Below are 71,005 nucleotides of genomic sequence, written 5' to 3' on the forward strand. Positions count from 1 at the left end.
CTGCTGTTACAAAATGGGTCAGAGAGGAGTACACGTGGAACCCAGGTAACCCATTCGGGTTTCTTTTGGTATTTCCTTTCCCACTTGTGACTATAAATGAACAAGTACAGCAACCTCATTCTGAAAAGAGGATGTGTCTTAGTCCATGCGGGCTGCTATAACGAACCACCACAGACTGAGTAGCTTAAGCAATAAACATTTATTTCTCACAGTTTCGGAGCTTGGGAATTTCAAGATCAAGGTGTTGGCAGGTTCTGTATCCAGTGAGGGCCTGCCTCCTGGTTTGCCTTCTTGCTGTGTCCTCTGGTGGTAGAGAAAGAGAGAGCTCTGGTTTTCTCTTCTTCCTGTGAGGACACTAATCCCATCATGGAGGAAGCTCCATGTTCATGATTTCATCTAAACCTAATTACCTCCCAAAGGCCTTATGTCCAAATACCATCACACTAGGGGTAAGGGCTACTAATTTAGGGTGGGAGGACACAAACTTGTAATCCTGAGCAACATGGTGGTCAAGACTCAGACCCCTTAGGGATGAGAATGTGGGTCACACTACCTGAAAAGCCACTAAGACCGGCAGAGGTAGTGTCTGATGGAGACAGGGACCCAGACAGGTAATGGAGGAAGGAGAAGAGGAGTACTGGCTGCGTCTCCTAGACCAATTAGAGCCGTGGGGGCTAAAGTTTATCCCACTCATCTTCCACTTCTAAGTTTTCTTTCAGAAAGACGGGCCCACTGGTATCCTGGGGGAGATGCTCCATGGGTGTACATGAATAGGTGGACCAGAGGAATGCAAGGGTAGGGGGGCTGTAGTAGACACCGGGGCGAGTCAAGCCATGTCTCTTCAAGGAAGGACGCGTACGGAGCTGTCAATCAGTAGACAGCCTCTAGCCATTGGCTCCCTCGGGGTGTGTCCCTGTTACAGAGTCACACCTTCCTGAGGTCATTCCCTTTCCAAGGCAGCCCATACCTGGTGACTGAGCAAGAGGGGTGTGCACAGGCCTGGGCATCTCTGCCCAACGTGGCACAACCCTGATGGGCAATCGTTGCCCAGAGCCACCTGCCATGCTGGGTGAGGCTCGGTGAGGCCTGCATCAGTTTGTCCCCTCTCTTTACTCGAACTTCTCTCCCCACCCCTTTCTTTTCACTGGTGCTAATCCTTATTAAGCATCTTGCACCCAGATTTGTCTCACTGTCTACTTCCAAAGAAACCAACGTGGTACATGCTTTGGTGGCAAATGAGGAACTTGCTAGCTAGGTCGTTTGGAGCAAATTATTTCACTCTGCGGAACCTCCATTTCTTTGGCAGTAAAATGGAAATAACAATATTTACCTCTCAGGGTTGGGCTGTGTGAGGTGTGGAGAAAATCAGGTGTGTGTCACCTGGTCCAGCGTACAGCATAGAACAGTGTATGATGTTTGACAAGGAAGCCCTCTCAGAAATGATGACTTCCCATGCCGACCCAGCTTTGTGAGCTCTCTGCTGGGAAGGGAGAGCTGAGTGTTCTGTTTTCTGGCCACTTTGTTCCTAATAATAACGGCGAGTTCTTGAACAGCATGCACCACCAGCCAGGCACTTTGCAGGTGTCTTGCATATATTAACTCATTTAACCTGCAAACAACTTGGTGAGGAAGGTTCCTAATCCCATTTGACAGGTGAGGAAACAGAGGCACAGGGAGGTCCACAAACTGGCCACAGGTTCCAAAGATGGCAAGTAGGAGAGTTGGGCTTTGAACCCTGGAACCTGACACCAGAATGTGTGCTCATTCCCAGCATAAGTGTATGGCCTCTTGGTTAAACTTTACAGTACAAAGAAGTTGACATGGAATAAAGCAGTCTTGCTGCCAACTTCCCACTTCTTCATGACACCCTTCCAGAACTAGTTTTTCTAAATGGGAAAGAGAAAAGGCTGAGGAAGATGTCACCTGCCTGCGGATGGTGTGAGGTTCAGGAATCCTTCCCGAAGCCCTGAGGCAGGGAGAAGTCAACATCTGTACCTCCCTGGGGTCGAAGCCCCAGGGGGAACCACTCTGGCAGAAGGTCTGAGGGCACGAGTGCAACGTTGGCAATGGTCGCTTCCTTGCAAAATTTCAGGTATTTGCAAATAATTAACTCAGCCTTTTTGACATGTCTTTATTTGCTTAAATTAACAAAATATAGGTTACATGCTATTTTCAGGTAAACTGCTTTTTCCACTGAAGCAGAAAGCAATATTCACAACTTGGGTGACTACACACTTGGAGTTTTAGTATTTAAATAGCAAGCCAGAATTCTGTACAAAATCAACATTTGGTGTAATGCTGTCCAAATATGTGAAGGTTTTTAAATGTTAGCTCTGTTACATTTTGTTCCAGCAAAGCAGACAGAGATCATGATTCAAAATTCGATGTTAATATTTTATTAAATTCCTTTAGGGCTTAATAAATACAGTATGCATATTGGGCTTCCTCACGCAGCGACTCATATACAAATATACCAGTTACCCCTGCGGGGTTACGAAAGGTCAGCCTCAGTCTCATGGCCAGCGGGGATTCAAATTTTTAAAAAGAGAGGATGAAAGAGGAATTAGAAGGCAAAAAAGAGGGGCGTAATCATAGGCCTGAATAAAAAGGATAAAAGAAAAATATGCCACTTGGCTGATGAGTTGGCTGCTTCAAAGCGACAGTGGCCAAAAGCCTGGGAAGCACACGGTAGTGACCTATTCTCAGAGTGCCACAAGAAAGAAGGTGGGTGCCACGCTGCCCTGACCCTTAGACTGCCGATAACCTTGGGTGCTTTTACCCCTTAATTCTCTTGGGGTGATCCCCATAGGTCTGTCCTTCAGGTTTGCGTTCTAGTTAATTAGCTCAATAGGCAAGTTGGCCCACCCTTCCCCTAGCTCAGCACTCCTACAGAGGGTGTCCATATAATTTATTACCCAAACTGGGACTCTTTTGAGAGTTGTCGTGATACTCTTAGTAATTATCCTGGGGCAGAGGTATAAACCAGGGTTGCTCCAGGCACACCAGGACATTGGTCACTCATCAGCACACAAAACCAAGCCTTTAGCCTTAGTTCTCACAAAATCGGTATCTATTTACCATCAGGCTAGACCTGATGGAGTCTCTCATACCCAGAGTCAGGAACTAAAAACAGGCTTTATAATACACTTCCTAACACTTTTTAAATTACTTTCCTTAGACCTTTTTTTTTTTCTCCCTCAAAATGAAATTTTACTTGGAAGGCTCACATGAAAAACAGATGAAATGTGAGCCCCGTGGAGTGAAGTGGGCATGAGAGCTGAGTTTCTCCTTTTCCCCTCGCAGCTTTGTAGGGGCCTAAGAGGGACCTCTGGCTCCTCACTCCACAACTTGGAAACCACCCTTCTAGACCGTACTCTCTCCATCTCAACATGAACTTGATCCTCAAACATTCCCACATGATTCATTGGTTGGAAGACACTAGAGCTTGCCATTCTGGATTCCCTGGTTCCAGCGAGGCATACCCAGAACGAGCTGGAAGTCTGAAGCCCCGACAGCAGGTCTACAAGCGCTCTAGACTACTGAGAGAATGACCTTGTAAGAGAACCCAAGAGCTGGAGGGTCACAGAGCATGCCGCCGGCCTCCTTGTGATGTTATCAGGGGCACTAATGAGCTATATTCATAAGGAATGGAAGGCAAGTTGCCCCTCGGAGGACTGGGGACGGTTTCCTGGCACAGAGTTGTGCTTGTACCCACAACAACCCACTCTATCGCCATCAGCATCCCCTTTGCAGGAGCTTGACCTCAGAACAGGGGTGGCAGTAGGAAACCCAAACAGCTTTGGCACTTTGCGGTGGTGGTGAGGCTGGAAAAGAAAAAAGAGCTTTAGGCGAGGTAGCAGGAGAAATGCGTCAGGGATCCACGAAGCCCGTGGGCAGATGATTAGAAGTAGATGAGGCTCCGGGGGAAGAGAAAAAGCCGGCGTCCGGCCGTCAGAGACGACGGGCCAGGCCCTCCAGAGAGATGTCCTGGGAACATTAGGAGGAGAGAAAGCCAAATCACAAACAGTACCTAGCTCTACAAATAAGAGTTGAAACTACCACCCAAGAGGCAGTTTTTACATAAACACAGACACAGTACCAGAGGGTTAGTCACAGGTGGGCCACCCCCGGGGAGGCGGCTCTACCCGGCGCCCGGCCTGGGGAAGCCTGCCCGCCCGTTAGAGTCGTCACCACTCACTGGCATCGTGATTCAAGCGTCTCGGAGGAAATAATTAGTCACTGCGGGCTGGCTGGGTGTGTTTTAAGTGTATTAAGTGACCATAAACATCACAGGCATCATCTTCTAGAACAAAAAGCGTGTGTTTATACAGTGTGTGTGCGTGTGTGCCTGTGCATGCACACATGCGTGCGTGTTTGTGTCCTGATGAGGCTCTTACATGACAGATAAGAAGCCCCGAGTCAGCGGTATGACTTCAGAGTCTCCTACTCTATATTTTAATGAGTCTGAAGCCAGAAACATGTATTTACAGAGTTCCTGGGACGGGTCTTGGGAGCCACCATGTTAGCCCGCTCAGTCTTTCTCAATCCTGGCTGCACAGAAGAATCATCTGGAGCAACCTTTTAAAAAAAAAAAAAAAAAAAGTACAGGAGTTGGCGCTCCACTCCAGACCAAATGAAATCAGAATCTCAAAGGTTGAGGCCTCAGCATTGGTTACTTTTCTTTTTTTTTTAAGTTCCCCTAGATGATTCTAATGTGCAGGCAGCATTGAGAACGAGTCCCGAATCCCCCTTTATCAGTAAGTGGCTGATGGTTATTCTAATATTCTATTCTAGATAAGCGACACTTGGATGGCAGGAATCCCTCCCCGCACGCCCAGCTCCGGCACTGCGGAGAAATCCAGGGCCTGCAAACTCTTGGTTGTGCAGCTGCTTGGTGGGCCGCAGGCCCCAGAGCAAGGCTTCCAGGAGGGAGCTCTGCTCAGGCCACGGAGGGTGAGGCTGCAGACGCTGAGCACTCTGGGGCCACCTGGGGAGAGGCTCCACGTGCCCCGCCTGAGGCAGGGAGCTGTCGCAGATCAAGGCAGACAGGCAGGCATCTGAGTTCTGCTGGGTTTTTACCACTTTACAGTCATTCATATTTTCTTGAAATTCTATCTTGTATCTGCAGCAACTATTGAGAGCATCCTCGTCAATACCTCACTCTCGTCCTTTCTGGTATGTCGGATTATTTAATGACAGTGATTTATATATATATCTATGTATAGATATATACACACAACTACTAATGTTTTCACCTATCTGGAAAAAAATTGTGAGTTCCACACATTCAACTAAATCATCATTAATAAGGTAACGTGTCAAGCACCATATTTTTGCAACTAAAAAGAAATTTACCACGTATTGCGTATTAGTCAAAGGAAGAAAGAATTTCTAAAAGCACCTCAGCGTCAGCGTCCAGTTCGGCCCGGCGAGCACGTACAACATACTGTCCGGCAGGTGCACGCGGTAGCACCGGGGAGGCCGGCGTGTGTGCCGGAAATCGGGGCCCTGGCGTGGCCTGCGAGGGAAGCATTCACGTGGCGGGGGACAGTCCCCGCTGGTGCGGCCCGAGACCCTGGCTGTGGCAGGTGACAGCTCACGCAGAAGGCGCTCCTGGCACGGCCTCGCTCCCATTGTCCAGACGTGATTTGAAGACCGTGCACTTAGATCCCTAAAAGCACCGCTTGTTTTTCCATCTTCCTCTCCAGTAATTCCTTTAAACTCTCATCTCTGTGCTTGAAGTACAAGTAATCGGGGAAGGGGGGGCCCCGCCGGGCACCGAGCAGAGCCCGTGGGCGGAGGCGCTCCTCTCCGCGGGCTCGGTCCCGGTCCCTCTCCCTCTCGGGGCCTCCCTCTGGCCCTGCGCTGTCCCGGCCCCGGGCCTTGGCCTCTGTGCCCGCCTCGCCCTCGGCCTGGCCCGCTGCGCAGGGGGGCTGCTGGGGGTGCTGCGGGCCCGGGCTGTGTCTCCGGGGCTCACGGCGGGGGTCGTCCTCCTCCTGCTGGGGGCGGCAGCTGGCCCGGGAGCCCTCCCCGGCAGGCTGCAGCTGGGGCACCCCGGGCCCACGCTTCTGGGACAGGTCGAAGGGCTCCTCCTGCTCCAGCCCCCCGAGGGCCGCGGCCGCTGGTGCCAGGGCGAGCCTCCCCCGGCCGAAACCTGCGGGAGCAGAACAGAACTCAGGCTGGGGCGTGGGGAGCCGGACCGCCGGCACCAGGCCCCAGGACAGCCGGGTCTGCACCCCAGAAGCAAGCAAAGCCCGGGTTAAGCATCCACATCCCGACCCCAGCCCAGGTCTTAACCTCAGGGTGCTAAGCTCAAGTCCTGCAGGGAGCTCCGGGCTGGGTGTGCGGAGCCCAGCCAGAAAAAGTCAAATGAGGTTAAAATTAAAAGTAAAATATATATTGGCAGATTGAACTCCAATAAAAAAAAAAAGCTGGTATTAAAAAAATAAAAATAAGATAAGATAAAATAAGATAAGATAAATAAAATAAAATAAAATAAAATAAAATAAAATAAAATAAAATAAAATAAAATAAAATAAATAAAATAAAATACGCTCCCAGTAAAGCTGTGGAGAGACGGGCCTTGTCACGGATGTCGTGGGCATCAGGAGGGCTCCTTTATGGTAAATTTGGCAACAGGAGCCAAAAGCTTATAATAAGCAGCTTCTGACTTAGCAGTTATACCACTGAGAGCTTAAACTATGGAAATAGTCAAGTGCACAAAATGTGGAAGGATGCTCCTCTACCACATTTTTTTTTATAGTGAAACTGAAAGGATAGAGGTTTTAGATAAATGATACAATGAACACGTGTAGATGTAGAGACCGACTAAGCGTCGTAAAAAGGTAGTCTATATATTTTAAGTAAAAAAACCTATATTTATCATATATATTTATAGTGTAGGCCCCATCTTATCTGTCTTTATCAAAAAATATCTGGATGAATTTATGTCAAAATCTCACAAATTAGGTGATTCTGACATTTTTCTTTTCATTTTTTAAAAAAGATTTTATGTATTTATTCATGAGACACAGACAGAGGCAGAGACATGGACAGAGGGAGAAGCAGGCTCCATGCAGGGAGCCCCATATGGGACTCGGTCCCCGGACCCCGGGGTCACGCCCTGGGCTGAAGGCAGACGCTCCACCAGTGGAGCCACCCAGGGATCTCTCTTCTCACTTCTAAGATATTCCTTATTCTATTATTTTCAGTGAGCATATATTTTACCATAAGAAAAAATAACATAGCAAAGGTATTATCATCTTGAAAAATACATGTGTCTACCACTTGGAGCCAAGAAGGCCACCCCATAACGGGGCCCCCGAGCACGGCGGAGGGGAGAGGGCCTGAAGAGACCCAGAGCCCCCGTGTGCACCCCAAGGATCCGTGCTGCTGAACTCTGTGGTGCCAAAGGGCCGGCCTCCCTCTCAGCCTGGGGTTGAGGGCCCTGTGAGGGGGGTACCTTGCCGGAGCCCAGGGACACAGGCCTGCGCCTCTCACCCCAGGTGTGATCCCGGGGAGCCAGCAGTCGGGGCCCAGGCGAAGGCGGGGGCGCCTACAGGAGCCGACGTCCGGCCCAGGCTGCCTTGTGATGTCAGGCAGCGAAGCCGCCTGCAGCTTTAATCATACAAGGCACGTGGGGAGGATCTTTTTAATCCGATTCAGGATTTTTTGGGGCCGTTTCAAACACTGGAGTGCAAAAGTGCTCACACCGTTTGTAGATGAAAACATTACAAATTGTTGAAAGTCTGTTAACTTTCAAAGCGTCTCTCTGATACATAGTGACGCTCTTTATTTTTCCACAAGAATGACAGGCTCGTCAGGTGCCTTTTAGGATCCAAGCCCCCCGTACGGGGTAAGTCACAGTCACCAGGTTGGGCTTTCCAGCGGAGGGCCCTCTCCTCATTGCCTTCTGTTCCCAGCCCCAGAGACTGGACAAACTTCACCAATTCTGGAAAAACCCACGCCTAGGTTGGAAGTTGGCTCAGGCAAGGAGAGATGCAGAGAATACTCCGGGAGAAAACCAGTCTCCGCGGGGTGGGGTGGGGTGGGGTGGGGGTGGGGTGGGGACTGCTTTTGTTTTTTAACTGGAATTTTTTCAGGGCTTTTGCATGAACTCTAGGCTTTGCTCTGTGATGCCCACAGCTACTGTCACTCGGTTATCAACGCAGGTACTGTGAAAAGGATGAAAACTGCCTTCATTCTGTTCCACGCTGTGGGGGGGAACGTGTGTGTCCTATTTACGCATATGTGCGCCCACTGGCCACCCCCCGGGGAGGGCGGGACAAGGGGCAAACATGAGCCCGTCACCCCGCGAGCACTGGCTTAGTGCAGCAGGTCCTGATTGAGCCCCGGGTCCAGGGCTGCACAGTCCACGACGCCGCTGGGCCTCAGTGCGGCCTGGGCTGCGGAGCCGGAATCACCCAGGCCAGTCTGGGGGGGCGCTGGGCACCCCTGGGGCGTCTCCGGAGTACAGAGCACTGCACAGGGAACAGCAGGGCACCGTGGGGTCTGCAGCCGCGAGCGTGTGTCCGCTGTCCCCGTGCACACACCCGCTGCTGTCGCCTCCCTGGTCCCCGGCAGCCGCACCTGCCGCCTGTTTGTGGCACGACCGCCCAGGGGGGCAGCCCGCCCAGTGGGTGCGCGAGCCACATAAGGCCGCCTTGGCTCGGGCCGGGAGTGGAGCGGGAGGGAGAGGGGTCCCCGCACAGTCCAGGGAGGGCTCCGCGGGGACCCGGGCGCCGTGCCCTGCGCACGGGCCACTCAGCCGACCCAGCGGGGAAAGCGTGCCTGGGCGCCCCGCTGTTTTGGAAAGGGGAGAAAGATCCCTCGCCCTTTAACGGCAGCACGATGGAAAGGATCTGCCCAAGATATTAGTTCAGGGTCAGTCAGCTCTGCGTTCGAGTCTTGGCCCTGCCGCTTTTCAGGGAGGTGGCTTTGGGCAAACCAGTATCCTGCGGCCTCAGTCACCCCATCTTACAAAGCTGGGGCTGGGAGACATTCCTCTAGCCTTGCGCTGTTGAAAGATTAAAGGGGACGGGACACCCGAAGTGGCGTCTGGAGCAGAACCTCGTCCCAGTCCTGGGTGGCATCATCATGACACTGCGCGGCTTCTCTGTGACCCCTTTCATGCACCACCTTCCGACAGCAGTATTGCATGTGCTGTGGTAACGTCAAGAGCCTGCTCCTCTGCCCCTGCTGTGGCCTTGACAGTTGTGACCCCTTTTAACAAGAGGAATAACCCATCCCCCCCACGGAAAGTAAAGCCCCCTAAGCGCAAGCTCAGCTCCCCGGTGGTACCCGCTGGCCTCAGTGGGCCGGGCACCTCCCAGAGGAATGCTTACCTTGAGAATGGAGGCCCCGCTCCATGACCCCATGCTTGACTTTCATATGGCGTGTCAGGTTCCCCTTTAGGGTGAATTTGCTCGGACAGTAGAGACACTTGAAGGGTTTGCTGTCGGAGTGCAGGTGCATGTGGCCCATTAGGTTGTGCATCCGGTTGAACTCCTTCCCACACAGCTGTCGGGGGCGATGGGGAGGACGAGACAGGTTATTCACGGTGTGGGCCTCCCCCCGGACGAACCCGCACCCAGGCCTGCGTGGGGCTGCGTGCACTGCTGCTGTGTGGGGGTCTCGGCACGGTAAGCGGCCCCCAAGGGAGGTGTCCCCAGTGAAGCCGGGGATGGCCTGCACCGGGCCCAGGCTCCGACGCGGAGCCAGTAGGAATGGAGTCATGAGACCGTGGTCCTGCCACCCGGTGAATTTGAACACGAGGCAAAACCCTGCAAACCTACTGCAGCTTCTTTTGCATGCAGGCCGCACAGAAACAGAAAAGCCGACCTGAAAAGTGATTGCTCAGAGTGGGCTCCGCTCTAACGGCGCATACACAAGTATGGGCTTCCTATTTGCACGGCGTTCATAACGTGGAAGGTCCTGTGCTAAGCCTGCCATGGACTGTCACCTTTAGTTCCCCCACCAGTCCCAGGAGAAGGCTGCGGTTATCACCCCCAGTTCACAGATGGACAAGCAGAGAGATTAAGGCACCCGGACCAAGACACGCAGCTAATGGGTGCCCGAGCTGCGACAGCAACCCCAGAGGCCATGTGGCCAACCACCACCCCGTCCTGCGCCCCCTCGACACCACTCTTCTGCTGGACTGTGTCATGCAACGCATTTCTAATCTTCTTACTGCTCTTGGGGATGGACGGCAACACTAGAAGGGACAGAGAGACCTCAAGCAAGGCACGTGTCTTCTCTGCGGGCCGGGCTTTGAAAACACGATCTCAGCTTTACCAAAGGCAGACATGTGCTGTTGTTCTTTCCTTTCTTTTTTGGTCGTGCTGTTGTCTCTGTTTCCCACAAAGTGCAGACGCACCATGGACCGTGACCGTGGTTCTCCCACTGCTTTTGAAAGAACAGAACCGCCTTTTCTGAAGGCAATCTATGCAGACGCCCAGGGTGCACAACAGAGCCCGCTGCTCTAGGGTGTCCCTTCCTCCCCTTGTTCCCTAAGCCCTGGCGCAGCAGGGTTCCGAGGATCCAGCCCTTCCTCGGCCGTGTGCGCAAGAACACGGAGGAGGGTTTTCTGTGCGTATGAAGAAGGCCAGGGCACTAAGGAAGGAGCACGTTCCCTCCCCGCCTACCCCAGAGGCCCGTGTCACCCGGGCAGCCATATGGAGCGAGAGACGACACGGAGGGAGGAGTCGGGCCACAGTGGCCCCTGAGGCTGACCCCAGTTTTCCTCTCTCACTGAGAGATATTTTCAGGGACAATGTTGGGGATCCTGGGTTGAATGTTTATTAACCAAGGCACTGTTTTCCTCAAGCGGCCTTGGAGAGAAGAGTTAAGCTGGCCCTAGAAGAATGGGTCGGCGCAACAAACAGTGGCCTTGGGAGACCCACCGGAAAGGATGCTGGGTGGCATGAAAGGGGGCCGGCTGGGGATGACGACTCTGTCATAGAAAATCCACGCATGGATAATGAATAACGGGTTCTGTATTTTTTTTGATGATTCATATTTGGGGATTTTAAGTCCTTTTTCTCTTCCCTCTTTACTTCCTTGCTGGCAAGGATGAATTTGGCACACCGGTGTCCCACGCTTGGGATTCCGAGCACCTGCACACCACGTTCCTTTGGAAACAGTGGCCCAGGAGGGAAAAGATTGAGAGTGCTGGTTGGTCTAATTTTAATGTCCTGGGGAGAAGCCCGGCGTGTGGGATGGGGACTTGCTTTCTTTTACTCTCAACAGGGGACTAGTTAGTGAGATGAATCAATCTGTGACTCAGCTTTTCACATATGCGGACGTTCTGGGAGACTTCTATTTATTAGCTTCATCATCCAATTCTCCATCCTGGCTACAGGGGATAAAAAGCTTTGAATCTAGAGAGCCTATGTTAGGTATTTCCACTCACGAGTCATATAGGGAGAAAAAAAAAGTACATCTCATTTGGTTCGTGGGATGGTTCCTGATTATTTGGAGAGAGGCGGCCACAAAAGATCTGAAAACAGCACAAGCCCTGGGCTGTTAAGCACAAGATACATGGGAGCAGAGGAGCCAGAGGCTGCAAGATTATATACTACTGCACTAGTCCAAGTGCGTACAGGTCTCAGGGTTGTTCAAGCCAGACAGAATGGAAGGCACGGTGCCTTCCGTACCCGGCTACTATGAAGGGGAGCTTCTACTTTATCATCTCTAGTTGCTAAGGTATCAGCAGCTGGACTAGTCTGAAAAGGTTTTTATAAAGGGGATGGAATTTCAGCCTAACCTTGAAGAATGTTTAGGGCGCCATTTGTTTTTGGTTTGCTGCAGAATAAAGTCTCTTCAAGTATTTTCAGGCACTTTATTCAACCTTGAACCTACTAGGCAAGAACGGTGATTGCAGTGGTGCTAACGACCACCTGTTTGTTGTTGCCCCGGCCGCTGCACCTTGGAGGTCAGAGGGACTACACATTTCACCTGCCCCGAGGTCCCCTCTCCCTGTCCCTTTCCCCGCCCCACTCCCACCCCAACACACAGAGCTGTGCACACGTCACAACGGCTACTGGTAAGCACTTTCCACATTCTTCCTTAGCTCTAGACAAGCCACGGTGTATGATCCTGTAACACAGGATCATGTGTCTACTATAGCATTATTCTGAATCAATCAGTTCACTCCTGAACATTGTGGGGGCATTTTTAGTGGCACGTGAGTATATCAGGACACTAAAATGATATGGTCCCCTGAAGTCAAAGAATGTGGCTTTGGGGAGGGTCCCCTGGAGGACATGACTGCTCAGCTACATTATCTGAGGGTGATTGACAGAGGAGACTTTTGTGCTGTTGGCAAAATTTATTTCGTGCATGTCAGAGTTATCCTTCATGGTTGATGGTAGCCTATTGGGCCAACTGATGGAAAGCTTTTGCAGGGTTGGATTGAAGGTGTCTCAACTCTGAAAGAGGTCTGGGGCACTACAAGGAGCCCTAGGTTATCTTCCAAAATGCAAGGGCAACCTTCCTTTCCTACGTGGCCAACCTCAGTATCAAGCACAGGGCTACGCACACAGTAACATTTAATAAATCTCTAAGTATTTAGTTGGGAGACCAAACAAACAAGTCAGGAAAATATCCCTACCCTGTGCAAAAATTCCAAAAAGCAACCATCACCACATCTCTTCCTTTCCCCTACTAAAATGTCTATAACCCTATACACACTAGTTTGGAAACCAAAATCCTTCGTGGCAGGAGGACAGGGACAATTACTCAGGCCCCGAGGCACCTGGACACCAGTCACGTCTCCATAGTGGGCACCCTTAGCTTCTTCCTTTCAGCTCCTTCCGCAAAACCCTTCAGTCCTTATTCGGAATACCCAGCCTCTTCATGTTTCTCAGAAGGCTATTCTCACATGACAACAGATGAGTGTAGAAGATATTTTACGTCTATGAGATCCAGAGAAAAAAGACCCCTCAGCCACTGTTAGTGAAGAGAGGCCAGAGAGAGTGAACTGGGTAAATCAAAGATGGCACCCTTGGGTGGGGTTTCAACATGTGAGCCCCAAGAAGAATCCTTATAGGAGCGAGGGGGAAGGAGACCAGAAGGAAGAAGGAGAGTGACCTGGGAGGGATCACCAAAATGCTAGTTTCTTCTCCCGGGGAAAGCAGTGTGTGTCAAGGCCCCCTGTAATCATGAGGTGTGAGGCCAAGAGCAAGTCAAGACTTGCTGAACCATCTCCTGCCAAGGTCTGTGCGGATTCAATCAGGGTGGCTGTTGTTGATACAGGGAGCTCCTGGAGTGGAGAAGTCCCAGATTTCATGGTGCAGGTGTTCATCTTTCAACAGTCTGCCCCTCCTGAACTCTCAGTTGCTCTAATGAGGGGTACGAGAGTGCCTCTGACTCAGCCTTTCCATCAATACCAACTCTAATGCCTACTTTTTAAACAGAGGGGGAAACCTCCACATTTAACAGAACGTTGGAACAACTGTTTTGAACTGTCCTTTGCAAATGGGCCGCATGCATCATCGGGCTTTGAGATAGCAGCTCAGAGAGGTGATGGCGAGACCCCGGAAGGATGGAGAACTCGCTCCATTTTCTCTTCTGTAAAACGTCAGTGATAATAATAGTTTCTTACGAAGGTTGTTGTAAGGATCAAATGAGATAATTCACGTAAAGGGCTTGCCAAGTAGTAAGAGCTCAATAAATATTAGCTCTTATGATTATCATGTACATAGTAGACTCTTATACATTCTGGAAAGAGACAGATCTGTAAAGATAAGAGTGCTTTTTAGGCCAAGTTATTTGGAGGAAGTATTACAGGGAGGCCAAAGCGAGGGATCCTTCGGGTAAATACTTGCCGGGTCGCTGGAGGCTGCAGAGGCAGTCGTGCCCGACCCAGCGCGGAGAAGTGTGGTCGGAAGGAGAAGCTGCGCCCTGGCCCTTGGTTGCAGCCTTTGGGAGAGCCCCTCACGTGGCTCCTGGATCCCCAGCCCTTTAAGCAGCCGGCAGATGCCGTTCACTGAGCCAGATCCCGGCCTCCCCGGGCCCCTTCGCGCTGGTCCAGGGCCCGGAGGCACCTCAGGCCACTTGCCATGAGCTGCGGCGACAGCGTGGACAGCCAGCGACACTGTGTGCAGGGGCGGGGTGAGGGCGGCGGCGGCCCCGGGGGAGGCCCGCAGAGCCAGGAGGCCGGGGTGCACCCGGGGGCCCGGGGGTGCGGGGCCCGGGAGAGCAGGTCGGGGCGCCGGAGCCTGCGGCCCAAGGGCAGGGCCCTGCTAAGCCGCCCTTGCCTACGCCTCCTCTCCCGCGCTCTCTCTTTTAATAAGAAGGGTGTTCCTTTCCTCAAAGGGCGAGGGAGGGAGGGAGGGAGAGAGAGACTGTAAACTGTCCAAAAGGACCGTGAGAAAACAGGAAGCTCTGAGAAGTACAAGAGAAAGCAAGATGAAATCTGGTCGCAGGCGGCCCCCGGGGACGCGGAGGCATTGTTAGGCAGGCGGTCCGAGCAGCTATATCCTTCCTTCTCGAGGAGGGCTTGGCTGCCGAAAGGCTGCTATCTGGTCACTGCCTTAACCCCCTCCACGCCAGCCCCAGGGCCCTGGCCCAAAGGCCCGGCCCCCCCGAGCCCCCCCTCCGCGGCGTGCCCCCCACGGGGCGCCAGGGCCCAGGCGGGGAGCGAAGCCGCGCGGCAAAGGCGGTGGGGCCCCGGCCAAGGAGGCCTCGGCCCTCGGCCCGCGCTGCCCTCCGCCCGCGGGCCCCCGCCCTCGCCGAGGCTGCGGATGACCTGGTGATTCATAACTCAGGCAGCTCCCGGCTTCACCCATCATCTCAAAGGAGAATTTGTCCCGGAAATTCTGGATGGCTGCTTTTCCTGGACAGGTTTCCCAAAGACGGCAGCTGGCTCTTCGCTATTATGGAGCGCGGCCGCCACAGGGATGGCATCCAAATCAACCCCTGCGCGCTTACGCAGAATCTGGGAAGCATATTTCTGAACCGTGGCTCAAGTCTACAGGCACGGGTCTCTGGAGGCACTCCAGCTGGCTCCAAGAAGCAGGGAGGCCAGAAGTGGAGCCAACAGCAAAGGAGTCCAGAAGGGCAGTAATGGGGTTTTTTTTATACAAGAAAAATATAGAGAGAGAGAATGGAAACCTTTCCTCTCCTCTAATTTTCCATCCTATTGTGAATGCTTAATCTCACCGTGAGCGCATGTTGCTGCCCGCTGAGGACAGCTGTTGCCACTGAGCTCGGGGCCAGAGCGAGCCAGGTCACGCTGCAGCAGGGGGAGGGCTTTACGTCAGGAGGACTTTTAGCAGGGAGAAACCCAAGAAATTAGGCCCTGTTCCTTCAACACTCTCCCCCTTTCTACAAGCTTTTGGGCAAAACGGACAGATCTAACTCCTGGGATAGGACTGCGGCAAGGTCTGCCTTTTTTTTTGTTTGTTTGTTTCCAGCCACGTCAATTCTGTGACGCGACTATCTCTTCCCTGTTACCCACGATAAAGCTTTTGGGTTTAGTTTTCTGGGCCTCTCCTCCAGCATCACTATGCAGTCAGCCAGCCATTCATCTGGGATTGGCTATGGTTTTCGTGGTGATGAGCAAATGGCCCTCCGTTCTGTACCCAATGCCCAAAGTTCCACGGACATCCACCGAGGGCCAGGTCTCCAAGAATCCACAGCAACACTGGTGGCAAGCAAAGCACATAGGACACTGTCTGGAGACGGCCTGTGCTGCAGGAGGATCAGGGGCCGGCTGACAAACACGGAGCCGGGGTACATACTCTGTAAACTCAGACGTGCTCTGAAGCCCCTTTGAAGTGAAGAAGGGTGATGAGACCAGGAGGACACCAAGCAGGGGGGCACTTTGCAGGGACATGTGGACAGAGACAAAGACCCTGGTAGGGCTTCTGGCACTTCCCAGGAGGCAGAGGGCTCTTCGGTGAGGCAGCTGACACCTGCCCTCATTTCAGAAATGTCCAAGAATGGAGAAGGCCCGCCCATTTGACAAAAATACCCTTCAACACCCACTTATTTTTAATCCAATGACAGATACACTGTCCTAGGCAGCCTCCTGACCCGTAGTGTGGTCTCCTGGGAAAACCTCCCCACCAGGGAAAGGTGGCCTTTGCAGACGACGCAGCCAATTCCCCCACCAGGCCCATCTGCCGCTGAAGAGTATAAACTGTGCATCATCTCAGAGCTGCATTTCAGCCCTCAAGCCTCTCTCATGGAACCTGGTGGTGTTAGGATACATCCCAAGCCTAATCCACCCTCAAAGAGAGGTCAGAGTGAGTTTCTGAACCGCAGAGTGGATCCTCAGGCACCTGCTGCACCACGTATGGTATGCTATCATGGGGGTGGGTGGAAGAGGGGGGCAGGCATAAGGCATCAAGCAAGGTTGGCTCACTGAGCACTGGGCCCCGCTCGCACCATGTCATGCAGTCCTCTATGCACTGGTACCCGAGAGAATCTTCTCAGTCCTCAGGTACCACCTGGTCCAAGAAATCCTCCAGACCCCTCTGCATCCCCAGATCAAACCCAGCCTGCAAGCCCTTTTCCTGCATCGGCTCTGCTCCCTGATGAATCCTCTTTCAGAGATGCTCTCTGCCTGGTCTGACCACAGGTCCTGCTGCACCTGATGTGACGAAGGAGGTGGCAGTTGGCTGGACCGCACAGGTGTGGAAGGGACGGCAAGCAGGGCTCCCTTCACGTTTTAACAACGTACGTGTCCTGCCGCCGGCCGGTGAGATGCAAATGCACAGTTCATGCTCGAAGCCCAAGAGTGAACCGAGCACAATGAAGGAAAAGTGGCCAGCAGCTCCCATTTGCACCTCCGCTGTAGGGGAAGCAACCCCCCGGCCGCGGGACAGCTGTGCTGAAAGCAAAGGGCTCAAGTGGGAAGCGGGGAGGAAATCAAAGTGCCTAATGAGAGAGAGAAGGGGTGTTATGCAGAGTCCCCAGGTTCCCGAGGCCACGGCTGGCTTCCCGGGCCTGTGTGCAATGCGGTCACAGAGGCCCCAACCCAGAAGGGTCCTCCTGAGTTGGCTCTAAAGCTCTACTTTCACCGCCCTGAAATTCTTAATAAGGTCTAACGAGGGACCTCACATTTTCATTTTGCACCAGGCACTAGGAACGGTGCAGCCTCATCTGCACGCAGCTTCCTCCCCCTTCGGCTCAGATGACTCAAGACGCACAGGAGTCAACTTTCAAACCACCGGGAGCTTGAAGGAAAGGAGGGGAAACACGAGTGGGTGGCAGGAAAGGGCTGGAGGGAGAAGCCTCCCTCCCCCGCCTCCAGAGAATGCCCATTCGGGTCTAGGGAAGCTCTGGTTCCTGACCCCTCTCACCCCGTCCAGGAGTGGCCGACACAGGAAAGCCGCTGGCTTCACAGGGGGTTCCTTCAAGTGGGGAGGGGGTACGGGGACATGCTGCAGAGGGAGCAAGGCAGGAAGAGCCCCTCTGATGGGCAGCGCATGGCATCTGGGCCCCATCAGACACGCAGTAGCACAGAAGGCAAACGTCCAACGCAGACACAAAGGCTCCAACAGTAGCCGAAGGCGTGATTCCCCTCTGCTTCCCCCAGCCCTGTCTTCACCGCAGGCCGCCGCACACCTGAACCCCCCGATCTGCAGCTGATTCCCTCTCACGGGGCGAGTGGAGAAGGGAAACGGCACCGGGGAGGGGTGGGAGGACGGGGAACAGCCTGGGAGGCCCAAGCGTCTCTAAGCAGTACCCGTCACTCCTGGAGTTTTACCAATCTCCAGCTCCTACGTGATCTCAGCTACGCTATCCCTAAGCCTACCCCTACCCCTACCCCTAAGCCTAAACCTAAGCCTAAGCCTAAGCCTAACCGGCCGCTGAGATAAAAGTGAGATGAGGTAACACTCCAGCCAGTGAGGCGGATGCAGGCGTTCCCACGGCGACGCTGCACGCCTGCCCTGCACGGGACTTGGGCACCAACGGGAACCGCTTCGGATGGCGGCGCTCACGGCCAGGCCTCGACCCCAACGAGCACTTCTAAGGGCGCTGGAGGCCCCAACCTCGGCCTTCCTCCCACCTGGCCTGGGAGACCCGGCCTCATGTCATGCAGCTCCATCCTGGTGTCCGGAGGGTGTGGGGGGGGGTGCCTCTCGGGCTCCCTTCCGAGGTCCACCCATCGGCTTGTGGGGGGAAGAGGCCCTAGAGGCCGTTGCTCCCTCCCGGGATGGGCCACTCCACCTCACCTTCGTCCTTTAGCCACCTCATGCCCCCGGTGGGCCTTCCGTCCTCCTTCCTCCCCGCGGGTTGCCTCCTCCCCTGCGTGCTGATCCCACCGTACGACACACAGGGCCAGCTTCCTAGGGACCAGCTAGGGGCTGGTGCAAGCACAGGTGTGGTGCGCAGAGGAACAGAGCCATGGACGGGCCTGGGGTTGGCCACAGCAGCCCCATGGACAAAACACAGTAGGACGTTTCCTGGAGATCCTCCTCCACTGGCCATTGGCACAACCCTCTGCATCCTTCAGGTGTGCACCGCCCCCCCCCCCCCAGGCCCACTGCCCACCTTGCATTTGAAAGGTTTCACGTCGGAGTGGACGATCATGTGTGCCTTGAGGGTCTGTTTCTGCACAAAACTCTTGTAGCAGAGGTGACACTGGTAGGCGCGGATGTTGGTATGGATGAGCACGTGTCTCTTCATGTTGGCCAGCAGAGTGAATTCCCGCCCGCAGATCCCACATTTGTGCTCCTTCACACCCTGGAGAGAAGCAAGATTCAAAACATGCTGTGGTTAGCAGGTGACACGCGTTCATCAGAATTAGAATCTTCACTTCTCTCTTTGCCACGCGAGTCCACGGAGAGCCTGGTGACAGATGCTGAGTTCCAAAGGGCGTGGCTTTGGCCTTGCTAATTGCCGTTTTCCTGAAAAGTGTTAGTCACATAATCTTTTCTGTTTTCTGAAAACCATGAGCTAAGCCAAACCTTTAGGGAAAAAGAAAGCTACTGCTCCCGTTGCTCCTGCTGCTACAGGGGTTAATTCTATAGTAACAGTTCTGGGGATTAATAGGATTTGGGTAAGAGCCCTGTGGAGTGATATGTAAAATGAGACTACAATCTATCTTTGGGGAAAACAAACAAACAAACAAAAAAACCCAAAAAACCAAAAAACCAAAACCTCCTCAAGTGATGATAGCATTTCTCGAATGAAGAACCATTGTTTTCTTGAGTTTTCCTTAATGGACTTGACAATCCCAGAAGAACAAGTGATATGCCCACTTGAATTTCTGAATTAGAAAACAGGACAGAAAGAGACTTTGTACCTTCCCCACTGTTCATGGAGAGGGGCTGAAGACGTAAGCATCGGTGCCCTCAGTCGAAGCCCCTTCCAGGGACTCACAGCGTGAGCAGAGTAGGAGCGACTCCTGCCTGACCAGTGCTTCCCTGAAAAGGCCTTTGCAAGCCATCCTAGCGCAGAATGACTTTTCAGGAGGAACACTTAGAGACCCACAGCGTTAGAACTGAGGCTGGTACAGGATTAGAACGAGCTGCTTAGCTAACCCTTATAAAACACCTATTATCAGATACCCATAGCGACCTAGGGAGAGAGGAGGTCTAAGTGTAGCTCTGAGTCCTTTCTTCAAGGTGCGACATGATAAGGACGTACCGCTCCTCAGTTTTGGTGAGCCCAAGGCCCCCAGGGGTGGGTCCAGGTCTCTGCCCAGCCATTTAGGGGCTGTGCAACTTCAGGCAAGTCTCGTGCTGTTGGGTCCCTCCTCTCAAGATGTAGCGGTAGGTCATGAGAACCAGGGACTCTTTCCAGCTCAAATACCTCTTGAGTCCTGATGACTGTCGGTGAGTAGGAGTTCATGCTCACCAAGAGACGGGAACTCTAATGCCCTCCGAAGAGGGTGAATTTTAACAGTATGTTGTGTATTCAAGCAGGGAGTTTAAAATTCTGAAAGTCATGAAAGTCATATTCTTGATGGGTCTCAAGCATTACCTCAGCATCTTTCTTCTCAAGATCGCCTCCCCACTTGTCTAGGATTGTGCCATCCTGCGACCGAGAGTGCCTACTTATCACTAAAGAGAATTCTGTGTCCTAAGTAAAATTCACATAGAGGCTGGCCTAGAACTCATCAATGGAAGCCTGGACAAACTCTGGGAACCGAGGCAGCAACTGTGTCACTAATAGGATCAGTGAAATCACAGAGAGGGAGCCCATGTTAGGAGGGAGGGAAGAAGGGAGGGAGGGAGGGAGTAGAGAAGGGGAACACTTGACAATAGCGTTCAAGGGCTCAGGTGCCAGAGTCCGAGGGTCTGGGGGACAGCCCCCTGCCTCAGTGGTGTGCGCATCTGCAGATCTGGAGTAGTGATACCTGCAGGGAGCTCTTAGAGTTGTTGAGGCCCTCCACAGGGCTCTTACCCAAATCCTAAATGAGGAGGAGAGCACCTGGTCCGCAGCAAGTGTTCAACAAACACTACCTCTCACTGTTGGCTGACACTGGAAATTAAAATGCATTTTGTTTCCTAATTCAAACGAGACATTTTGGACACCATGCTGTTTTGTCCATTTTTTATTTCATTTTCTACATTCTTAAGAGAATTTCTGTATGTTCTAAAATTCGTCTTTGATTCCTTTTCCACACATGTAGAAGCCCCTGCAACCCGCACAGGGTCTTAAATCTCAGGCCAGCTTCTTTGTGGATGGTTCCTGCGCTTGGCAGGTGCCTCCTCCCTGGGTGGTATCCTCAGGTGCTTTTCGTAGGGCAGAAGCTGTTTGGCTCTACGTCTCCGCTGTAAAGCCCCAAAATGCCCACGTTGTGTCCTAACCTATCAAACGAAACCCCTTATGGCAGGGTAGAGAGGCTATCCTGGCTGGGCAAAGTCCTCCACTGGCCTTTCTAGAGTAAAGAGTGTATTACAGACTCTGGCTTACTAGATGTCTCTCCTGCCAAGGAAACTACTTGAGGTCCAAAGCGTGAGGACAGAGGTCGTTGGAGCAAAGCTCCCCTCTCAGAAGCTCACAGCAGCCCCAAGTCGGCTTAGCTGGCTAAGATTTCAGGGACACCAATAGGGCCTCGCCTTTGTTCATCCCGAATGACTCCAGGGCTCTGGCTGCAAAGTAGGCTGCACTCGGCCCTTGGGCCTGTATTTGTCCTTAAAGATCTGAGCCTAGGGAAGGTCAAACCAAACCCAACAGAAGGGTGTGCTCTCACTCCTCCCACGAAACAAACCACAGGACACTGCACCCAGCTGGGCAGGGGCTCCACGACCGGGATCGCAGGCCTGGCTGGACCCAGAGCCACATGTGCACGAGGCAGTTCTCACAGCTGCATGAGAAAACCACCCAAAAGAGCTGCGTGAGAAAACCACCCAAAAGGCGGCCACTGCGTCAGCAGCAAAGGACCAAGGGAAGTGTCTAGAAGGCGGCTCTGGTTAGTAACTCCCAGGCACAGAGCTGGTCTTGGTTCCTGAGTGTGTCCTGAGACACACTCCTGCTGATGCCCCAGATGACATTTTGGGAAACAGGGCTTCAGGGCCCAAAGGGGGCTTGGGAGCAACAGCACGAGGCCCAGGGGGCTCCCTCTGGCCTTGCTCACTCTGCTCTTTGCTCTGTGCACATTACTAACCCCGGGGCCCACCCGAGCCCCCGGAAGGCTGGCTGGCAAGGGGCTGCAGGCCTGGTGGGCCTCCGGGCCAGGCCGGGGGTGGTGAGGCCGGGAGGGGAGGACCCAGCGAGGGTCCGCCCCCCCCCCCCCCGCGCCAGGTGCCCCCCCCAAGGCCCTCCTACCTTGTGCGTGAGCGAGTGCTGCTTGAGGTGGTGCGGCTGCACGAACTCCATGCCGCACTCGGAGCAGATGTAGGGCCGGATGTCCTTGTGCTTCATCATGTGGTTCTGCAGCTGGCTCGGGTACTGGAAGGTCTTGTCGCACTCGGAGCAGCTGTACTGCACGGGGCCCCGGTGCGCGGTCAGGTGCCTCTTGAGCTGCGCCAGCGTGGGGAAGTCGAGGCCGCACTCCACGCAGATGTTCTCGCGGCCGCTCGCGTGCTTGGCCTCGTGGGCCTTGAGCTCGCTGGGGTAGGCGAAGCCGCGGCCGCACACGCGGCAGTTGTGCGGCTTCACGTCGCTGTGCTGCATCATGTGGCGCTTCAGGTGGCTGGTCTGCGTGAAGGCCTTGTGGCACACCTGGCACTTGTGCGGCCGCGTGCCCTGGTGCGTGAGCATGTGGGTGTGCAGGTGGCTGAGCTGCTTGAAGAGCTTCCCGCAGCGGCCGCACGCGTGGGGCTTGATGCCGCTGTGGCCCAGGATGTGCGTGACCAGGTTGTACTTGGACGTGTAGGACTTGTCGCAGCTGGGGCACTGCCAGCGCTTCTGCGCGCCGCCCACGTCCACCAGGTAGCTGTCGTCCACGCGCACGTTCACGTCCACGCGGTCGGCGCGCGGCGGGGCCTCGGGCCTGCGCGGGGGCGGCGGCGGGGGCGGGGGGGGCAGGAAGGCGTGGCGGCCGAAGGGGAAGGCGGGCGCGGGCACGAAGAGCGGCAGCACCAGGCCGGGGGGCCCCTTGGGCAGGTAGGCGTAGGGCGCGGGCAGGAGCGCGGCGGGCCACGGCCGCTCGGGGGGCTCGGGGGGCTCGGGGGGCTCGGGGGGCCGGCCCGGCTGCAGCCCCACGTGGCACAGGTCGATCATGCGCGAGGCGCAGGCGGGGCGCGGCGGGGGCGGCGGGGGGCCCGGGGGCGCGTCCTCCGCGGGGGGCCGGCAGGGCACCTTGCTGGGCACGCTCTTGCGCCTCCGCGACCCCCCGCCCTCGAAGGCCCCCGGGAACCCGTCCAGGTGGCCCGCGGGCGGCTCATACCGAAACTGCGAAAAGGGGCCCCGGAGGGCCTCCGGGAAGAGGTGTCCCTGCGGGGCCTTGCCTCGGGAGACCCCCGGCTGCAGGCAGTGCGGGAAGGACAGGGCTCGCTTCAGCCCCAGCTGCAAGGGCACGACCTCGTCCTTGATCGCCTTCATCTCCCTCGGCGTCCTGGGCCGCGCGCCTTCAAAGAGAGAGAAATGCAGTTTTTTACAAAAGAAAAAAGGGTTCCTCGGCCCCCACGGGCGGCAGCGGGCATCAGGGCCAACTCAGGGGGAGTGACCTTCTCAGCCCAGGGCGGGTTCCCGTCGCTGCGGTGCAAAGCCCCAGCCTGCTGCACGGGGACCCCACGGCACCCACAGAACCAGAGCGGCAGGCCGGGTGTCAGGGTGCTTTGGGAAGACACCTGAGACCTCAGCCAGCCTCGGGGCCCCCCTAGGATGAGGGCGGCGGTAGCAAGGATGCAACCCGTGAAATGACCTGCATAGTGGGGGAGTCAGAACTGGGGTGCAGGGGATCCCTGGATGGCTTGGCAGTTTGGGGCCTGCCTTTGGGCCAGGGCACGACCCCAGGGTCCTGGGATCAAGTCCTGCAGGAACCCTGCTTCTCCTTCTGCCTATGTCTCTGCCTCTGTGTGTGTGTGTGTCTCATGAACAAATAAAATCTTTATTAAAAAAAAAAAAAGAACTGGGGTGCACTCTGACGTGGGTTTTCAGCCTGAGATGGCCTTGTGTCTGCCAGGGGGACTTCCATGTGTCTTCGGGGTCGCTCTTGGTCTCAAGGAACCAACCTCCCTGCCGGTCTGGGTCTTGGGGGCCTTGGCTGCTGGAGGACAGGGAGGTCCACACAGGTGCAGAGATTTGCCTGCTGAACTCAGATGTCAGAATTCCCGAGTTACCCACTCCAAGCCAGGTGTGCTGCCGGGCATACCGAGTGGATGGGGTCAATGTGATGAAGGAAAGCGGATCAGACAATGTCACCAAGTCATCTTGGCAACTTAAGCCTTTTCATCTTCCCCGTGAAGCATCCGCAGGTGAAAAATACCAGGATTGTCAATCTCTGAAACCGCACTTGCATCTCCTCCTTCCCAGAGGTTTCGGGATAAAGCTCGGCCTTCGCCGACTCCCGAGGCAGGTGACCTTTCTTTCCTTGCTAGGCCTGCATCAGGCATGTGCGGGAGAGGGTGTGGGCTGGACTCTAAGCCAAGGGCTCTGTGTCCTTTCATGCGGCCCCCTGCCACGTTTCTGCGCCCCTCGTGTGGACGGTGGTAGAGAGAACCGGGTGGCCGACTCCACATTTTCAGGGGGGGCCCTTTATGCCCTAACCCTCTGAACTTGAAGGGGATCCTTAGGGCCCTGGCCTTGGGGCTGGCTACGTGCTGAGTACTGTAGGGTGAGGCTCCCCGGCATGAGAGGCCCAACAGTTTCTGGTGGTTTTCTTCAGTCCTTGATGGAGCAAATGTAATTTTCGCAAGTACCTGGGTATTAACAAAACTGCTCGTGTGTCTTCATGAGAGGTTTGAGAAATGCAGCACCGTTAAAACAAAAATGGGCCTTTTTAGGTTGGATTACCTATTCCATGCACAGAGCATTCAACGGAGAGAAAAACTATGTGCCTTTATGATACGAATATTTGGGTGTTATTTAAAACCGTTACAGAAAATCATCAGAAAGCTAAAGAATAACGTGTATTGATCTTTGCTTTGTATTTATGTGGTGGGGAGTTAGCTCTGGTTTGTCTTCTTTCCGTGGATTTGGGGTTTAGTAATTAAGAGCGAGAGCTTGTTTAGCAGAAGGAAAGCTCAGCCCTACCTATGTCCCATCCTCCTTCTCATTCCTAAAATTGTTTACCAAAATGCCAGGTCTTCCCCCACTGCTAACCCGAGGACCAGGCAGGCACCTGGGGAAGATGAGGAGGGGGCAGCAGAATGAGTACCTAGCCTGTGAGCTTGGGGACGGCCGCTGGGTGCTGGTAGGTAGGCCCCGGGCGGGGACGGAATGGTTTCCACGGTCACTGGGTCTGGCCTCGAGCGGCAGCAAGTCCTGGCCCCTGAATTCGCGTGCGGGTCTAGAGGGGCTGGTGGACCCTGATCTGACACCCTGTTACTTCTATAAAAATATGTGGCTTCCAGACAAGGTCAGTGTGTCCTCTTGAAATAGAGGGAGGAGGAAACAATGGCAGCTCCTTTCTCTGGATTTCGTTTTGGCCACGGTTGGTTGTATTCCCTCGGTGGCGAGAAGGTTCTATTTGCAAAAAAAAGGCTTTTCACACTGGAGACAACTATGCCAGGCCACACGTGACTATGGCAGACCACAGCGGAGCCCATCCAAGTGCACACTGGTCCTTTTTTATTCTGATTATCTGATTTAGAGAGCTTGATTGAAGAATTAGTTTAAAAAAACAAAAACAAAAACAAAAACAGACCTACCAGAGCGTGGGCCAGAATTTATTAGTTCGTTGAATATTTTATTGCTAAGGTATTAGAAAACGCGTGGCTAATGATGTTTGGCGTCTTTATACTGTGTGTGATATCTTATTACTAGAAAGCTACTTACGTGGAAACGAATGTTTTCGCTCATTTTTAAAACAAAAGGTGTTTCATTATTGTCTTTGTGCGGCGTGTCTGTTTCTAGTTGTGACACGGTCTACTAATTGGGTCCCTTTACTGCGTTAGGAGCGACGTTTTTAATACAATACTAATTTCAAAAGCATATTTACGTTCTGTGTTTGCGTCTTAATTTTGTCGCCGTCGACCTAGTCAGGTAAAGACCTATTGTTGAACACAGATGACGTGATTTCTTTTAATATCAACGTCAGAATTGTGTCCCCCAAATGTAGAGATTTTCCGTATGTTCGTGTTAATCTCCTCCCTGTGTTGACTTGATGATGATCTCCCCCAGTGTCTGACTCTACCCCTAAAAACAGTCGTGTGCCTGTTCGAGAATAAAATCATCAATTCAGGAGCTTTAAAAAGGCATGGGGATCCCTGCATGGACGTTTTCCCAGAGCTTTCAAGCGGCGGAGCCCTCTGCACACCAATCTGGGGGCGCCCCCCCCCCCCCCGGCAGGCCCGGAGGAGGCATGTGCCCCGGCCCTCCTAGGAGGAACGGCTGTCGCTGCTGCTGACCCCCAACAGCACAGGAGCCGAGGGGAAGGAGCCCAAGGGGGTGGGGGGAGGAGGATCCGGGAAGGGTGGCTCCCTCGGGGCATTAATCTTGGGGTCGGTGAACTTAGGAGGCTGAGCGGCCTCTGCGACACACCGACGGCCCCGTGCGCCCCACGGCGGGCTCCCTCGGAGCAGGTCCCCCTGCGTGTGGCACATGGGGGCTCCCATCGGGGCCTGGCCGGAGCCTGTGGCCCCTCCCGGGACCGGCCCGTCGGAAGCCAGTTCCTCGCCAGGAGGAGCAGGACCTCGTGCACCACGGCACTGGCACTGTGAAAGCAGCCCCCTGCGCCGTGGTCGGAGCCCTGCGCCGCAGGCGGGATCTGGGTTTGACCTGTGTCAGCGGCTGTGAGACACCGAGCCTGGGGGACTCAGGCCGTGGGCCTGGGAACCAGGACAAAGGCTTGCACTGGGCCCCTGCTCAGCAGGGAGCCTGCTTCGCTGGCTGCTCCCCCCCACCCCCGCCCCGGGTTCTCTCCCCACCCCCGCGGTCTTCACCCCCCCCCCCCTTAACAAAGAAATAAAATCTTAAAGAAAGAAAGAAAGAAGGAAAAAGAAAGAAGGAAAGGAAGGAACCTAAGCAAGTTAATTTGGGGGCTTGGCTTTCTCGTCCATGACCTGGGGGTTGGGCAATTGCCTGCGGGGTGTTGAAACCTTAGAGCGTGTAGGGAAAGTGTATTAAGCCCTAGACGGTGTGGTGCCCTGGAGGGGTCGGGGGTGCGGTGCCCTGGAGGGGGTGAGGGGTGTGGTGCCCTGGAGGAGTGGGGGTGCGGTGCCCTGGAGGGGGTGGGGGGTGCGGTGCCCTGGAGGGGTGGGTGGCGGGAGGGCAGGGTTGCCATGTGATCAGTGGATCGATGCCAGCTGACAAGGTCCCTTTCCCAAGCGAAGGCTTGTGGTCGGCATCTGGGTGTCTGCTCCGCTGCTCAAAACCAAGACTTAGCTCATTTGCTCTGAGTTGCTCTTGTTGCAACAGCAGATGTGACTCCCCACAAATGAGTATTCATTCAGTGTGGACATGGACCTCCGGGTTCGAGAATAGTCCCCACCCCTTGTCCATGGCTCGCTTTCCTATCCGGGCCTCTGTTCTGAGGCTGCCTTAATCACCAGCGGCTTTGGTTGGTGGGAACTAGAGGGCTAGGTGGTCTGCTAAGCCATTTCAGCTGAAGGATTGTCCCCGTCTGGTGGCACCAGTCACCTTCCCAGAGAGAAGAGCACCTGTCAAAGCTCCAGTGTCAGATACTTAAGACGGTGCTGAGCCAGCAGAGGCTAAAAGACTCCTGGAATTCCCTCTAGGCTGCGGGGCCTGCTCGCGGCGGCACCGTCCAGTGCCCACTTGGTGATTGACGCTGAGCAAGGGCTCCGGAAGCTGCTCTGGGATGAGAGGGATGGAAAGGTCTTGTTTTTAAAGTCTCCACGTGGAACTTTCATTTTATTTATTTATTTTTTTAAGATCTTATGTATTTGTTCATGAAAGACAAAGGGAGAAAGGCAGGCTCCCTACAGGGAGCCTGATGCGGAACTCGATCCCAGGACCTGGGGATCACGCCCTGAGCCAAAGGCAGATGCTCAACTGCTGAGCCACCCAGGCGCCCCTCCACGTGGAACTTTTAAATGTATAACCTTATCTTTATTTAGACCGCAGGTGACTTTTGGAGACCTCCCTAATCAGATCATGAGCACACTCCAAAACCGTCGTCAGGTAGTTATTGCACAAAGAACTTGCGTGTCCTATTGCTTATCCCCCTCGGTTTCCAAGGCCTACATTCTCTGACCTGATCCTCAAACCAGGGTGTGCCCTACATCCTGGCTATTTCCAGGATGCAAAGGACACAGAAATTAATGCTGGGGGGCTATCCTCAAAGTGCCACAAGGTTCTCAGTCGTGACAAGGCCAACGGGCAGTCGTGAGTAGAAGGGCAGACCCTTGGGGGCACCTGGGGGGCTCGATCGGTTAAGCATCAGACTCTTGATCACAGCTCGGTCCTCCATCTCAGCAGTGTGAGTTCAAGCCCTGCATGGAGCCTACTTTAAAAAGGTGGGGTGGGGAGGGGCCCTGAATTAAGAATGTGAAACACAGACCAAGATGAAGGAGTCACCCGGCACCCTTCCACCCCAAGGAGATGCTTGGAAAGCTAGTAGCGGTCCACTTTTTGTACTAGGAGGTAAGGGTGGAAGGTTAGAAGAATCATGTATTTTCCTTGCCGCCGTCAGAGAATGTCCCTGACTTTCTTCCCTATCTGCTCAGTCACCACAGCAAATAGGCTAAGTCAGGAAGCAGATAGTTTCAGGAGGAAAATATTGGGTGGATCTGTGTTAGAAGAATCTGGGACTCAAGATGTCTTCTTTCATAAGAAGTATGACCCTCAAGAGTTAGTGATAAGGAAATGGGGAGTGAAAGGATTTTAAAAGCAAAAATCTCCTTTTGAACCATAAGGACCAATTAAAAATGCAAGGCCTAAGATGAAACTATATTTAGTTTGAGGGAAAAATTTTTTCTTTTTTTTTTTTTTTCTAATAATGCCCTTTAATCAGGAATTCACCTACTGCACCAAAATGTAAATATCCCCCAGATAAAATTACTGGTATTTTGTGGTTCTCACTTGAATCGAAGGTCATTCCAGTAAATGCTCTCAGAGGAGTCACGGTGAGTCAGCAATGCCAAGAGGCAGATTTACTTATCTTGACTCCATAACACTGATTTTTTTCATCCTGAAATTCATGAGAGAATATTCCCTCACGTTTTTTTCATTCCTTGAAGATGTCCACATTGCACTGGAAAAGGGTACGTCTCGCTCTTGGAGACAGTGGCTTCTTCTCTTTTCATTGGAGAGAGTAGCACTTTCTTACGTGGTCTGCCCCGGAGCTCTGCCCTCAACGAAGATGAAAGCAGGGAGGAGGTGGGAGTTGGGGAGACATTTAAGAATAAGGAACAGAGCTAAGAGGACCGAAGGTAACAGGAGGGCAGCATGGGAGATACGTGGACTTATTACTAACCGCTCTGACAAGAAGACCTTGTTTTAACGTTCCTCCAAAGTGGGATTTTATTGGGTCACCTGCTTCTTTGTGAAGTTTTGATAGCAAGAGGAGACTTCGAATCTGAGGCTTAAACATCGTGATGATTCCACATCATTGTCTTAACACGTCTGTCGCTGTATTGCTACAGTCACATATCGTGATTGGCAGGAATGGAAGGATCTCTGTGTGCAGCTGGCAGATGGGCCAGTATGTTCCAAAGGAAAGCATGACCCTCCTTGTCACTCCCTGGGCTAGTGGTATACCTAAGACGGGGTCACCAGGCCCCAGGTAGGCCTTTCCGGATGCTCTTATGGCCCTAACTTAATAAACCCAAATCCCTCCCATTTTGTTATAAAAAGTAACCTGTTAGCCCACAGCTTGGTAGTCAGAAGATATTCATTGGTGATGAGACCTATTTACCTGTGAAATAGTCCATCGAACTCATATTTTTTTTTAAGTTCCTAAATATCACCAAGATACATACGGCATAGTTGAAGTCAAATTTAGTTTTTCATCGTTCAGGTTGTCCATACACACACACACACCCCATGTATGTATCATAGGCCTTACTAAAACAACAGCAAATTTGGTTACTAAGCTGCACAGATTAAATAGATGTGGGAAAAAATAAATAAATAGATGTGGGTTTCATTTAGAAAAGTGCTGGATGCCTAGGTCAAGTTTCTGGAAAGCAGGAGTGAATATAATTGCTTGAGCCCTGGAACAGCTGCTGGGGTGTTGGGGTTATCTCTACCCTCGTGACCCATTTAAAGGAAGGAAATGAATTGGAGATGTGACTTAGCAGTTTTCTTTCCCAACTCTCAGAGCTAATATATCTTTTGTGGATGGAGCTGTAACGGGAATGTTAGCACGTTTCTCCTACTTTCTTTTGGGGGAAAATGTCCTTAGGATATATATCAGGTTTTTTTCTTTTTCTTTTTTTTTTTTTTTTTTTTGGTTTTATGCTCTTAGATGAAGTAAACTTGATGTACCCCCTCCTAGCAAAGCAAATAGACACGTGCATGTTAGAAAGTTTCATTTTGTCTATCTCTGGAAGTGATAGCATAAATTGTTGGGTAAGCCTTTGAATGGTAGCTGATGCCAGAAAATATGACCCTCTGGCAAGCAAGAATGGTTAAGAACGAACACATAATAAATGAGGACGGCCATCTGTGGAAGGAACCTATCTTCAACATGTAACTCAAGGCGGTATTTTTGGGAAAGAGGTGTCGAGAACTGTTTTGTACTCAACGGGGGTGGTGGTCACACAACTTTGTCGAAACTCCTAGAATACAAATGAATTTTACTGTACGTAAATTAAAAATAAGTCTGAAAATGTAAAAGAGATATACCCCAAAATTCTACTCTGTGCATTATTGTAAAGATAGTAACTGAGGATACTTGGGAAATAGTCAAGGTGAGCAGATTGTTAGAATGCTCCCAGTAATGATATGCGAAGTCTTCTCTTTAGAAGGCACCTGTCCATATGGTATATGAAGAGGGGCTCTCAGTTACAAGTTTTCGATGATCTTAATTATTGGTCTTTCCAAAGGGGAGACTTTGAATATGGCAGATAGACCTGCTTTTTTGTTTGTTTGTTTTGTTTTGTATGTTTTCTATTCCGCGTAAATATTATGGGGACAGGGATGATGCCTTAAATTATCCTCCAAGGTCTAATTTTTGGCCCCAATTGCATATTCAGTAAATAATCTTCCATTATTTCTCCAACATTTTTGTGATGTACATCTAGCACCAGTGGACAAAATCCTTCTGGTCGTTAGGAAATCTATTACTACCCCTTGTCAATCAGTAGGTTGGTATTGACATGCAGGTCAACAGATGACTCTTGTGAATACATAATTTCCTCTAAAAGTGGTTGACTGAGTACTTTTATGGAATGAAGCACATGAATGTCCAAACCCACAGCCTAAATCCGGAGTTGTGGCAGCTCCGGCAGGTGCTACTGGCCCATGGAGTCCCCTGAGCAGTCAGTGCCTTCTTAGCAGTCAGTGCCTTCTTTCTCTGATACCTGTCACTGGATGTATTCACCAGTCCGTCCCCAGACTGTACCGGGCAGGAGGTAGAGAGAACCTCACCTGCTGGAGGCTTTTCTGGAGACACTCAGGTGAAACTTTCCTTTCTATCAGAGCTGGGAACAAAACTGCCCACGTCTCTGATGCTTATCACATTTGCCATTGACTGGCTGCTGTGCCGCTAGTCACCTCTCTGTGTGGGTAGGAATCTCATATTTCTAACAATCTGGTTAGAAAGTCAGAAACTTGGCTGGTGACTGATCTATTGTTGGGACCCAGCACCTGTGTGGGAATTTATTTAACAAGCCCGTGTTCTAGCTTGCTCTTGCTCCCTGATCCCTACTCCGACCCGAAAGGAGGAGCTGCTGGTTGACTTGACCTGTTCCAATCCATCCAAGCCCAACTTCACATCGGTAAACCACCAAGAGCAACTCTGATGAGGCAGGTGATTTAGCTAAGGTGTGGAAAGACTAGGGTTTTGCTTTTCAGGAAACATGGCCCCTTCTGCTTCATGCGGGTTTGGGTTCCTTAGCCAGTATATCCCATATTCCTTTGGCCTGAAAGGTGGAATTCAGTCCTGTTACACCGAAATAATGTGAATGAATGTGAGCGGGCTCTGCAAATGCCTAGTGATCAAATGCCACTGAGCCTCTGAGGGAGTGTAGAACATGCCCATGTTCTAGCAAACAATATCCCAGGAAGGCAGGCCACCACAGTTTCTCTCAGTTTCTCCAGAGCTGCAAGTTCCCCCATGATCTGCTGGGAAAATGCCCATTAGTTTTGTAGAAGTGCCCAGCCTAATGGGCAGATGGATCTGTGACCTCACCCTTTCTTTTTCTTTTTATGTAGAAAAAAAAAAAATTCCGGCTCTATTTCTGTCTTCTGATGCTTATCACTTTCATCCTGGATACCAGTCCCCCCCACACACACTTTTTAGTTGAAGATCTTCTCCTTAACCTGCTTCCTGTTGATTTTTCTATGGGCTCTGCCACCAAAAGAATTCTTGGAAAATATCTATACATATAGATCTATTTATTTCCTCATGTACTTGTACCCCTTGCCTGTCTCTTGGAAGGAAGTACAAGAATCTGGTAATACTGGTTACCTCTAAGGAGGAAGACTGTATGGCTGGTGGAAGAAGGCTTGGGAGTCCCAAAGTTGAGTTACCGGTTCAGGATGGACCATTGCCATCATGGTCTTAAGGTCTCCTGTGACCATAGATATAGGAAGATGCCCTGTGGGTGAAGAGTTCCCTGGGTGGAGAGGAAACTTTTAATTGTATAACCCCTTCAACTTAGTACTTTTGCACGCTCTGACTTAGCTATTCAGATACTTGCATTAAAAAAGTAAAAATTCATAATGGCTTTCAAACAGCAAACATTCAGATAAAATTAAACCTGGGATCCCCTTCCTTTTGAGTGCTGAAGAATTCTCTTGAAGCATTTCTTTGGACTCCTCTCAAGTGTTCTTCTCCCCAAGGTCTTTTGATGCCCCTGGCAGAGTTAATCCTGGCTTATACTTTGGGCGTGCAGCCTTATGACCCAGGGAGCTAAATGTAAGCGACCACGAAGACTCAGGCATGGAGAAGCCTCCCCCAAGCATTCCCTCGGGAAACCACTCTCTGTGTGGGAGCAAGAGGACAATGGCTGATAAGCCAAATGCTAACTTCAAGGAACTCATTATCTGGGAGAAGAAACTGATGAACAGTTGTGGGGAAACTACTTTAGGATCTACGGGAGGGGATTCTTGACCTGGCAGGTTGATGTGCTGGATGGATGTCAAAGAGCAAGAAGCAGAATGACGTTTCTTTGACTTAAAATATTTTCTTTCAATATATGCCTTTATCTCCTTTTTGTATCATTGAAACTTCGATTAGGATAACAAGAAACAGATGAAGGGGTATCAGTGATTGTGAGAGAAGCCAGGAAAACTTCTCCTTTCCTCAACCAGTGCCCCAGCCTTCACTACCCACATTTCCTACACAACAGAGGAAGACTTTGGTGGCTTGAAAAGTGGGCTGACCTTTGCTTAAGTGCATTAAGAAAACCAGGGTGTATCAGACAAAAATAAATGACATTCAGCCTTGCAAGCGCAGGTTAACATGAGTCTGATGTGAAGATTCACAGTAAACAGAGAGTCACACGCTGCAGATATGACTAATGCAGTTTCTCCATCCTACCCATCCCTGAGCTTTTCCTTGGCTCCCTCCCCAATGCTGGAAAGGGACTTTGGGATGCTAAGGATGACACCCTTGGATGTTGGGCAGTGTCAGGTTTTCCCCCAGGACCTCCTACAGTAATGCAGTTGCTTACAAGCTTCTTCCAGGGTAAAAGTCCAATCCTATTCCTGCCACTGCAGAATCATCAAACGTCACAGCCCAGGCACAGTCCAGCCCGCAGACAGAAGGAGTCCCCCGTTTCTCTTGGGTCCCCCAATGTGCGCCCACACCCGTCATGGAGACTCCTCCTGGCACACTTCCCCACACCACTGTGATCCCTTTGAGGTCCAGACGCATTCCTAAATTTTTTCCAAGTCTTCACTGCCTTATGCAATGACTGGTACTAATGTTTTTAAGCGATAGATACATTTCCAAATTGCAGTAATTTTCTAGTCATAAAACGATCTTGCTGTGTTCGTGAGTGCTAACCAGTAGATAAAACTACAAAAAGAGTCTGTGGAGTTTTGTATTCTTTCCTTCCAACAAATAGACCGTGCTTTGTGATTGTCATTTAGGGTTAGTCATCAAAAGGAATGTAATTTGTCTTCAGATGTGGTTCATCTCGCTTATCAATCACAAACGTATTTTATATTCTAATCTGTTCTAATGACCTGCTATGTGCTGTGTGTAGACAATGGCCCTGAAAAGCAAAGCCCACATTCCCAACGATGGGCACATTCGTCTTAGAATCCGTTAACTTCCAATCTAACCCGTCTCTCTTCCATACCTCAGGTGCTTATTACGTTAAAATGTAATAATACTCTAGGATTTGTAACTGCCTCAACATGTCTCATTCTGGGATTTTTTTCTTTGTCAACTTCTCCCTTCATTAGGCCCCACATACTAACTTTGACAAATACCTACCATTTGCTTCGATGTGGATGGAACTGGAGGGTATTATGCTGAGTGAAGTAAGTCAATCGGAGAAGGACAAACATTATATGGTCTCATTCATTTGGGGAATATAAATAATAGTGAAAGGAAATAGAGGGGTAGGGAGAAGAAATGGGTAGGAAATATCAGAAAGGAAAACAGAACATGGAAGACTCCTAACTCTGGGAAACGAACTAGGGGTGGTGGAAGGGGAGGAGGGTGGGGGGTGGGGGTGACTGGGTGGCGAGCAATGAGGGGGGCACTTGACGGGATGAGCACTGGGTGTTATTCTGTATGTTGGCAAATTGAACACCAATAAAAAATATATTATTAAAAAAAACTTTGTCTAAGAAACAAAGAAAGAAGGAAGAGAGGGAGGGAGGGAGAGAACCAAGCAGTCAGCTTGCCAACACCTTCCTCATGGACCATGCGTCCATGCGTTGTTGGATGGTTGTTAGAAAATCTTGCTCTCCGTTTCTTAGAAATGACTATTAGCTTCTCTCTTTGTTTCCACCCCCAGATCTAGGACGGTAGCCTGGGTGCCCGCTTCACTCCTAGGTTACCTCCAACACAATACTGCGTAGATATTGCTATATTCATAGTGTGTAGGGCTTGCTACTTGCGGCTCCAGTGTCCAGCCCTCCTCCCCCCTTTAGAAATGGAGCTGACTTTGCTTGTGGTGACGATACACCCGGCCAGTGCCCTAGCTCTTCAGATGTCCCTTCAGGTGGGGGTTGCCTTGAGCCACAGTTCTGGCCAGTGATGTGTAAGTAGCGGGGGGCTAGCGATTTCTGAGAAAGCTCTTGTAGTCATAACACAGAAACCACCCACTTTATCTTTTCCCCTTTGAAATCTTTCTGCCTAGAATATGGATCTATGGTTGGGGGCAGAGCAGTCATGTTGCAGCCATGAAACAAGGTAAATGACAGCGTTCCCTGCAAGTTACAGTAGAGGGGAAGACGGAAATTGTCAGTATGAAACCCCTGGTACCTTCTTGGTGCTGGTCGCTTTGTCGTTTGACAAAGCGAATCCTGTACTTTGTTAAGAAAATGTACTCGGAGCTGTATGGCTTATCACCACAGTCCCCACCTGATGCACAGGGCAATGTAAACTCCTCCCCCGGACGTTCACGTCCAACTGAAAACCTCTCAACCCCAGTGACACCAGGCTTCCACTATTCTCACCAAATGGAACAATCTGAGTTCTGTCTCCTGGCCTTTGTTTACACCGGTCAGCCGTTCAAGAATTTTCTTTCCATTGATCCATCCCTTTGTTCCAGGCTTCCTCCTGGAAAACTTTCCACCCTACCCTTATGCCCAGTTATCTTTCCCTTCTTTCTATCTTTCTTTTCTTTTTTCTTTTTTGATTTATTTATTTATTTTAGAGAGGGAGTGTGTGTTGGCAGGCATGGGGGAGGGGCAGAGAGAGAAGGAGAGAGAGAATCTCAAGCAGACTCCCTCTGAGCACTGAGCCCTACCAGGGACTTGATCTCTCGACCCTGAGATCATGACCTGAGCCAAGAGCTAGAGTCAGATACTTAGCCAGCTGAGCCACCTGGGCCCCTCCCTGCTTCCAAATCCTTGTACCAATCCCCCAAGCCCTGGGTTAAACACAGTGTTTTTTTTTTTTTTTTCCCTACTGCTCTCTGGATCTTTCATGCTTAGGTGTTTTCCCAAAAGCTCCTTTCAGCCTGGGACTCATACTCTCCTGTCTCCCGTTGTGCCGTGCACGGTACTAGTTACCAAGTTGCTCAGCACAGAGCTGTTGCCTGGTTAGGATTCTCTTACTCTGTACCGCTGTTAAAATGCATTTGTTTGTGGCCTTTAAAAGGACATGTGACTTTAGATTCTATTTCGGTCTAGTAAGTTAATATTACCATAAGTTGCCAGTTGAGGTTCAGTATGCGTTTGCCAGGTGGAGAAGTTGGCGGCAGCAAGCATTGTCATTGTGGGTTATTAGTTGCTATAAGCATGATGTTGAAGGGACACGTTGTCAATAGAGCATTAGCTGATGCTACACATCAACCTCCAGGCCCTTAAATCTGGGTTTTCAGCCTCAAGAGAACGTGAGATTAGGACTCTTTGGAGCCCGTTTCTGTCTGTCTCTGAAGTACTACAAAGGCCAGTTAATCAACTCAGCTTGGGTGAAGGGCCGCAGATATGATGTCAGGCTTCTGTGCCAAGTGGGACTGGGCTACTACAGTGGGTGGGACCGCTCAGTACTCTCCTCAAAGGGTGCCTTCCTCTTGTTTGGCTGAATGCAAGGAAAGCAAGGAGGGAGTAGAGGGGGAAAACGCTACTTTTTATTAAACCTCTGGAGGTTTAGTTACTCTTCTATGAAATGGAGATAATCACTGGACTTACATGGTGGACAATTTTGTGTTCTTCCTTAGACATGTCAACTGTGAAAAACAAAAAGGACATCAGAGCAAGGAGGGGGTTCCAAATTCAGAAATGAAGGTTATTGTAATTTCCCAATTTTCTTTTTTTTTCCTTAGAGATTGTATTTCTTTATTTTAGAGAGCATGGGGGTGGGGAGGGGCAGAGGGAGAGGCAGAGAGAGTCCCAAGCAGACTCCACGTTGAGCTTGGAGCCCGATGTGGGGCTCCATCACACGACCCTGAGATCATGACCCAGGCTGAAACCAAGAGTCAGACATTCAAGAAACCAAGAGTCGGGATCCCTGGGTGGCGCAGCGGTTTAGCGCCTGCCTTTGGCCCAGAGCGCGATCCTGGAGACCCGGGATCGAATCCCACGTCGGGCTCCCGGTGCATGGAGCCTGCTTCTCCCTCTGCCTGTGTCTCTGCCTCTCCTTCTGCCTGTGTCTCTGCCTCTCTCTCTCTCTGTGTGACTATCATAAATAAATAAAAAAAAAATTAAAAAAAAAAAAAAAGAAACCAAGAGTCAGTCACTCAACTGGCTGTGCCACCTAGGTGCCCCTAATTTCTCAATTTTCTATATTAATTTAGCTTCAAGGATATATATACCACATTAATACCCTTGCTTTCTTCCTCTCTGCCTCAAACATACACATTTGCATGCATACACCCACAAGCCATGTAAAGCTATCTTTATTTAATTTGTTATATTATTTATGCCTGTTATATCAATAGATGTGGCCATTATGGAAAACAGTAGGAGGTTCCTCAAGAAATTAAAAATAGAACTACCATATGATTAGCAATCTTGCTTCTGGGTATATATCCAAAGGAAATGAAACTATTATTTGAAGAGGTATCTGCCCTCCCATGATTACTGATGCATTATTCACAACAGACAAGAGGTAGAAACAACTCAGATGTCTGTCAAGGGATGAATGAATCAAGAAAATATATATAATGGAATATTATTCAGCCTTAAAAATGAAGGAATCCCGGCATTTGTGACAACATGAATGGACCTTGAGAGCATTGTGCTAAGTGAAATAAACCAGGCAGAGAAAGAGAAATACTGCATGCTATCACTTATATGTGGAATCTAAAAAAAAAAAAAGTGACCTCATTGAAACAGAGTGTAGAGAAGTAGTTGCCAGAGGCTTGGGTGTGGGGGAAATAGAGGGAGTCTGGTAAAATGGTATACAATTTTAGTTATAAAATGAAAAATCTCAGCTCTAATGTAAAACATGGTGTCTATAGTTGATAACATTGTACTCTCTATTTGAAATTTGCTAAAAGAGTAGAACTTAAATGTTCTCACAAAAAAATTTTTAAAGAGTGGTAAATATGTGGGGTGAGAGATGTATCGATTAACTAGTTGGAGATCCTTTCACAATGTGTATGTGTATCAAGTCATCACGGTGTTTAAATATCTTACAATTTATTTATTTATTTATTTATTTATTTATTTTAATATCTTACAGTTTAATTTGCCAATTATACCTTAATAAGCTGAGAAAAAAAGGGGGAAGTCTCTTCATAGATATGTCCTTCTACTACCTTAAAATATCAGCCAAAATATCTTATTGAATAACATTCCCTAGTCTAAGAAATTGCAATGACTTTGTCATTTGGTATATTCATCTCTTTTTAAAAAAAACAACAACAACAACATTTAATTAGCAAAACAAACAAAAATGATGGGGAACATGAAAAATCATTTCTTTTGGGACAGGCCTTGAGGCAAATGCCCACAGGATGCATTTATAAATGTCTGTGAGTTGCTTGGGGGCATTCTGGGGAGTCTCGGTGCTGCTTGGGAAAACTCCACCGGGCAGTCTTGACAGAAAAGAACAGAGTCCAAGCTTATGAGCAGCAACACTGAGGCTTGCAGGATTCAAAGGATTCCTTGGGGCCTCAAGGGCTCAAGAGTGACGCTGCCTCCACGAACTGACCTCTGATGCAGTTATTGCTCACCTCAGGCCAGGCACGTGGGGGTGAGGAGAGAAGGGATGCTCCTGCAAAGATGTGTAAGATGCATTGCCTTTCCTCAGGTAGCTTGCCAGCTCGCCGAGGAGGAAACGAGCTAGAGATTGTAGGGTCACAGATTGTCAGAGTTGGAGGGGACCTACAAGGTCTAAAATATAAACCACATTCTAAGTCTCTTAACCATTCAGGGTCTTGTTTTCCACATTTATGAAACAGCGCTGATAGTGCCTGCCCTAGTAGTGAAGTTCACTGAGATACTGTATCGTGTAGAGTGCCTGCGCGTAGTAAGTGTAGTTCAATCTGCCTTTAGTATCAGGTTATCACAAGTCAGCAAATTATGGTCATTAGTGATGCCGATGATAGAACATTGCTTTCACGTGGGGCAAGAGGGAGGGGGCATGCTCTGTGGGGCCGCTTCTGGTTTCAGTGATTGGCCTGGGCTGTCCAGGAGGGCTCTCCCATAGTGCTTCACTCTATAGAAACAGGGGACACAGCGACACTAATTGTCCTGAACAAGAAGCAGGCATCTAACCACAGCCCTGTCACTAGCCTTGGGCACTAACAGAGCTTTCTGCAAGCCAAGAAACCAAGTGTGAGCCCAAGTGATGATGCCCTGACCTTTCGAAAGTTATATAATCTCCCATCCTCCAGCTCTTTCACAGCTCCAAGCTTTATTCTCCAGTGGCAGTCAGAAAAATATCTTTACCGCTCATTTATTCGTTCAAAAAAAATCTTTACCACTCATTTATTTGTTCTGCCTTGACCTACTAGACCACAGTCTCCATGAGGCCAGGTCCTCGCCTGTTCTATTCACCGTTGGACCACCTAGCAGAGTACCCTACCCATAGTAGGTTAGCGCATTGGAATCACTCGGGAACTTCTCAATGGACAATACCCACTCACCCCCACACCTAAAAACAATGCCAAGCCTAGACCCTTCCCCAGATCTAAATTATATCAGGAGCTCTGGGGATGGGGACCAGATACAGGTGTAATTTAAGAGTTCTGTAGGTGATTCTCACTGCCACCCAAGAACTACTTTGGGGGCGTGTGATAAAGCTTTGTTGTGTATAAATGTCAGAACCTCTACAATAAGGGAAAGGGCAGTGGACCTAGGGTGGTAGAGGAAGGACTCTGATGGAAGAAGCCCTGTGACATGCAGTCATCCTTCCCTTTCTGCGACACAATCAGGCTACTAGGAATGCGGTGTAGGGGTGATAAGATTCTTCTCTATGACAAGGCTGAGTTGATGAGGCACAGCCCATGCCATGGCCATTTTGGGGTACAGGTAATCCACAAAGGAAGCATGCTGGGCAGGTCGTGCTGGACCTGGTGGTGATGGGGGTACCACCAGTGCATCATTTGAGTGCATAGGAGTCTCAGACTAGAGAAGCTTCCCCACCCCTTTTTCTCCTCCCAAGCACCAACCTATCCCAAGGCCCTGCCTAGCCACCTGCTGAGAAGCTGGGCTGCAGATCTGGTTCCCCATAGGGATGGCTCCTCTAACCTGCAGAGCTTGACAATGCGGAAGAGAGTACAAGAAGGTTTTCTCCTGGCATGACTGATACTTGTGAAAGGTTGAGCTGTGGGATTTTTTTTTTCTCACTTCTCTCTTGGAAATCACCTCCATATGCTGATTGGACTGTAGGAAAAGACTTCTTCTTTACATTGAGAAAGCATTTCCCATTATATTTAGGAAGCGAAGTGGAGTTGCTGTTTTTTCAGCTTCCTTAGTGGCTTTTAATGCCATTTGTCAAGCTTGATTGTCTTTTGAAGAAAAAAAATCTTTTCACTTTTGAACAATAAGTGACTAAAGGAAAAATCTTCTCTTGTACTTTGGTTGATAGTTCGCACCTTTTAGAATATCTTGCTCATATTTTTAGAAAGAAACGGCTGGTGCTGTTGACATTTAATTCCATTACAATGCCTCATCCAATTCCTCCTCTCCCAGATAGGATATGCAGACTATTGGAAAATATTCAATGACACTAATCCAAATGTCTCTATTAAGTGTGGAGGAAAGGTAGAGTGTGCTTTTAATATCCTCGAAGCTGAGCTAATGGCATTGAAATGGCTGATCTTAAGAAAGCCATTATGGCAGGAAGAGACGACTCTTAGGTGCTATTGATATCTGCAGTGAGTTAGAGGGCTTTGAAACTGGGGTTGAACGAACAGGTTTTCCTGGATCAGGATGAGTTTTATACAAGGGACGTTGCTATAAATCAGTGTTGTTAGTAGTAACATAATAGCCGTCATTAAGCAAGGACTCACCACATGCAAGACTTTTACATGGATTGTCTCATTCAATCACTACTATCACTATCCCTATTTTCCAGAAACGGAATTTCAGGCACAATAACTATAAATTATTTGTCTAGGGTCACGTGGCCTGCAAGTAGCAGCTCTTAGCCAGGCGTTGGTAAACTTCTACTTAAAGGGTCAAAGAGTAAATATTTTTGGCTTTGTGAGACCTACAGTCTCTGTTGGGACAATTCCTCCCTGTTGTAATGAAAGCAGCTGTAGTGGCCACATGCAAACAAATGGGAGTGGCTGTGTTCCAACAAAGCCTTTTATACTCAACCAGGTGATGGGCTAGATCTGGCCTTGGGGCCGTAGTTTGTTGACTCCTGCTCTTAGCCATGACACTGGGCTCTCTCTTGAGGGCCTGTTGCTGGACTCTCTTTTTCATAACCCTCTTTCAAGATTTTTACATTTACCTACGGGCTATTGCAAACACTCATCAAGCCTATTTGTACAGTGGCCTACTGGGCAAACAATTCAGTTTTTTGATGAGTTGTAATCCTCAGTGCTAGCAGCACTCCAAATGTTGTGATAGGAAAGGGCTTTTAGATGAGGGGAGTCGTAACCACACAAGGACTCTTCAGAGGGAAGCATCTTAGCTCTCAGCAGTTTGTAGGCTGGCGCAGTGGAAGAGAAGTTAGGTGCTTGCGGCACCCACTCCTTGCCAGGCATTTGCAGGGGCTCCTCACATTCTGCCTTCGTCAAGAGGGTCTTTACGTACTACTCCTTCCAAGTTTCAAGGTGACACTTGAACATACACCACCACCAAGATAAAAGAACTGAAGAAGGTGGAGCATTATATAACTTACTCCTCATATCCACCCCGCAAGACCATTGTCCCACATTTTATAGATGAGAAATAGCAGCTCAGAGGGAGGTCATTTGCCTGAGGCCAAAGAGCAAATAACTGGCTGGCTGCATTGGCCTTTCATCGCAGATACGCCCACTGTCTTGACCTGTACCCCTTCTGTCGGGCCACGCTGCCCCTTCGTAGTGGATGGCACACCTCACCTTGCTCCATAACTCAATCACAAACTCACTTGGGTTTGGAAAGCCAGTTAAATTTGATATTCTGTTTACTTCTAGTCTGTAGAAAGACTAGGAAACCTCGGTGAGCCCTACTTGCTTCACACAGCTGCTGTAATAATCAAACAAGGTAGAGCATCTAAAGGATACTTGGAAAGGGCGAAACCTCTCTAGATGTGTGGTGGTGGCATCTGTCAGGGAACTGGTTGGAGCTGTGGTGAGGCAGGCCCCTTGGCCTCTTCACCACCTAGCTGGCCACCGAAAGCATTCCCCTGCACCCAGAGGACCCTGGCCACTGAATCATTCAGATTGCCCAAGTCTGGGAAGGAATTGGCCCCTAAAAATCCCCTGAAATCAACCCAAAGCTTAGGAACTTGGAAAAGGTTACAAAACAGTCATCCAGCTCCTAGTCACAGAAGTGTCCTTTCTATCCCTCCTCGCACTGCATTCGTCCTACTTCTATTCCTCTAGTTTCAAGATGGCTTTTTCTTCTCCTCAGGATGAGTGTAAATCCAACCGTATCTTCCAGACTGATCCCCTGCCTCGTTCTTTCAACAACGTGCTAGGGAATGATTATACCAGCTTCATTCGAAGACTGAAACTCCCAACTCATTGTGGGGAGAGGGCTTTCATGTGTCTTTGCTTAAAACTGTGACCTTTTAAAGCCCTTGGGGGGTGGGGAAGTTTGAATAGTTTGATTATATATAAGGAAGAAAAAATCCTGTGTATCAAAAATCGCATAAAATTAAAAAGGAAATGGCAGACTGGAAAAATAATTGCATAATTGCAGCATATGACAGAGAAACAGTATCATTTGATATCTAAGAGCTTCCACAAATCAGTCACAAATGTGACTACTTAACGTGGAAAATTGGGCAAAAGCCATCTAAAGGGAACACACATGAACAGTTCTAAAGACAGATTAAAAAAAAATTTTTTTTTTTTTTTGGCTAGTCTCAAGTAACACCAGACACCTAATTTTCATGGAATCACCAGTATCGGAAATGTTTTCACAAAACATAGAGGATCATATCTGCCACTCGTAAGTTCTGTGTCTGTACATGGGCATGTGTAATCTCTGAATAAATCCACACCTGCGTGAGGCCATTCAGGTGACGGAAGAGAATGGTACCAGAGACAAGGATTAGACCGAGTTTCAGATTTAAAATCTATGAAGACACCGTATACCAATAGAGCCAAGATTTCAAGTTTGAGACTCTGGACAAAGGAAGAAAGAAATACGTCGGTATTTAGGGAGGAAGATGGAAGCAGCCTCCCAAACTCTTGTCCTGCAACAATATCTGGAATGAAAAGCACAAGGCCCCAGGTTCATCTAAGGCCGCGATCACACAGGGAGAAAATCCATTCATGGAACTAAATCGTCCTAATGCAGATGACATTTCATGAGGCGAGACTACAACCAAAGTGTGAAGGACATCCTCCCAATCAATGTGAAAGTGTGAGGAAATAGCTGGATCTAAGTTGAGTAAGAATTGTGCAACAAATGGATGAGGTGGTGAGGAAAAGCCAATTAACACTGACAGCCTTACTCTGAGAGTCTGAATCTGGAAGATTCTGGATAAAGACTATTTCTTCGGAAGGGCTAGCCAAGGGAAGAATTCTCAGCGGTGCTTTGCCGTAGCCGATTGTCTGTTCCTTGGAGCTTTTTGACTCTGAGGGTTGGGAACAACTCGGTCTCAGTAGATCAGTCAGTCTGTCTCTCCCCGTCCCCCTCTCTCCATGATCTCTGGTACCATTCTCTTCCGTCACCTGAATGGCCTCACGCAGGTGTGCTTATTAAAAATAAGAGGGCACATTTGATAGCATCATTCAGTAGAGTTTTGGGGAAATAACCCTTTCAGGTTTTCATCTTCATTCATGCTGACTGAAGAAATGCTGGAGCGAATTTAAGATGGAACTATCCAATTGAGCGAATAATGTGGTGAGTAAATAACAAAACACCTTGTACTCACCCTCTGGTAAGAGGTAACTCCTGTGAATTCCTAACTTGAAAACAAAATGTGAGCAAATTCAACCTAGAGTTTAGGGAATTGCCTATAATTTCTGAAACCTTTGTTTTTTCAGAGGAAAAGCCTACTCTGTAGGGATTAATGGGAAATTCGACGTGAGTGGAGATGCCTCTGCCTGAGATTTTTTTTTTTTTTTTTTTTTGCAACTTGAGAATCATCTCAGTGTAAGTTACCACAATATCACAAACTAGTTCTCTCCATAATCCTGGAATTATTTTTCATTTTAATAATTGGGGGCTAGGGAGAGAGAGTGCAGAGGAAGGGGAAAGGGAGTGGGAGAAAGAGAATCTCTGGCAGGCTCTACACCCAGCACAGAGCCCGACAGGCTCGATCCTGCAACCCCAAGATAATGACCTGAGCTTACAGCAGGAGCCCGACGCTCCTCCAGCTGAGCCACCCAGGTGCCTCTCTGCCTGAGAACTTTTTTAGGGGGAGTCAAGCAAGCCACACTTTAAGAGTGTCCTCGGTAGATCTTATTCTAAAAGAAATGAGTCCTGGGCCAATTCATATCTCGTGAACTTCGTGTGAAGAAAGAGTATGTGGGATATTCAAGGAAAGAAAGAGCCTCCGTGTGGACACTAAGACTAACAGGTGAACCCTGGGTGTTATCTAGGCTGCTGGCAGAGCACAGGCATGATGTAAAGCCCACAGAATGTTGTGGTTCACTGAAGAACAAGAAGAAAGTCATGGAAGTAGTTGAGATAAGCTGGCTGTTGGTCAAGATGAATTAAAGGACAGGATGAGTTAGTTCCAGAACTAGATGAAGGTGGGCAGCTCTACACAATTTATTTTTAAAGACCCTTAAGTAATATGAATTCATTACCCTCGTAAAATTTAACACTGAAATGTTTAAAGAAGAAAATGGAAATAATACTATCACCACCACCACCACCCCCCAAGAGTAACTGTTAATATTTTGGTTTGTTTCTTTCAAATATGTTTGCTTTTCCAACGTGGACTATTTACTATATGTCTCAATACAATACACAAATAGCACTGCAGTGGATGACTTTATACATAAATCTTGTATGAGTTGAGTCTCTGTCATTTCCTTAGATCAGATTCTCTAGAAATAGAATTACTGAGTCAAAGGATATGAATTTTCAGGTCTTAGTATGTGTTGTTAAATTGATTCCTGGGAAGATCGCTATAATTCATATGTAAACCACTCACTCATTTCCTTCAGTGCATCTTTTTACCTCCTGTGGATCCTTTCATTTTCCACCTGAAATTAAATAAGCTCCTAAACTTGACCCAACATTTTTGTAATAGAAATGAAAAATAATTCCAGGCTTATAGTGAGAGCTAGTTTGTGATATTGTGGTAACTTACACCGAGATGACTCTCAAGTTGCAAAAAAACCCTCTTTCATACCCGTCATTACATTTAGTTCCTATGAAAACCCCATGAGATGGAGAGAATTAATTGTAGAATGTTTGAAGCATGGGAGAGGATTTCAGGTGTCACCTTGTTCAGATTGTATTAGTGTTTCCATGTGACAGAGGCAGAGGGAGGAGAGGAGATTTTCAAAGTCTAGAGGCCAAGTGTCTAGAATCTCAGTTCATGTATTACTTGGCTCCTATATGACTTTTTTCATTCCCCACTTCCTCCTCTCCTATACCTTATTACCACTCCATTGGGAATTATACCACTCAGCCTCTCCCTGTCGTAGGGATTTGCGAATAATTGGAAATTAAGACTCAGACTCCTAAGCAGAGACAAAGCAATCTGGAAACAAGTGTCTTATCTGTGACGTGTATGAACACTTAGAAAAAAAGAAGCAAAGGGATGAAAACGAGCCAGTGGCATTGAGGTAGTCAGGGCTGAGTTTGGAGTGAACTTGATAAACCAAAGTTCATCAAGGGCAGTTTATCAAAGTTTATCAAGTCAAGGGAAACTTAGTAAGAACAAGTCAAGGGCTCCGGGCTCAGCTCCAGGTTTCACTACCAGACAGTTCTGGCCACGAGGACCGCTGAATGCCAGCGTGTGCTGACACAAGGGGAGTCATTTCCGTGGATAATTCTCACCTGCTTGTGTGACTTAGGTGGCGCAGGTGAGTTCTGTCAACGGACAGGGGAAGCTTCAGTGAACACTGTCAAGGCTTCTTCTGCCCCAAAGATTTGGACACTCTTTGTGCCTTATCATCTGGTTAATGCACTACAGGATCATAGTATACTGGGTAGAAGTTAAAGCAGCAGTCTGCTGATGTTTGGCAGACCGGCGTCCACCATGGCCTCTGGTCAGCTGTTGACTTTATTTAGAAGCATCTCAGTAGTATTTCCATTTTTGGAGGGGGTGTGATTTTAATTCAAAGAGACCATTTCTTAAAATGCTTGACATTTAAGATAATCTGGCACTGTATTGCCACCACTGAAGCCAAGTATCACATGTGTAGAGAGTGGCATGGCTTAGCGTATTGCGTGCGCCAAATTTTCCTTAAAATTAACATTTGTGCCATATGTTGGTACCCTAAACTCGATACTCCTTCGGCTGATGAAAATGCAAAGGGAAAACATTCTCCGACTAAGTCCCGTCCTCTTTCTTTGTGTATCCTTTCGTGTGTAGACACCATCAGTGATATCCCTCAGGGAGTGAAAATGAGGACCTGCTCTGAAACCCTTGGTGAGAGGTCAGGCACCTGAAGGCTTGAAGGCAGGAAGACCTGGGCTTGGCAGGCAAGGGGCCTGAAGGCAGTGAATCTGCAAGGCAGCCCTATGTTCAGGGTTTATCATTCGGCTCCTCACAATGTCTCAGGCAAGAACTTGGAAGTAGACTCCAGGCTCCTCACTCCCATCACAACGTTCCAGAGGGCTAGTGGGCAGGAGGTAGCCACAAATCTCTCATGGAATTTAGAGAGAGCATTACACTAGAACTTGACCAAATGCCCAGGAAATCTGAGGTTGACACGTGACCTATACTCGTACACCCCCCTGGGTGGGTCTTAGGTGCTAGATCTCCTGGCCTTGGAGGCTACGCCCCCTCTGAGTCACCTCCTCTGCTCCTACCTCTCCCTGTCACACACACGTGGCCTCCGTGGTGCAAGGAAGAGGTGATAGTCTTTATGCCTGTGGGCCAGCGGTCTGTGCCACTCTGGGGCTGCAGTGTACTCTGTCTATACCATTAATCACTCTACTCCCCAAACCCCTGGGTGCCTCAGGCCGAGTCTGCAGCTCCCCTTGGCGCAGGGGGCACAGGCTTTGCTTGTAAATATTGATCCTAAGCCCATAGCAAAGAGTAGGATGAACGAGTAAAGTCATGTTACCGCCAAAAACACCAGAGATTTAACCTACGATGGGAATTTGGGGCCCATTAAATATATGGCTTTGTTCCACTGCAGTATTAAATAAGAATTGTGTGTTCTCGGTGCTTAGGTAGGCTTTGGCATCAGTACCATGAAGCATGCACAGTATTTAAGGGGAATTTTTGAAAATCCTACCTGTACTAGAACCTAAGAAAGCATGGAAATCTACCTTCAGGGGGAAAAAAAGGTTATTACATAAATATTTAAACTATAAAAGTAGAGAGAATAATACAGTGAATCCCCATGTGAATCTCACACCTTGTTTCAATTATGGCAAATCTTATTTCTTCTAAACCCCATCATCCTAATCAGGATGATTTTGAAGTAGATCCACAACATCAGTTTATTCCATCTATAAATATATTTTAGAATGTATCTCTTAAACATAAAGATTTTTTTTTCCTAAAACACAGCCAAAACATCATTAGTTTCCTTAATCATTAAATATCCAGTTAGGATTCCAACCTCCCAAGAAAATCCAGCTCTTTTTGGGCTCAGAATGAAAACCATTATTGGAATTTTGTTCATTTGCTATTGAAGTAGCCACTTTCCCACCATCAGATCCCTTGAGATCATAGAAGAATTTAGAAGTTTGGAAGGAAAGATTTCTTTGGGAAATGATAATGAAAATAAAAAGGAGGAAAACCTATTTGGATTTCCTTAACCGGGAGGCAGTGATTGTTAAGACTGAAAAAGTTGACGCGTATCACGCAGCCCTGCTGTATTTCCTCCGTGCACCGAGGCATGGAAAAGACCAATTTCCTCGAATTCACCCACTTAGTCAATCACAAATTAGTCGATTTTGAAATTTAAGCTCTGCTTAAAGTATTATATACCTTTTTAAATTACTATAGAAGGACCTACATTGAAGTGTTTTGTACCTGGATTTATTGTGGCTGCTTTAATGGTTTAGAGCCACGTTGTCCAGCTTAGTACTCACTGCCACGTGTGGCTTTTGAGCACACGGAAATATGGCTGATCCAAATTCAGGCATGCTGTACGTGTAGAAAGCACACTGGATTTTTAAAATTTAGTAAAAAAAAAAAAAAGTATAGTACCTCACTAATAATTATTCTTTTGATTACATGTTTCAATATTTTTTTGATTTATTGGGTTAAATAGAATAAGTTGTTCAAATTAATTTAATCTGTGTTTTTTTTCTTTTTTAAATATAGCTTCTGACCAGGGTAAAGTTACATTTGTGGCTTGCATCACATTATGTTTCTATGGGACAACTCTGGTTTAGAGATTGTGTTTTTGATGCAGGACTCCATCAAGTCCTTATACAGCCAGGTCGGGAGAGGGCTGGGGCCAGTCTCTGTCTCATCTTCTCTTTCTGGTAAGCCTGGGCATGAAACCATCCTGTAACAAATGTTATTTTTTTTAAATCTATTTATAGAAAAACTGATTTTCCAACTTACCCTGTGGCTTGATCTACTACAAGTAGGTGAGTTCTATAAATAGGACAGTCTTACATCCACTGGTACAAGTATTTTAAACAAAGAACTGGGAATATACCTTGTGGCTCATCCAAACCTAGGTCTACTTTCTAAGTAGCTCCTGGATCTTGACCTTTCTTCTCATCATGACCTCCCAGCTCTCTCCGGGATCCACACCAGCACCGAGCACCGACTCACCTGAGCTGCTGCCTTTGTCTTGTACTTGGCCTTCCACATCCCTCTTGCTCCACTCAGCAAGCATGGAGTACCATCATTCCCTTGCTTCAAGGCCTCCAGCTGCTCCCCAATGATTTCAGCGCGAGGTTCAAAATCTGAACATGGCCCACAAGCCCAGCAGTCTGACCCTGTCCATTTCTCCAGCTGCATTTTGCTCACATTCCCCAAGCTCTCTGCATTTTACTCACATTGACCTTCTCTCAGTTCCTCATCCATACTGTGCTCCCCCTCCCTTCAGAACCTCTGTACGTGCCATTTCCATTGCCTAGGACACTCTTCCCCTGCCTCTGCCATCTTTGTCTGCTTGGCACTTATTTATTCGGGCGCAGCTCAAGGGTGCTTTCTTTAGCACCTTCTGACCAGGGCAGATACACCGATGTTGACGCTCAGCATTTGTCACAGTGGTCATTTTACATTTATGGCTGTGATTATCCACTTAACATCTGACTCTCTTTGTAAACCATTTGCTCTATAAGGGCAGTCATCCTATTAGTTCACACGCACTGCTGCATCCCAACGAAATGCCTGGCACATAACAGGCCCTCAGTTAACATGAAGGAACAAGGATGAAAGGCAAGATGGTTGAACCAACAAGAATCCTGCCTCTTCTTCCTTCACTGGAAGCGAGGAGGGCATACCCCCCGTAACCATTCCTCCACAGCTCACTAACAGAGTCCTGGGCAGGCCTCCTGAGCACTCAGGTATGGATTAACAATTCCCTAGGTTCTGTTTTTATTGTCCATGCAGAATCCAACCATTCCTCCCCACCTGCACTGCCCCTACCCTGGCCCATGCCACAGTAGGCTTCTTCCAGGAACTTTGGCCTTTTTTTCCCCTTTTTTTGGTAAAGATTTATTTATTTGTTTTTAGAGAGAGAGGGTAGGGGAAGGGGCAGAGGGAGAGAGAGAAAGAGAATCCCAAGCAGACTCCCCATTGAGTTCAGAGCCTGATGTAGGCAGGATCTAATGACTCTGAGATCAAGATCTATATCAAGAGTCAGACTTTTTTAAAATTTTTTTTAATTTTTTATTTATTTATGATAGTCACACAGAGAGAGAGAGAGAGGCAGAGACACAGGCAGAGGGAGAAGCAGGCTCCATGCACCGGGAGCCCGACGTGGGATTCGATCCCAGGTCTCCAGGATCGCGCCCTGGGCCAAAGGCAGGCGCCAAACCGCTGCGCCACCCAGGGATCCCAAGAGTCAGACTCTTAACCGACTAAGTCACGCAGATACTCCAGGAACTTGGGCTTTTGCCCTAAAGTCACTTCCTAATGGCCTCCTAGTTCTTCTCCTCACTTCTAGCCTTTGGATCTCTTTAGCCGTACTTTCAACGCAGTAGTCAAATTGATTCTATTAAAATGTAAGTCAGATCTTGTCACTCCCCCACATAAAATTCTCCCACCATCTTTTATTGTAGGGCCAAAGTAGGGATGCCTGGGTGGCTCAGTCACTGAAGTGTCTGCCATCGGCACAGGTCAGGTCCTGGGATCGAGCCCCACGTCATGCTCCCTGCTCAGCAGGGAGTCTGCTTCTCCCTCTCCCTCTGTACTCCCTCTCTTTTTCTCTCAAATAAATAAATAATTTTTTTTTTTAAAGAATAAAAGCCAAAGTGCACCCAGTGGCCTCCAAGACTATCCATGATGTAGTTACCCCCCTCACCTCATACCCTACCATACACCCTCCGTTGCTTGCTCCGCTCCAACCCCACTGGCCTTTGGTTGTTTCCCATACACAGAAAGCAGTCTCTCACCTCTGGACCTTTGCATTTGCTTCTCTTTCTGCTTGGACAGCTCTTCCCCAAATACCCACATGGCTCTCTCTTTCACTTTCTTCAAGTTTTTGCTCATTACCACCTTTTCATTGAGGCCACCCTAACCCTGCCCCGCTCAACACTTATACACCCTATTTGCTCTCCTTTCCTCCTTTATCATTATCCGTACTTTCTAACATAGCATTTATTTATTTTATTCAGTGTCCATTTCCCTCCAGTGGAATGCAAGCTCCATAAGCACAGAGATGTTTGTTTTTTGTTTCCTAATATACCCTCAGTGCCCCAAACAGGGCCTGCTAGAACAGGTTGTTGCCAGATAAATGTTTGTTGCATGAAAAACTGAGACTCAGCCCATGCACTAGAGAATTAGGCAAGCTTGAATTCAGCTCTCTAGTGTGAACATGCAGGCCTGGCCTTGTTGTCAGAGGGCTGATTGGCTCTACCTAGGAGCTGGTTCAGGAACCTTGGAGGCTCCCTAAGCCCAGATCAGCTGCCCAGTTTCCCAGCGTCATTCTGGTGACTGTCTATGAGGCCTAAGGAAATGGTTTGGTTCCAGAGAGCATCTAAATGTCTCCTCCCAACATCCTCTCCTCCTCCCCCTCCTTCATCACACACAAATATACCACACAACCCTCTCACTTTCCAAGGACACAATTCAGGCTATTTCCCAAACCGCGATTCTGATCCAAAACAGTAGCTTAGTGCATCTCCGTGTGCACAGGAAGACACAGAAGACCTCTGAGCAATTTCCTGGTCCTATATTTTTCCATTCCAGTAAATGAGGCCTCCTTTAGCTCAGGAATCTCTCTCTGAACTGAGCCAATGCCTTCACAGTGTCTGCCATTTGTCACTGCCTGGGGCTTGTTTCTTTGTTCTTTTATTTTCTATTTTAAGTGATCAGTGCCTAGGTCCCTTATGTCAAAGAATTTTTGATGTCCAGCTCTATCCAGTGTTGACTACTAGTTAGGGCACATATAATGCTACTGGAGGGTTCCCTTCCTAAATAGGCATTTTGTTCAATAATACAGAATACTTCAGTTGCACTCTCTGTCTTCAAAGAGTTTTGCAGACTCTATACTCTGCTAGGCTGAGGAGCACTTTGCGTTCATGCTTTATGGCTCAGAAACCTTCAAGGTTAAATAATTTGCTTAGACTCTAGCTAGCTGTGCTTCAGACAAAGCACTTTGCTTTTTTAACAGATAAGGAAAATATAACCAACTGAAAATGTTATTCTTTAACAACTGTCTTAGTAAGTTTTCAGTTCTTCTCATGTGATTTTTTTTAAACCATATTTGTCACTTGCTGCCTCAGCTGTGCTGGCTTCTCCTTGTCTCTAGATATCATTTCATGGCCTCTTTGCCCTTCTCCCCTATCGCTCTTCTTCCAACTTTTTTGTTTTTTAAAAAATATTTATTAGAGAGAGAGAGTGTGTGGGAGGGAGGTGAAGGGGAGGAGCGGGAGGGGGAGGGGAGGGGCAGAGGGAGAGGGAGAAGCTTATTCCTGGCTGAGCAGGGAGCCCGACTTGGGGCTCAACATGGACCCTGAGATCGTGACCTGAGCTGAAGGCAGATGCTTAACCGACTGAGCCATCAGGTGCCTCCGTGCTCTCTCCTCCTTTTTTCTCACTTCCATCCTCTCCTGGTTTCTGGGGGTACTCTAACTGCCAAGGGAAACCCCCATATCCCCAACCTAAAAGTCATCCTTATTCCTGTCCCTCTGGGGTCCATTTTCAGGTGATAAGCAAATTGTTATTTATGGGTAGGGAAAGCTTGAGGAGAGGTCCCTAGCAAGTAGTGAAAATCAATAAGTTTTCCTGCCCTGTTAATTTTATGTAGTAATGAGTGATTTAAAAACATTTTAAATGCAAATAAACGTGGGCACCCAGGACCCGTTACAGTCTGAAGTGGCACCTGTGGCCCACCACTTAGGATTGCTTTTCTCTCCCCTTCGCGGTACCTGGATTAGAAAAGTCTGAGAAAACTAATGCAGCCTAGCATTTCCTCTGGAGTCCAGGAGATGAAATACTGGGATTGATTTTCTAAGGGCTGATAGAATCAGTCTTGTTATTTTGTTTCTTTGAGCAAGATTTTTTTTTTTTTCCCTGGAGGTTGTCTCCAAAGTAATAGCGGGAATCTGGGACAGCCTTTTCCCCAGACCTTGAACACCTACCAGGCAGCAGCCTTACCCAACTACGGGCAAAGTGGCCCTTTTCTCGTTATACAGCAAATAAAGGCAATAAGCAAGAAAACCTGTTGCCCTTGAAACTATGGTTAAAAAGAAAGATATGGCATGTGTTCAGAGATGAAACTTGTATTACATAATGACTTCACGCCAAGTGTGTTGAAGACCTTACAGAGAGGAGAAATTGGTCCAATAAAGTAAGGATCGAGCCACATTAGCTTTGATTTGACTGACCTGTTCCTCCCAGGTGCACGTGCGTACCTCCCTCTAAAGCCCCAAGGACACTTTATTTGGAGCGAAGGTACAACAGCACGTACGTACCAACATGCTCACAGGACGCACCTGCTGTAGGAGGGCGGAGACCCCAGGAGACCAAGTCAGAGAACCCGGCGTTAAGTGCCAACTCCACCACCTACAGACTTTCCTAAGCATCCATTTTCTCAGTTATCGTAATATTTTATTCATCAAATGTTCCTAGCTCTCCTTCTGCGCCTCTAGTTGGGTTGCATTTCTCTCTATTCCCTTTATTTGGAGGCATGGCCTTGAGACTTGCTTTGGCCAACAAAATGTGTCATTTCCTTGTGGAGTCTTTGAGAACTAGTTCATGATTTTGCATAATTCTCTCCCCCCGGCCACAGCAACCTGAAACATTTCCGGTAATAGCTATTCCGTCAGCCTGGGGCCTAAAGTTAGGATGACCTGAAACAAAGCTACAGTTGATCCATGTAATGGAAATAAGATAAAAATCCTTGTTTCCTTTCTTCCCTTTTTCCTTTTTTTTTTTTTTTTTTTCTTTTTTAAGTCATGACAGTTTGAAGGCTGTTTGTTACTAGAGCATAATATAGTAGATGCCCTGACTACTACGCTCCTTCATGGATCCGGGAAGAGATTAGAATGTGATACGTGATAGGTAGTATACTAGCACACAGCAGGTGCTGAGTAGGTGTTAGTTCTTTCCACCCTCACTATATTCCTGATGATCCTTCTCAGCCCTTCCTTATCAGCCCTGAGCTATTGTACTCTGCAGAGAGTGATTTTCAATTAACAAGGAATGAAAATGAACGTTAAGACTTCTTAAACAACTCCCCAATACCCCTTAAGTGAGAGAGCCCGGGTGGAGCAGAGTGGGGAATTCCCAGGATGAGAAGAGAACCTCATCTTTGAAATTTATGAAGAAGAAAGGAGCTAACGGTCTTATCAAAGAAATCAGCCAGAAAGTAAAACCAAAGAACTTTGAAAATGTCCAGTCGCATATACTCTCCACCCTACAGCTCCTGCTACTATCCTGGAGCTGGAATTAGGGCACAGACATGTCATGGGATTCCAGTTCTGACTTGCCTTGAACAGGGTACCTGTCCTGGAGTGAAGTAGAGTCCTTGATCTACATGGTACCAGCTTTCCTGACATGTCCTTACAGTGAGATTAATGAAACTGGTCAGACCTCAAGCTTTCAGCATTTTCCTTGCTGGTTTCTTAAGGGACCTCTCCCTTCCTCCACCCAATCCAGACTTGTAGCTTCATGGGCCTGAGAGGGGAAGCCAGCGAGGGCCACGGATGCTGCCTGGGTCAAAACCACATCACTTAGAGTTAATCACTGCACAATCCATTCATTTAGGCTGCCAACTAATACCTTTCTAGGGTGTTTAAGTCCACTTTACTTTTAAATTTAAATTTAAAGTCCAATTTACTTTAAATTTTTAAAAAGAGGGGAAGGAAAGGGGATTGGAATATAGATGAGAGAGCTCTATAAGGCCTCCAGAAATTAGAATTAGAGGCAAGCTGAACAACTCTCAGAAAATCTGGTAGGAGAAGCGAGATGCAGAAAATGGGAAGGGGAACAAAGTGGAACATTCATTCACAGGATTTGTATTAAGCATCTACAGAGGGACAGGCACTGTGCTGGGCATGGGATAGTGGCAAGAAGACAGTCATGGCCCTGACCTTCTCGAAGGGAATGGACATTATTGCTGTTTTGCATGGATTTACTGCAGCCCTTTACCATCCCTGCCCATCCCCAACCACTAGATGCCAAAGGTTGACCCCTACTCATTATGATAACCAGGAGTATCCTCCTTGTTTTCAGATGTCTCAGCAGGGGACTGGATTGCCTCCAATTGAGAATTTCTAGACTTGAGTAATGGTAGTTGCTGAAGGTGACAGGACCGAGCACTCAACGGTGCATAAGGGACCCCAGTGAGGGTAGAAGGAGAGGGAAGTCCATCCTGACCCCTTTCCTCTCCCTGCATGGCACTTGCTGTCAACATATTTCCCTAAGGAAGACAAAGGATGATAGGATAAAAGAACACACATTTATTGAGCACCCAAGATGGCCAGGCAAAGTACAAAGAATATTCAAGTGTGTTATGTCACAGAGAGGCTGAGTGATATATGGCAAGAAGCATAAACTTGGAAGTCAGGGAGCCCAGGGTTTGAATCCTCGGTCTTCTATTTAACATCTGTGACAAGCTACTTAATCCCTGAGTCCCAGCTTCCTCAGTTGGAAAATGGTGATTAAAAAATAAATAGGGATGCCTGGGTGGCTCAGTGGTGAGTGTCTGCCCTCGGCTCAGGTCGTGACCCCAGGGTCCCGGGATCGAGTCCCACGTTGGGTTCCCCGCAGGGAGCCTGCTTCTCCCTCTGCCTGTGTCTCTGCCTGTCTCTGTCTCTGTGTCTCTTATGAATGAATAAATAAAATCTTTGTAAATAAGTAAATAGCCCACCTCACAGGGTTATTATGAGATTTCATAAAACAAGAAATACAAACCACTTGATAACAAAGAAAAGGCATTCAGTAAATACTAACTACCATTTACTGGTACTTGAGCTTCCTAAGAATGCTGGTAGGAAGATATTCTCATAGTCATAAAGAGGAAGGAAGAAGACCTAAAAGAAGATTAGAGCTGGGAGCTAGAAAAATAATAAGGCAAACAAGTAATTCTCATTTTAAGGTCCTTGCTTTTGCCTCCAGGCTCCTTCATCTGGACCTTCTGGAAGAAAATCCCAGCGGTTGCTTTGGCCCTAAAATAGACCTCCAGGAGCCCAGTGTGTTGGTCACTGAGCCAGACCACCGGCATGGGGGAAGGGGACATTCTGGGTCAAACATGATGGACGGGGACAAATTAGAGTTTGCTGAGGTGCACAGCCTGCTGCTGGGGAGACCTGGAGCCTCACCTCATTGAGGTGGCTGAAGGGACCTGCGGGATCTGAAGGAGGTGCATTGGAGGCCTGGGGTCTGACGTTTACATACTTCAGAGAGCCGACCCTTGGAAGCCTGGATTTGTTCTGTGCGGCCCCAGTGGACAGAAACAGGGCCAGTGCATGGGGGGTGACAGGGAAGCACTCATCTCCATTCAGTGCAACCATTAATTTACTGGCAGCTTCTGAAAGGCTCCACCTGGATTTTATCCACTTTAGTGTCCATAGCACCAGCCCAGATCCTCACCCACACGGGGTGGCCATGGAGTCCTAGCTGCTAGGATTGCTACTGGCTGCTCTTTACAAAAAGCAGCCAGTTCTGAAAAGCTGATAGTCTCTTCACTGGCCCATCAGCCTGAGACTTGAACACTATGTCAGGGCACCTGAGAGGCTCCATCAGTTAAGCACCCAACTCTTGGTTTCGGCTCTGCTCATGATCTCAGGGTTGTGAGAGGGAGCCCCGCTTTGGGCTCCACTCTGGGCATGGGACTTGTTTAATATTCTCTCTCTTTCTCTTTCTCCCTCTGCTTCTCCCCACCTCCTCTACAAAAAAAAAGAAAAAAGAAAAAGAAAAAAAAAGCTATGTGTCAGGAGGACAGCCCATCTTCCAAAGTCTAGCAACAGGTGCTTTATGCCTACCTTTAACACCACTTTGCAAACACCAACACAAAAACAAAACCCTCTTTCTGTTAGGCTCAGAGATTGTTTATGTAATAAAGCCAAGTAATTATCCATGGGATCATCTGGAAGTGAAATTTTAAGCTAGATAAACACTGAGCCCTGCTATGAGAGTTCATTCTAACTTCCTTTGACCCTCTTGTAATTGTGGTCCTCAGCATTTTGGTTTGTGGTAAGAAAGCATTGCTTCTCTCCTATCTGGGTCTCCTGGTCCTGTTTCCTCTTCCAGTTTTTAAAGAGGAATGTGGCCTGTACTTCAGTGCTCAGCCCAGTTCGTTTTGCACGGTGCCTTGCATACGTGTCTTGATGCCTCTGATGCATCAAGTCAAGAGACTCGTGAAGTCTGCAGAAGCAGCAGATGCAGGAGCACCCCCAGGCCACCCTAGCTTGAGCTCAGCGGCAGGTGCAGAAGCACCCCCAGGCCACCCTAGCCTGAGCTCAGCAGAGGGAAAGCTCCCCAGCAGAGCGTCAGCACCGGAGCCGTGCCCGCCGCCTGCCCACCTGTGACAAGGGAGATGCACACGAGGAGTCGCATATCCAGAATCACCGCTCCTTCGATTTCACGTTTTCAGTTACTCATTGTTCATCCCAAAAACGTCTATCGGGTCCCAAAACAGTGGCAAGTGTTGCCTGCCACAACCCGAACATTTGCTGAGTGTTTCCATGTGTCCAGAGTGCGTGAACAACATCACACGCGTTGACTCATGTGACTGTCCCGGCATCGCATCAGGTGGGCACTGCCCCCACCCTCCATCGGACCCGTGAGGAAACTAAGACACAAATGGGTTGAGCAAATTGCCCGTAGTCACACGGATTAAAAAGAAAGGAACCAGGAACTTTTTTTTAAAGATGATTGTTAAGTGAAGAAATTAAACAGTAGTGATGCCCACTTCCCGACACTCGACTTCCAGCCACTGTGTACACTGACCCTCCGGTAGCAGGTTAAGCGTGGGGAGGCTCACTGCCACCAAAGACCTCGATTATTCCAAGTACCTCCCTGCATTTTCTCAGTGAACCCCGGTTTGGCCTCCTGCAGCGTGTCTTTCGCAGGCTTCTCAGCCTGAGGGCTCCCACTGCAAATCACAAAAATAAACCCATTTTCTGAATCCCCAGTAAATTATAAAAAATATAAAATAACCCACAGCTCTTTGAATTCAGTGACCTCTCCAAATCAATTTATATTTTATTGATTACCCGAGCGTACTTGGACTCCAAGAGCCGAGGGACACACACAGCCACCCGCGGCGTCCTGCGGCCCGTGTGCAAGCATTAGGCGCTCGACGTGTAAGTGCAGGCCCTCCCTTGCCTCCTTCAGCTGGGCGCCCAGGCCTCCCGACATCCGCGGAGCTGTGTCACTTCAGCCAGTTGTCTCTCACCCCCGAGCCTCGGTTTTCTCATCTCTAAAGTGGGAATAATACGAGCATGTGCCCAGGGAGAGCCCAGGGAGAATTAACGTGAGGCCAGCAGGGGTAGGACAGCGGGAGAGGACAGCGGGACAGCTCGTGGTCCTGGGTGCCTGAAGGCCACCGCCACCATGAGAGCAGAGCCCCCGAGAAAGAGCTGTGCCGCTCCCGAAAGTCCCCCGTGCCTCCCGTGACCCACTTCTGGACCGTGGCCTGACAACTCGGGTCACCCCACGTGGGAAACCCCAAGCGCGGGAAAGCCGTCGCTCTGTGGCTGCCTCGGGGTCGGGCCACACTCCCTCTGTGGCTGGGACGGGCGACATTGCGGGGACTCCAGGTCCTAGGGGCTTAGAGACCTCTGTTGCGGAGCTGAGCTCGAGAGCACGCCGTGGGGATGGAGCTGTTTGTTCCCGTTGGCCTCCAAGCTGCGACTCCATCCGTGGACCGGCTGCCAGGGCCAGGGGGCTGCGCGGTGGCCCTGCTGGTAATATGTGCCGGTGGTTCTTGGTTCGTTCCAGATGGAACTTAAGCACCTTTGTCAAGCAGACTGGAACTTGTTCTTCAGCCTAAGGGTCCCAGGCCGCCCCGCCCCCCAGCCCGACAGCACAATCCAGGATTTTGCACCCACGTGCATCATGTGCATCACGCAGTCAGGATACGACCGACGCCAAGGATGACATCTTAGACGTTTCCCTCAGTGACACTGGCCGAGGGGGCAGCAGAAATCACTCCACCGGCTCCATCGGGGTTGTTGGATTAAGGAAACAAGCCACTCTGTCCCCCACAGCCTCCCAGCTCATGGCATTAGCGGGGGCACAGCCTGGTACCCAGGAGAGAAGGTCCCGTGGGCAGTGGGTCCGGAGGAGTAATTGGGGGCTACGTCCGTGACCATGGCCTCGAGGCGGGCGGCGCACTCAGCAGGTGTGGGGGTGACCGTCCTAACGGCCCCGGAGGTGATGCTGGCCTACACCTGCCGGTGGGAGGGCCGGATGGCAGGACAGTGGAACAGCAGGACAGCAGGACGGCGGGGCCCTGGCTGCAGGCGGGATGGCGGGACAGTGGGACGGTGGGGCCCTGGCAGGACAGCCCACTGGCAGGTGGGATGGCAGGACAGCAGGACAGTGGGACAGCAGGACAACGGGACGGCGGGGCCCTGGCTGCAGGCGGGATAGCAGGACAGCAGGACGGTGGGATGGCGGAGCCCTGGCTGCAGACAGGATGGCAGGACAACAGGACAGTGGGACAGTAGGACAGCGGGACAGCAGGACAGCAGGACTGCGGGGCCCTGGCTGCAGGGCGTCTTGCTGCTGCGCCCCGCATGCTGCCCGCCCCATCACCCCCACATGACGGCTGGAGGTTCCCCGGTGCCGAGCAGGTGGGCACCTGGTACCCTGACAGGCCCCCGAGCCCGAGGGGCAAAGCCTTGGGTGGTGGCCTTGTGCGCGGTGCTTGGTGGCGCGCTGGCAGGGGACGAGCGACCTGAGCGTAGGCACGTGCGAGATGCCCGCCCCCGGGGGATGCCCGGAGTCTGGGACCTGCAGGGACGGGCGTCCCGGGACAGCGACTGCCACAGGAGGAGCGGCGGCCGGCGCCGGCCTGGAGCCTCGGGTCTTGGTGCGGGCCCCACGCTCCCTCCGCCGCAGCCGCCCCTCTTCCTACCCCAGCCATCCCACTCCCCGGCCCGAAGGCTAATTCTTTTTTTTTTTTTTAATTTAAATTCACTGATTGGTTTATTTAAATTCTATTTAATTAATATACGGTGTATCACTGGCTTCCGAGGTAGAGGCCACGGCTCATCAGCTGCAGGGAACACCCGGGGCTCAGTCGGTCCGTGCCCGTCCCCTACCCCCTCTCCCCCACCCCCGTCCCCGCATCTCTCCCCTCCAGCGGCCCTCGGCTGGTTCCCTCGAGGTCGGGGTCCCTATGGTCCAGCCCCCCTCTCTGCTTTCCTCTCGTTTTGTTTTTCCTTCCCTTCCCCATGTTCATCTGTTTTGTTCGCAAAGGCAAATAAATTCTCTTAGCAGGTTTATTATACCCCTTTAGAGATAGTCCCTGTGTGCCCCAAACATACTTCTGTTCTGTTCCTTTTCTTTCTTTTTCAAAGATTTTATTTATTCATGAGAAACACGGGGACAGAGGCAGAGACCCAGGCAGGGGGAGAAGCGGGCTCCCCACAGGAGCCCAATGCGGGACTCGATCCCGGGACCCCGGGGTCCCGACCTGAGCCGAAGGCAGACGCTCAACCGCGGAGCCACCAGGTGCCCCTGTTTTGTTCTGCTCTTTACACGAAAACGGTCGCTCATGGACACTGGCACAATCTTAGTTTTCTTAGCTATGCAGGTTGGAGGTTGCTCCACTGTTACGATGTACACAACTTCCTCACTTTTTTTTCCTTTCAAAATTTTAATAGCTTTATTGAGATACAATTTACATAATATAAAACTCATATACTTTTTAAGTGTCAATGTGATGAGTCTCAGAAAATTTATATAGTTGTACAATCATCACCAAAACCCGCTTTGGAATGATCCCGACTCCCCGGAAGTCCCAGGATGCTCACCCGCAGTCCTCTCCAGCTCCGGCTTCTGGCCCCAGACAACCCCCCGGTGACTTAGTATCTCGGGAATTTATCTGGTTCTCAAAGAAGTGAAATAATTCGGTAGGTGTTACATCCCTGGCCCCTTAAATGACACGGGCTCTAGCCCCTTTGGCCTGGCGGGCTGCTCTTGAGATTCATGTGACACCGCCGCACAGAACGGCAGCTCCTTTCCATCGCTGGGTCCCCCGCTGGGCAGATGCACCACCTTCTCCCTCCTCGCCACTTGATTGACCTTTGAGTGATTTCCACTTTGGGGCACTTACGAGGAACGATGCTGCGAACGTCTGCGTTCAAGTCTTTTATAGGGACATCTGATTTCATTATTAGGGGGTAGCTACCCGGAGGTAGAAGTGCTATATATTTAACTATTTAAGAAACTGCCAAGCGGTTCTCCACAGCAGCAGTGCTCCAGAACATTCCCCACGGCAGTGCACGAGAGCTCTGGTTTCTGCGCGTCCCCAGAAACACTTGGTGTGTTCAGACTTTTTTGGTTTGGGAGACTTTGCTGGATGTGCAGGTCTATCTCATCATGGTTTTAATTTGCATCCTCATTATTGATATTGCATACCTTTTCATGTGCTTATTTGCCATTGGTATATCTTCTGTGGTTAAGTATCTATTTAGAACCTTTGACCAGCTTTTATTTTTATTTTTTATTATTTTTTTTCTTTTACAAGCTTTTAATTGGGTTGTTTGTCCTATCCTGGAGTTGTTAAGAGTACTTCATGTATTCTGGGAACAGGTGCTTTCTCAGCTCTGTTTTGCAAAGACTTTCTCCTAATTTATGGCTTCTCTTTCTCTTTTCTTTCTTTTTTTCTTTAAGATTTTATTTATTTATTCATGAGAGACACACAGAGAGAGAGACAGAGACACAGGCAGAGGGAGAAGCAGGCTCCATGCAGGGAGCCCGATGCAGGACTCGATCCCAGGACCCCAGGGTCACGCCCTGAGCTGAAGGCAGGTGCTAGACTGCTGAGCCACCCAGGGATCCCCTCTTTTTATTTTTCTAATGGTGTCCTATCTTTGAACAGTGAAAGTTTTTAATTTTGACAAAGTCCAGTTTATCAATTTTTTTCACATATGATTTGTGCATTTTGTGCCATAACTAAGAAATCATTGGCTAACAATGGTTACAAAGATTCTCACCTACATTTTCTTTTTAAAATTTTATAATTTTAGGGATCCCTGGGTGGCTCAGTGATTTGGCACCTGCCTTTGGCCCAGGACACGAACCTGGAGTCCCCGGGATCGAGTCCCACGTCGGGCTCCTGGCATGGAGCCTGCTTCTCCCTCTGCCTGTGTCTCTGCCCACCTCTCTCTCTGTCTATCATGAATAAATAAATAAAATCTTTAAAAAAATAAATAAAATAAAATTTTATAATTTTAACTCTTACATTTAAGTCTATGACCTACTCTAAGTTAATGTATGTATATGGTAAGAAGTAAGAGCCTAAGGTCATGTTTTCTTTTGCGTATAGATATTCAGTTGTTCTAGTGCCATTTGTTTCAAAGATTGTCTTTCCCTCATTGTATTATCTTTACACCTTTGTCATAGTCGAGCTTATACCTAGAATCTATTCTTGGACTTTATTCATTCTTTTTTAGGGCTGCATAATATTCGTATAGCTGTACTATGCTTAATCAATCCCTTACTGATGGACAGTTATTCTATTAATAAGCTCTTTTTCCTATTTCAAATATTGTTGTGGCAATCTTGCTTTGTAGGAATGTTTTTTTGCATCTTATGTGTATATTGTAAGATTAACTCCAAGAGAAGTCAATTTTACATTTTCGTAGACACTAACAAATTCCTCCCTGCAGTAAGTTTTGCTAATTCACTATTTACCAGGTGCATGACAATACTCTCCAGATGCCCAGAAACAGGTATGCTAACAAATGCTTCACCTTTTGTTTCATCCAGTAAAAAAAAAAAAAAAAAAAATAGTATTTCATAGTTTTAATTATTATGAAGTAGGATGAGTGTCTTTCTTTATAAATTTTAAAGCCAACTATATGTCATTTTATGTGAAATAACACTTCATGTCATTTGCCCATTTCTTGTCATATTAGGTTCCTTGTGATATACATTACGTATATTTCCCCTAGTTTTGTGTTTGTCTTTTGACCTTCTTAATTGAGTTTTGGCCCTGTAAAAGCCTTTTCTTGTAAGTGATAAAATGTATGATAAATGTTAAGGCTCCTGGGTAAAATCAGAAAGATTTTTCCCTACTCTGAGATTCAAAAAAAATGAATCCCTCATTTTTTCTTATTTTTTAACATTCTTATGTTTAATATTTTAAACTTGTATTTATCTAGAATTTATTTTAATGTAAGAAATAAAGTAGGGATGTAAGTTTTTCTTCTTCAAATGGCTACCTAATGACCCTAACATCATTAATTATATAATCCAACATTCCGCTCTGATATGCAATGCTGCTTTTTGTCATATACTAAATTTCCATACGCATTCAGGTTTACTTATCTGCCATCTATTCATGTGTTAATCAGCACACTGAACCCTCTGTTCTCTGACTCCTTCTGTCCCGTATTTTCAAAATGACAGTGAATGAAACCCTTTATGAATTGCTTGTAACAACACTTAAGTCCTTTCTCACCTTCTATCCTGCTGTCACTAGCTAACAAAATTCAAAATGCTAACAAATTCTTTTTAACATCCCCAAGGAAAATAGAATTAGGATAGTGAGTCTGGAATTACGGGCGAGTAATAATCGGGCACTATATTTTTGAGTCAGCTAAGTAACTTGGTGCTAATCCATGCTTTCCTTTTTTTTTAAAAAAAGATTTATTTACTTATTTATGATAGGCATAGAGAGACACACAGAGAGAGAGAGAGAGCGAGAGGCAGAGACACAGGCAAAGGGAGAAGCAAGCCCCATGCAGGGAGCCCGACACGGGACTCCGTCCCAGGACTCCAGGATCGTGCCCTGGGCCAAAGGCAGGCACTAAACCGCTGAGCCATCCAGGGATTCCCTAATCCTTGCTTTCCTTCTAGAACAGCCAATGATTTGGGGTAGGCTGTGTCTGTGTGTGCGTGTGTGCATGTTTATACACATCTGTGCAACGCTCAGGTGCCATCAATAGCAGAAATAGCACTTTAGTAAGGAAACCAGATCCCCTTTCCCCCAAATCCATAGTGGTTGAAAGACAAATGAGTCTGGCACTTCATGTCCTAATCATTCTGGGTGGGATGTGCTCATGGTTTAAGGTCCTTCCCAGCTTAGTGTGTTAAATATGTGATGCCAACATTCCTCACTTAGGAGGGTCGGAAGGAGCACAAAGGAGCCAGTGGAAGCCATTGGAAAGAGTGGGATGTCCGAGCACTTAGAGGTTGTGAAGACGCACTAAATAGGATTGCCTTCTTCAAAATGGTGTAGTATTGGGCTGTGTACCTTCTCTTCCTAAAACTGAGCTCTCCACTCCTTCTCCAACATACCTATTCAGACCTGGGGCCCAGGCTGCAGCCAGGGGATAAGAACTCTATCCCTGGGGACCTAGACAGAGCCAGAGGTGGGCCCCTGTGCTCAGGTGGGACTGAGTGGCAGGAGCGCCGTGGAGATGCTTCCTGAGTGCCAAGGAAGATGAGGCTCCTTACCCACCTCTCTAAAAAAACCTGGTAGGAGAAGGGATCCTGCATATATCTGTGAGTAACTGTGGAGCTTCTGAACGTTCCCCACCCTAAAAGCTCAAGGTCTAGTGTTTCAGGACCCGCATCTTGATGGATTAAGTACAGTTCCCCTTAGCACCTTAAAAGTGTTCAACGTGTATATAAATATTTTTAGGAGAATGCTACAAGATCTCTCTTTGTCTTTCTTTTTTTGACTGGAAGAGACCTGTGTATGGGGTGTGGGGTGGGTGGGGAACCAGGGGAGGGAGGACCCGCTATGCTGGTGGGGAAGAAAGCTGCCTGAACTGGAAAAACAGCGAGAAACAAAGTGGTGGCATGTCGCAGTGGGTGTTCCATAAAGCAGAGTTGAAAACGTGAAGTTCTTCGTCTCCCTGCACTTCCTGTGGAAGAAGGCCAGAGGGCCGTGATTAAGGGGGAGAAGCCACCATCTCCATCCAGGCAGAGGCCTGGATGAAGCAAACCAGAGGCGATTCCGGTCCTCTCCCTCGCTCTCTTCCGGCCCTGCTTCCTTTCCCCACCCCGCCAACAATACCCCCTCTTGATTTCTGTTCTAGGACAGAACGGTGAGTCCCGATGAAAAGGAAACTTTAAGGATTCTTTCCACGGAGTTTTCTAACTGGGAGGAGTGAGGCGTGTGTGCTGGCATCTGCTCCTTGGCAGTGATGCTGGAGACCCCGGAGGGCCCCCCACCCCGCCCTGAGGCCGACTCAAGGCAGGTAGCAAGGTCCTTTGACCCCCATTCTCCAGCATTCAAAGGAAGCAGCTGATAGAGTACCTCTTCTTCCTGGAAGGACTCTGAGGTTACTCTCTCTGGTGTGGTTGCCTTAAAATTTTTTCAAGCTGCTGAAAAGCTGAGTGCCTTCTGGGGCTGATGTCACCCTCAATACTTGTCACTCCCCCTGCTGGGACTTCCTTTCCCTGAAGCTAGCAGTTTGTGAAATAGGCAGATGCTAGGCCCCCTCCCCAGCTTCACTAGAAGGGCTAGGGATCTGCCCCCAGATGATTCTGATGTCTGGTGCTCAGAACACACTTGAAAGACAATACCCCAGACCTTTCCTCTCTGAGATTATCAGGTCCCTTGGTGTCCAGTCCACCTGCTTGGTGAGATCACAGAAATCATGCGAAAGAAAGAAAGAAAGAAAGAAAGAAAGAAAGAAAGAAAGAAAGAAAGAAAGAAAGAAAGAAAGAAAGAAAGAAAGAAAGAGAAAGAAAGAAATCATGCTTCATGTGGCTCAGAGCCGAATAAACTCCAGACTTGTCCGATAACCACCGCAATCACTCTCCAAGAGGGAGTTACGGGGTCTTGGAGAAGGTCAAGGTCAGCAAATGGCTTTGTAAGTCTTTTGAACAGGGATCCACATTCTGAATTCACTCTGTATACAGTAGGTCAAAACCCTAAGGTAGTGCTGCCCAAACTTGAATGTGTACCTTAATCACATGGAGATCACGTTGAGATACTGAGTCTGACTCAGGAGGTCTGGGGCCGGGGTGGGGGTGGGGGGGGTGGCAGGGGGAGCTGGGAGTTCGCTTCCCTCACAAACTCCCAGGTGATGCTGTGCTGCTGACTCTTGGACTACATGCAAGGAGCCTTGAGGGATATTTAAGTCTTGAAAAATATTATTAGCTGCAGATAACATTTTCTCCTTCATGAGAAACCCGGCACAAGCTACGTCAATTTAGTGACCTTACGTGAATCACGTACTTTGTCTAGTTAATCTGTTAAACGAGGTGGCTGTCTATCTTCATTTCTGAAATGAGAGCAAGAAAGCGCTTACTTCCGCGAAGGGGAAGCTGGAGTGGAATGATGTACGGTTCTGAGCAGGCCCCAAACTTGGAAGCGGCTCCCCCATGAATGTTGCCAAGGGGGGGGGTGCCCATTGTCCCTTTCAGTGCCCGTGGCCATCACAGAACGAGGTACAGGTGAGGCCACAGCAGAGCACAGAGAAATAGGAGGCTGGGTCAGAATTGCCTTTTGTGCTCTGGTGTGTGGCTTTATCAATGAACAGAAAGAGCTTTTTCATTTTCTTCTACAAATAACAGAAGCCTGAGACCCGTGGGCCCCTTGTTGTTATTATATTTATATTTATATTATATTTACCACCTTCAGTTGGCCGAGTAAGTGCAGACCTGCCTCAAAGCATGTTTGTTCATTTGATTGTCTCCACTGCCTACTTACATAAAGGAAAGGGTATTGTGCACACGAGGAGATCACATTTCCCTCCCTGAATTCACCCTGCTGTGTTTGTGTGAACTCAGCCCCAGTGGCATCCCTTGACGTGAATTTACAAGCCTGCCTATAAAAAACAGAGAGCACTGAGCACTGCCCTCAAGTCTGACTTTCGGCTCCCAGCTCCTTTAGGCAAGGAAAAGCAAATGACCTCTCCCCTTCTCTCCCTCCCCTGCTGTCCCTCTCTGTCCCTCCCAGCTGCTCTCCTTCTCTCTCCCTCTCTACCCCACCCCCACCCCTGCCTCTCCAAAAAGAATTTGCTAACCCATCATCTGCCCAGAGAACAAACGGAAAATAAAATGCAACCAACAGCCTTCTTTGTGGATCTGATAAATGTTCATCTCCCACGAGCGAGTAGAGGGGGTCCTTGCCAAGATGACACATTAATATACATAAATGCAGCAGCCCCAGGCGCATGCTGGGGGAATAAGCCATAATCACAGGCAACCCAGGCAGCGAATAACTATGTCAGGCTGGCGGTTTGCCATTGTCTAGACCCTAAAAAAGTTTGACTTTTTTACTTACTAATGACTGCATTTAGCTTCATATAAAGATGGCAATCTCACTGTATCGCCCCATTACGTATTATCTATTCAGCAAGTATTTATTGTGCGTCTACTATGTGGCATGTGCTATTCTAGACCCTGAGCACATGACAGTGAACAAATGAGGGCCCTGTCCTCATGGTGCCTATTTTCTAGTGAACTCATCTGTTAACGCATATCTCCTGATGAAGACGTGTTCTTATCCTTTTATCTAAATGCCTTGGTTTTTATCTAAAAGTATTTGGTATTTGAATAGTCAAAAAAGAGCAGCCATTGTTAGGCTAGCTGTTTCCAAGAGCACACATCAAAATACTTGTTGTCTCTCTGTTCCTCTCGGATGGAGACCTGCATCCATTGCTGCTCTACTTAATTCAGTATAAACATACGAGAAGAAAATTCACTGATTTAGGTAGAAACAAACTCAGGGAAATCAGAACAACTTTTTCTTTAAGTTGCAGATTTTTCTTATAATTAAAGCAGATGGAACATGGCTCATGAGCGCTGGTTTTTCAAACACCATTGTCAGTCTTTTGCCTTTCCATGTCACCATTAATTTAGGGACAAGGATCTAAATGTCTTTAGACATTTAGAGCCTATTTTAATAGGCTCAGCAAGCATACACTGTAGAAGTATAAAAACAAAAACCTTATGAGATTAGCAATAATTTTTAAAACTCGAATAGAAAAAGTTGGCATCTGTTTTTCTTTTTTTTAAGATTTTATTTATTTACCTGAGAGAGAAAGAGGGCATGAACGAGGGGAAGGGCAGAGGGAGAAGCAGACTCCCCGCTGAGCAGAGAGCCCAATGGAGGGCTCGATTGCAGGACCCTGAGATCATGACCCAAGCTGAAGGCAGACGCTTAACCGAACGAGCCACCCAGGTGCCCTAGTACCTGTTTTTCTTGACTAAATAAACAATGCATGCTCACTATAAGATGAAAAAAATATAGAAATGCATAAAATCAAAAAGTGCTATGCATGCAGCATTACGGTATTGATGTGCCTAAGTAATTGCTCTTTTTATGATTTATGTATGGTTATAGAACACGGACGAGTATCATCAGATTGCTTGACTGGCTAGCGTATTTCTTACTTTAGAATACTAAGAGCTTCTAGAATAATGATTGATAAATTCAAAACTGATTTCTACAGAGAATATCCAACGCTGAATAAAAATTCCACTTAAAAGCATGGTCTTTACATTTTTATTTAATGTCAGTGCCATCCTGAGGGAAACAGAACAGGACGCTTACCCCTTGTTTTAGAGGATCATAGGATGTCAGTATCTGGATCTCATAGGTCATCCGGGGCAGAGGGGAGGGGAGGGTACACAAGCTCCCAGGTGAGTTTTGATGCGCACCGAACACACAGAGACCACCCTGAGAATTACCAATTTGGTCTGACTCTCTATCCTTTTGTAGACCAGAAATCTGGAATCCAAGCGAGTGAAAAAACCTTTCAGGTCACGTGTGTAGCAGATGGAAGAGGTCAGACGAGAAGAGAGCACGGAGTCCTAGCCTGCTCTTTGTCCTACTGCACTAAAGCCATGTTAGAAGACACCTTTCACACATTAGTGTAGAACAACCCAACTTCAACGTGGTCTCCAAAGATTAGGTTGTTCTAACAAGCCTTTATTGTGTTAGAAACTCTGATTCCAACAAAAGAACCTGAGTCTCACGTTATTAGTGACAGACTTCTGGTCGTTGTTGCGGTTGTACGTTTTCTTCGGGAAAGTAGAGAGGGAAGTTTAACCAAGATCTAGGCTGAAGTATCATTATTACTTGACGGATTAATCAGCACGTACGTTGTAAAGTTTAGGGTGAGAGAAAAACAGCAGTTGGAGGAGCCACACCCCCACCCACCCACCTCCAGCCACACACACACCACGGTGACAATGACGTTCTTATTATCCTTGTGAAGCTAAGTGGCTCTTTACGAAAATGTTCAGGGAGAGAGATCACGGTGTACACCGCCCTCGGTAGGGAGACAGCGTGTCATTTCAAGCCCTTTCTGTGTGGCTGAGTCATGGAATTGCCACGATGGTCTCCAGAGAACGTGTCTCCGGCCCTCCACGGCCAGGGGAAAGGTCACCAACGACACAGAGCGCAACAGTTTGGGGAAGTAGGTGAGAGGGAGAGAGAAACATCTACAGTGGAATTGCAGCCTCTTCGAACACGGACCGAGGCTGAAAACTTTTACTCCAAGGCAACCTTTCCCCTGCGCTGAGCTCGTGGGACACAGCTGGCATTTTAATGAGGCTGAACCTGATGTTTCTGCCATGAGCGGAGATGAACGTCAAAACATCCAACTCTGCCTTCCTTGATTTTACAAGAATTTGGGGTTCAGGATACCTTCGCTCAACGTGTGCCCGATTCTCAAGCCCCGAGGAACGGTTTTGCTCTGATAGACCCTTGGCACGGTATCGACCGAATATAATGACACGCATTGCGGAAGGTGTACTCTCTTCTGGACGTTGAAAACTAGACAGTGCCCTTAAGTGACGTATGACTTAAAAAAAATTACAGCCGACACTGATTGACTCCTGCCCCTTGCCATGCATTGTCCGCATTGCCCGTAAGTGCCCCGGTTGGTGGCATTACATAACATAATCCTACTGAAGCCTCCCCGGTCTGTGACGTGGGTGCAGGTTTATGCTTGAGGAAGATGCAGCTTAGGGGGGTGAACAAGCTGTCCCAAGCCTCGTAGTCAGCAAGTGACAAAGCTGGAATCAAACCCAAATTCGTAGGACAACAAAGTCTACACATTCGATGCTCTGCTTACTCTCATTCGATTCGCATCCCAGCACAAAGACCTACAGGACACGTCCTAATATAATTTAACATTTACTCGACAAATTTGTGGATTAGACGCACAGTCTGGGCACGCATTAATGAAAACCTCTGCATCAAATTTTGAATCATTCCAAGCTGGAGTTCCCCTGATGATATCACAAAAGAGCCTCGGATGACCCCGAAGAAGAGTCACACAGTGGAAGTTTCCACAAATGCCAACTCCTTGGAGTTGAGTGGAGACAGATTGGTAGCAACTAGACTAAATGAGTCAATGGCTTTTTTCTTTAGGTGGCTGAAGTGTTTCGCCTCGGCATCAAACAAATACTCTCATTGCAAATGCTTAACAACTCAAGGGGAAATAATATATATTTTTTCTTTTAAAGAAGAGAACATATCCTAGGCTCCTTAATCTCAGACCACAGTGAACACGCGTGCTAGAAGTGTGGCTGGTTGCTGCACCATTGTCACCATACCCGCCTTTTGTCCTGCTCGTCTTTAGACCGTGTGACCCTGTTGTCATTTTTTTGTCATACTGTATTGCATCTGACGATTTTGTTCAATAACCAAAACCACAGAGCATTCTATGCTGTTGCTTTAATCGAGCACAAAATCAAATATGTTGTCAAGAAAAAAATGAAACCGAAAGAAGCAAGTCAAGATCGCAACCCAGAGTTTTCTACTGTTGTCACAGTTGCTGATAAAAGATGCAAAATGCCTAAGTTGGTCAGTCCTGGCTACCTTTTGACCTGAAGATCCGTGAAACGAGGTGGCTAGGATAAGAGATGGGAGGGCTGGAGAGCACTTCCAAGCCTTACTAGAATAATTTCATATCCTCAAGGAGGCAAATGCTTAATCACATCTCTCTTACAATGCTCATTTTATAGTGCTCATTAGGAAAGCCTCTTGAAAAAAGAAGACGAAAGAAGAAGTCTGACTAAAGAAACAAAACTGACATTACAGCCTGCCTGTAGCATATTTTCTCAGTCTTATTAAGATGATGGCTCAGTTTTGAGTAAAGACTAATTACTTGATTGTGGTTAATAGGCAGTCTGGCCAAATTAATTTATAAATGAGAGACCGGTTGCTTGTTTTTTTGTTGTTTTTTGTTTTTTGTTTTTTTATCATACTACTCACTTCCCAGGTTCCTTGTCTCCCTAAATTTCATAGAAATGAATACTTTA

The 71,005-nt window shown here is 48.7% G+C and overlaps 1 protein-coding gene and 1 long non-coding RNA gene across 2 annotated transcripts in view; both read right to left on the reverse strand.

The window, feature by feature from the left end:
* Nucleotides 1-2,117: 2,117 nt before the first annotated feature.
* Nucleotides 2,118-48,948, reverse strand: ZNF366 (zinc finger protein 366). The gene is made up of 5 exons (XM_072826764.1): nt 48,749-48,948; nt 21,730-22,973; nt 18,505-18,696; nt 9,345-9,519; nt 2,118-6,154 (listed from the first exon to the last, which is right to left on the reverse strand). The coding sequence occupies exons 1-5, from the start codon at nt 48,810-48,812 to the stop codon at nt 5,664-5,666; spliced, it is 2,166 nt and encodes a 721-aa protein (XP_072682865.1). The 5' UTR covers nt 48,813-48,948; the 3' UTR covers nt 2,118-5,663.
* A 21,320-nt stretch (nt 48,949-70,268) lies between these two features.
* The window catches only part of LOC140633763 (uncharacterized), a 2,074-nt gene continuing 1,337 nt past the window's right edge, over nt 70,269-71,005 (reverse strand). Inside the window, exon 2 of the long non-coding RNA XR_012031358.1 lies at nt 70,269-71,005. This exon is cut by the window's right edge and continues 599 nt beyond it. This is a non-coding gene — a long non-coding RNA (uncharacterized lncRNA).

The sequence above is a fragment of the Canis lupus genome, chromosome 5 (assembly GCF_048164855.1).
Source record: "Canis lupus baileyi chromosome 5, mCanLup2.hap1, whole genome shotgun sequence".
Taxonomy (NCBI): Eukaryota; Metazoa; Chordata; class Mammalia; order Carnivora; family Canidae; genus Canis; species Canis lupus.

Coding starts and splice junctions, on each gene's coding strand:
- ZNF366 (XM_072826764.1), bottom strand. CDS start 48,812: ATGCTTGCTGAGTGGAGCAAGAGGGATGTGGAAGGCCAAGTACAAGAC. Junction 22,974..48,748: donor AGACAAAGGCAGCAGCTCAG/GTGAGTCGGTGC, acceptor CTCTCTTTGAAG/GCGCGCGGCCCAGGACGCCG. Junction 18,697..21,729: donor AGCACTCGCTCACGCACAAG/GTAGGAGGGCCT, acceptor GCTTCTCTCCAG/GGTGTGAAGGAGCACAAATG.